We start from the raw sequence: 72,089 nt of genomic DNA on the forward strand, positions 1-72,089 counted from the left end.
CACTTATAGACTCATACTCTCTCAAACCCAACTGTTTAACATGACTCGAAGATACAAACGACTGAGACGCCCCTGAATCAAACAAAACAAAGGTGTAAACACCATTAACAAGAAAAGTACCAGTGATAACATATGCGTCGTCCTCAGCTGCTTGTTTCTCCATCATAAACAGCTTTCCACTGGTCTTCTGCCCACCTCCTTGGACAGTACTGGCAGAGGTAGTCGGCTTAGCACCCGACCCCTGGTTGTTGTTGGTGTTCGTAGCTGGCTTCTGATAAGAATTACCACCATTGTGGTTACCTCCACCATTGTTGCTCTGAACTCCCCGGTTGCTCCATGACCCAGCTGGTCTGTTACTCGCAAAACTCTGTCCCAGCCCCTGAGAAAAGCTCCCCTATCCCGGCCTCTGGTAACCAGAGGCTCACCGCACTGGTGCAATCATGTCTCTTGTGGCCTACACCGCCACAGTTAAAGCAGGTCATACCCCAACTACCACCACTACTACCACGGCCACGCCCGTATGAAGGCCCAGCACTAAACCCTGAACCATAAGAATATACTCTAGCCTGAGTGTGGTTGCCCTTCTTGTAGCTAGATTGGCCACCACCCTCGCTCCCAGCCTTTCTTTTCTCAGCACCTCTCTCTCGGGCCATCTCTACCAACCTCTCAGCTCTCCCAGCCCTCTCATAAGCTTCCTTAACATCAGTAAGGACTCCCACAGGTAACTTATCCATTATCTTGGGAGTCAACCCCTTCTCAAACCTCAGAGCTAGGTTCTCCTCACTCAATCCCATATCCTCAGCATACCTAGACTTCTCGTTAAACTGTTTGTAGTACTCAGCCACAGACATCTCAGAGGTCATCTTGAACCCATCAAACTCCTCCCTCAACTTACTCCTCACATGCTCCGGCATGAACTCCCTCTTCATAGCTTTCCTAAACTCTTCCCAAGGAATAGCAGGCAGTCCCTGCTTCTCATACATATCTCTAGCACTCACTTTTACCTTATCCCACCACTCTCCTACTGCCTCCCTCAAGTAGAACGCAGCTTGTTCTACCCTTATATCATCCGGACAATGTACCAAATCCAGAATATTCTCCATCTCACGATGCCAATTGTCAAGAAGAATTGGCTCCCCAGACCCCTTATACTCTTTTGGGTTAAACCTCACTATGTAAAGGCTGATCTTAGAATGATCAACCTCCTTATCCTTTTCCACTCTCTTTAGCGCTTCCGTAAGAGCATCTTGATGCTCCAACATCTTAACTATGTCGTCAACGTTCATGCTCTCAGCTCTCGCATACAAGGCGGTTTTCTTTGGCAGCATCTTGAAACTATATAAGAAAAGGTAGATATAAACATACATACCATAACCCAAAACACGAAAACAGCCTGCCCAGACCCCACTCGATCGAGTGCCAAAACCTACTCGATCGAGTTGAAGCTACTCGATCGAGTGCCCAACATACTCGATCGAGTGCCCCGACTCCAGACCCCAAACAGACCTTCTGATCTCTAACATACTCGGCCGAGCTGACAAGCCACTCGATCGAGTGCCCCCTACTCGATCGAGTGCCCCTATGTACTCGATCGAGTACCCCAAAACACGGTTCTGACCATAAAAACGTCAACTATCCACTCGATCGAGTTATGCCCACTCGATCGAGCACCTCACCTACTCGATCGAGTGCCCCCCACTCGATCGAGTCATGCAGACTCGTATACACTACCCGCATGTTATCTCACTTACCCCAACATAATATGCAAGCTTGTTATAATCTCAACATTATAATTATAACTACGCATACAAATCTACATAATTTCCTCATATAATCCACAAAACACACTACTTCATGTTATCAAAATGCCACATCATAAACACCCAACATGCTTCTTCATTCAATTCACATATAAAACATATCTCTTCTCTTTTAACCGTACTTTCAATTCTCCACTTCCAACATTCAACAATTCACAACACATACCGTTAAATTCACATACGAACCAAAGACAACACATTCGACCTTGACACATACCCCCCATGTGACCGGTTTAAAATTGCAGGGCGAGTTCACGACTTTAGGACGTTTCCCAAGCCTTTGCATTAGCTCCTCCAACTTTTACCCCCGGTTCATTTTAATTGACTCTCTATGTTCATTACATTCATTAGTTACAGGTTTCAGGATCGTCGCTCTAATATCACTTTGTGACACCCCCATACTCCAAGTGCCTTACCAGGACCACTCAAGTATAAAGATGTCACCATCTCGGTTTCCCGAGGTAATGATGATCAAAAGACAATAAAGCAACAACATTTAAATAGTATAAAGTGTAGTGAATACAATTCAAAACCAACTAATAAAACACGGTTACATGTTCTTAAACCAAAAGTCTAACAACTAATCAAAATGTCTGACAACTACTCAAAACTACAGCGGAAGACTCTATCATCTCGTGGTGACACATCCCAGCTAGCCCATATGTCTCGACTATACCTGCTCAACAACTTCTCACCATCCCCGAATGGATCACCACAGTTTTTCAAAACAAAGACGGGGTCAGTACTAATCACACAATCATATATAATTACAATAAGACAGAAACCAACACATCTCAATCGTCACATAACCCAAACTCCATAATCAACTCCTCATCACTGACTACACACTAAAGTGTGTAGTCCTGCCAGAGTACCCATCGCAACAGGTTACTCCACTCCACCAGTGGGGGACCGCAGCCGTTCCCACCTAAGCCCCGCTCATACCATAGAGCGAATAACCCAAATCCATTAATGTGCACATCTCTTCTGTGGCGGGTTCCAGAGAAGGCGAATAATGGGCGTGAAGCCACTCCCGCAAGCAACCCCACTCAGCCAGGGACGCACCCCGAAGAACACAGACAGATACAATCAATCACAACCATCAACAGTAACCAATTCCAACAACCGTCACAATACGAGTATGATATTAAACAACAATCACAACCAACAACCAACACATTATGTGACTAATAATGAGTAGGGAAACCCTACCTGGAATGCAACACACGCAGACGATCTCAACAGCTGTATCAAAAAGCCTCTTCTACGAATCCTCCTCCTAACACATAATCACATAATCACTAACCATACAAAAACTAACACAAATCCTCAATCCCCCAAATTAGGGTTTAAAAAAACTTGACTAAATACTATAAAATTGGTACGTAAATCTTACCCTCGACGCAAGGATCACAAGGATGTAAAGAACGATGAAATCCGACCTCTCAAGCTCCGGGATTTGTCAATAACACGGATGAATGCGAAGAACGTAACTTGAATCTCTTTTTCAATGTGATTAGGTTTGTAAAAGTGTATTATGAAGATGATGGAAAGATTTATATACTAATCCGTGTTATTAACAAAACCCGACAAAACATCACCCGTAAACCGAGCTACTCAATCGAGTAACTGACGTATTCGATCGAGTGCCACTTACTCGATCGAGTACCCGGGCTACTCGATCGAGTACCCTACAGACAGAATACTGTTTTAAAAACCAAAACACCCTTACTCGACAGAGTAAGGTCAACTCGATAGAGTACCCAGAGACTCATAAAACCGTAGTATTACAAGTTTAGACTACGCTTTTACCCCTTTTCACATGTTGTTCTATCTTGGGTTTCCACAATATGAAAATGAGAAATTTTGGGCTTATCTTGATAGACTCAAACAATTCCTTGACAACTTGGATGGTCACGGCTTTAGCGATGAGGAGTTACGTCTTACAATTGAGAATGGTGTAAATAGGCAAGTTAGATTTTTATTTAACTCTTTATGTGATGATGATATTTCTTCCAAATCAATTGATGAGGCTTATGATCTTTTCGGCTGGTTAGAACGTGAAAGTCGCCGCCCTAATTTCTCGTTTTCAGCGACTAGTAAGATAAACTCTAATATAAAAACCAGTGAAAATTTTGAAGCCTTAGATGGTAATGACGAGGATGATAAAGGTATGTAAAATTGTTGACACATCACCTAAGGAGATTATTGATATTATTATAGAAGATGAAGAGGGTGGTGATTACTCAACTAAGGAAGATGCTATAAGCAATTGTACTAAGGGTGTTTTTAGAGATGCTACCCTTTATACATATATCCCTCCAAAGCTTCTTGATTTAGTCTCATATTTTCCTCTCCTTTATCCCCCTCCATGTTTAAGCTCATTACCACTTTCCTATTCCTACGACCGTCTGGAGGAGTTTGACGAATCTTCATCGCATTTCTTCTTTGGCCATTTAGAGACTTATAAAGGTGAGCCACCTGGACCATGTGAAATGATAAATGATCATTGTGAGGTGATGTTTTGTAATATCGAGAATAATGAACAATATTTTGGGTCATATGCAACTTACTTTGGGGAGCAACCAACGAAGGAGTGGATTAACATATTTGTCTTTAATGAGAGTTCTTCAGGGAAGTATGATAACTTACAACGGTTTTTATCCATGATTTTACTTGTCTACGATTTTTAATGTTGTTACTTATATTGTTATGAAGAGTGCTTGCAGGCTTACGATCGACTCTTATGATCGTTAAATGCTTCTTCCATTGGAAATGATCCCAAATGAAAATATTGAAAGGAGTCAGGCTTGTGATGTAAAACAAGCGCTGCATGGGAGGCAACCCATGAATCTTTATTTTCAAAAAAAAAGGGAAAAAAATTATAAATAAAAAGAACTAATCAATACAAGCTAAATTGTGCAAGTCACACTCGTGCTCAAATTGCATGCAACAATGCTTGGTGAGCTCGTTTCCTTTCCCTAATCATTTGATGTCCTTTAATTTCATACATTGAGGACAATGCTTGGTTTAAGCATGAGGGACGGTAATTGTACTGATTTAGTTTTAAAATTAGCTTACCTTACTTTGATTTACATTTCTAAAACAAAAAAAAAAAACAAAAACAAAAAAATCATAAAACAAAAAAAAACAAAAGCAATTGATTTGTGGCGAGTCCTGTGGATATTGAGCATAATATGATCGAGTTATTATTTCGAAATTTACATTGATTTTCCTATTTTCATCACATGAGGTAAGCGAGACAACTTCGCCCTTGAGATTCTGATAAAGTGTTTGTTTTGTGTTTTCCTTGTGGCACCGAAAGCGGTAAGATGGTTTGACTAGACTTGTGATAATATAACCATGTGACCAAAAGCCGTGAGATCACATTGCCAAATAAGATTGGGACATCCATGCCACTATAATTCTTTCATGAGTGGTTTAGGATTAGTACTTGCCATTAGGATTGCATGAATGATAGAGGCATTCATTTGTTTATAAGCTACATGATTCAAAAAATTGTCCCGAATTTAATATTTCCTATTTGCAACCCCTTTGAGCCTTTAGCCTTATTTCTTTGCTAACCAAAATTACAAGCCGTTTCCCTACATTATCCTACCATAGTAAAGGCTAATGAAGTGTTTGTTTTCTCGCTTTGAGTAGAGGTATGATACAAGCGAAGCATGGGGGAGTGACTGATGGTAATTTGGTGAACATTGATATATGAAATGGGTTGATGGTTGTTTGAAAGAAAAAGCTCACAAAAAAATAATCAAAAAAGACCAAAGTAAATGAAAAAAAAAGGAAAAAGAAAAATCTGAAAAGAAAAAGAAAGGTTATAGTTGTAGTTGTTAATAAATGGGTTCGAGTTTTACTACTTATGAAGGTGTATGTTGTAAATCATGGAATTTGGTAGTAAAATTGGTGTTTGTTCTACATTTCATACGAAGAGTAGTTGTTGGAGGTTTTTGTATCCATATTTTCGACTGAGATTTGACATGTTCTTTGCTAACTCTTACTCTTAGCACCACATTTTCAGAATAATCCACACCTTTAACCCCTAGCCCTGTTACAACTCATAAAAGTCCTCTTGACATGTAGTAGTCGGCAAGTTTAGGCTTAGTTTTATATGTGTGACCCGTGTCCTTATAACTTGAACACATGACAGTAGTGATTTTTTGCGTTTACATTCCCTAAAGTGAGGGTCCACTGGTTTGTCACTTGTCTAGATGGTTGGTGGTAAGATTGAAAGGTCACTTGGTCACATTATATTTTGTTGGATTTGTTAGGGTGATTGTTCTTGCGAGCTAATTTGTGATCTTAAACTGTATTTCGAAATTAAAATGATTTTGAACTTATGTTTAATTTCTTTTCAAAAACCTTGGTTGAATTATTGTTATATCCCTTGACTTTTGCCACATTCGACCTTTTGTTGTGTATTAGTTATTTATGCATCTGGAGTTTACTCGGGATGAGTAAAGGTCTAGCATGAGTGAATTTGTTAAGCGTATAATTTACAATATTTTATATACTTATTTTCCATAATTTTATTTATATTTTCAGCATTATATTTCATTTTAATAATATATTCTTTCCTAGAACATTGTACTACGATTTATATAATTATTTGTAGGAAGGAGCTATTTTGATGCTGATACTAGCTAAACAACTAAGCGAGACGATGAATAAAAGACGACAAAATAAATAAGGACTTCAAGCTCATATTCAAAACCTCCAAGGCCACAAAATAAAGACAAAACCATCTAAAATAAAATGAAAAGCCAACAATTGAATAAAATGTTGACAAGACCATCATTTTACAAATGATGAAATAAAGAAGCATATTCGTAGAATTTGGTGCATTGAATAACAAGTCTTGAAGCATTCAATTTGATGATGAAACATTGAAGGATTTTTACGAGGAAAACGCATGCTAACATTTACATGGGTGAAGAGTTATTCTGATAATTACAACATGAAACTCTCAAATTTAATTATTTAATTCAGGAAACATCCATCCATTTGAATAGCATTCATGCACAAAGAGCAAAAATCGAAGGATATAAATTACATGTAATGTTTTTATATTTATTCTTGCTTTAAACGTACACGTATCTTTAATTTGAAATGTTACTTGGTCATCTATATAAAGGATGTGATGTAGTAGAGAGAGAGAGAGAGAGAGAGAGAGAGAGAGAGAGAGAGAGAGAGAGAGAGAGAGAGAGAGAGAGAGAGAGACGGAGAGAGACAGAGAGAGACAGACAATAAGTATTAAAATAATTAGTTTCATATTAAATTCTATTTATTATCTCATTATTTACATCAATTATCTTTATCATATTTTTACATCTTCATGCTATTATAGTATTATTTAAAGGCAAGCTCCAACTTCTTAACTTGCTATTGCCGTAGTTAATTCTATATTTATCTCCTTCATTTATCTCATTTATATTTCTTTATCTATTTATTTAAATATGTTTTCTTCTATTATTAAAATTGTTATAGCGGTCATAATTATGGATCGTGAGTAGCCTTCTCATCTAGGGTTCGGTGGAGCCTTAATATGGATTGCTCAAAGTTATAATTTAAACATTATGTAATGGTTGTACTTAGGTTTGATAGGGTTGTGTTAAAGTATTAATTTATTGGTCATAATCTATGTACGTAGCATTTGATTAATACTACAATGAGAGTTGAGTTTAGTCTTTTTTAGTTAAGCATATACATTGTGATTTAATATAATTAATTATTACTCAGTTGAAATTGCAATGATAGTTATGAGAATGGTGAGAGAGATAGTTGAGACATTTTAATTTTGGTGCTTAAGCTCTTATATGTGGTATAAATCCCACGAGAATAGGATTATTGCACTATAGGAAGGCTTATTATATCTCGAGAGAGAATAATAAGTATTGGTTTTAGTTTTCAGAGTTAAAACCAGAAGATTAGTCGCACTTAAGTACACAATTGAATATGTTGTTCTTTTCAATAGTCTATGTTGATCAATCTATGTTAATGGCGATACCGTTGTCCTAGAGCTTTTTATTATTGAAGTAATCTCATTATCTAGTTAGTATATCTTAGTTTTATTCTTTCATACATGACACATAAACAAATATTCGTCTAACGTAGATGAATCAATCTTAAATCGACTTGTACTTGACCATCACTTCCTTGAGATCGACCCGTAAGTTCTACAACAGACATCGTTCACTTGCGGTAATTTATAACTGAACAGTACTATATAGACCTTTTTTAAATTGCTTCTATGGAACAATTTCAATCATTGCTTGAACGTACCTTCTTGTTTCCAACACATCCTATATATGTGCGAGCTTTCCTCTCACTTTTATGAAAATACTCCAACACAGGATTTCGTAGCATAAATTGAGCCATTTTTACATCTTGATTATCCATTTGTAATTTAGGGTTAGTTTTGATTAGATATTAAAATTGGGTTGTGTTATGAATGAGTTTTGTGTAAGTTAAAATGAGCAAAGGGTTGAACTTAAATACAATCCCAAATCAAAATTCAATCCATTTTTTCCCTTCAAATTTTCCCACCAACATTAACCACGAAAAAGGAAAAAAAAAACCATTAAGAATTAAGAATAAATTTAGAATTCATTAAGAATAAAATATAAGATTACTCAATATTTTAAGATCAATTAAGAATAATTTTAAATAAATAAATGGTAACAAAAAGATTTCTTAAATAAATTATTTACAAAAGTAAGGAATTTGAAAATAAAATCGAATAGGAAACAATAATGGGCGAAAATTAGGGCTTCCAAATAGGAAACAATAATGGACGAATATCAGGGCAATATATTAGGAAAGTTTGACTATTTTATAAATTAAGATTATTTAACACTAAATAATGCAACTAAATTGGCTAGTAGACGTGCTGATACCCCTTGCTTAACTGGTTACGAGTATACTTGCAAAAACTAACTCCCTTCTAATGCAACGCGTGTTTGAACCTTACTAACAATGTTTTTGGTTTTAAATTTTTTTCCTCAATTTTTCCCCTAATTCCACACTAGCCCATGAAAGTCACACAAAAATTAAATTAGGGTTCATCATTATTAATAAAATAAATCGAATAAAACTAAGGTTAATTCAATTACAAGATTTCTATTAGGGTTCATCATCAATTTTATGATCGATTTTTCTGTTTAATTGAATTATGGCTAAATTAGGTCTACATTCGAAATACTGAATTTAGGGGAAAAATGTTGAACAATTTAGATTAATTGAAAAATCGATCCATCAATTTTAATAATACAATTAAATTAGGGGGAAATGTTTAACGAAATTCATTGTTATGATCCCTAATTCAATTTTTGGATGAACCCTAATTTAATCGAACATATTTAAAATTAGGGTTTCGTTAATTTGATGCAAATTTTGATTGATGCAAAAGTTAGTCAAATGTGTAATTGAATATGATAATTAGATTTTGCAGAAATTGATGTAATTGAATAATAAATAATTCTATTTTTAAGTAATTGACTAAATCTAAATGGAAATAAAATAAATGAAATAAGAAAAAAAAAAACTAACCATAAATTAGTTAACTATATATGCAAAATGACTAATCTAACCCTAAATTAATCTAACCTAGCTCACTATGGTTTGTCACGTGTTACGTAGCTATTGGTTTGTGTTTAAAAAATTTGTACACCATGTGTATGCGTAGCCTTTTGATAATTTTCTCAAAGTCAATCACAGAAGCGACACATGAATAAAAAACTTGACCTGACACGTCACACGCAAGTAACTTGTGTTTTAATATACTTCGTAATACTAATACTTATATGACCTGGCTTCAAACCCCGTAAACATAATATTCATCTTTGTAACTCCCTTTTTACAGCGAAAAATAAATGATTTCAACCTAGTTTTTATTTCTTGTAAAGGGCCTCCTTTTTGGCTTCAAAACCGGACCCAAAAGAACATTAAACGCCCGGTTGATATTAATTTGTGGGCCACAGGTGATTGGCATAAAATTCTCCGGCTATTAAGTTATAAATTAAGAGTAGTAGACTTTGAAGATCATGTCTAAGAATTTCCCAAGAATATGACTTCAGTAGGGAAACCCATTCATTGCAAAGGTAATATGTTTATCAACCTTATTTTGTTATTATGTGATTTTTTCGGTGTTCAAACTCATCGTTTTGACCATTTGATGCTTGATGAGTTGATGGTATATGAAACGGTGCAGCCGCGGTAGCAAGGGAGGCCGGAAAACCATTGGTGATTGAAGAAGTGGTGGTTGCTCCACCTAAGGCACACGAAGTTCGTATTAAGATCATTTGCACTTCTCTTTGTCATAGTGATCTTACCTTATGGAAATGGAAGGTAGACGATATTTAATTTCTCGGGTTCAATTAATTGTTTACCTTTTGTTTTTCTATTATCTTTTGTATGTCGTGACAATAATACATCTATATGACCCGTATATGTGTCTTACGATAGGAACTTCCATTGAATATCGAATTAGCACCATCATCCTATGATCAATCGTCAACATAACACTACACATGCATCCATAATTCCATATTGTCTAAAAAGAATTTGATAATGTTAAATTTTTGAAAACCATTGCAAATTTTATAACCCGTGTGACTGTGTCACGTCTATTTTAAAATTTATACGGATCGTGGTAACATAGTAACGTATTATTGCTTTGTTTAATGCTCTATTGTAGGAACCACCTGGATACTTTCCAAGAATCTTGGGTCATGAGGCTGCAGGGTAATGCTTTTACCTACTGTGGACATTATGTTTGTTACCTATAGTTATGCGTGTATTTACCAAAAAAAAGTTGATAAGTAAAATAGTGGAGGAGCTACAGGAGCGCGCTCGCCCGCTGAAAAAATGAAACTTCTAAAGCTTTCGTCATTTGTCATGTTGAAATTTTTTCGTGACTGTCACTATAAATAAATAAAACACGTTTAAATTGAGAATTTGAATAGTGGTTTAATAGTGGTTTAAGCAATATTAATAGTAATCAATTGTGTCCTATTTTAATAGTGGTTTAAGCAATATTAATAGTTGTACCAATACTTTTGAATAGTGGTTTTAATTTTTAGGATGAATGACTACACATATGTTTAAGCAATTGTGTCCTATTTGGCCCATTGTTTAGTAATCCATGTTTCGAATTTTAGGTTAGTTAAGTTTTTATTAATAGTTGTACCAATACTTTTAGACACCGAATGGTTAAAACGGAGATATTGTTCTTCGAATCCCCCTCCTCTCTATTGTAATGCGACTATTTATTTATTTAGGTCTTATACAGATCAATAGACATTGAAATGTGAAATTTCTAATATCCGAATTTTAGGAGTCTATACCAAACATCAACTTTTTTATAGGGCCGTCTATCAGTCTATCACATATAACTGACTTAAAATGAGAATAATCCACAAATAATTTTGAGACAGTTTATGAACACAATTTAAAATGAGAAATAATATTCAGTTATTCACAATACAAAGTAGAATATGAAACAAATCAAATAATGCATGATAATACAGAAATAATCTTACTAGTCGGATCAATAATTGCCACCTCTAATCTAGAACACTTCTAGCAGAAATTTGACTTGCGGCCTAATATCTATTGAATAACTAACATAATTTAATCCAGCAAATTCTGATGCTTGATATTGTTACAGTATTGTGGAGAGCATAGGAGAGGACGTTAATGAGTTTGAAGAAGGAGATTTCGTAGTGCCAGTGTTATTGGCCAACTGTAGGGAATGTATCGATTGCAAGTCTACGAAAAGCAATCAATGCGAAACACTGCCATTTAAGCTGTCACCATATATGCCAAGAGATGAGACAAGTAGATTCACAGATACCAAAGGGGAAGCCTTGTACCATTGTTTACATGTCTCGAGTTTCAGCCAGTATACAGTTGTGGATGTTGCTCATGTTGTCAAGATTAACCCTGCTATTCCATCTGATAGAGCTTGTCTTCTTAGTTGCGGACTTTCCACTGGTACTTTTTGCTTTCTTTTCTGGTATAAGACGATCTCACATGTGAGACTGGTCTATTTAATTGTATAGGAGTAATATAATTAAACAAACAAGTTTTTTCTAGTAAATGAGCATGTTTCTGAAAGCGAGAAAGAGATGTGCAGGAGTTGGTGCTGCTTGGAAAACAGCTCAAGTCGAAGCAGGATCAACAGTTGCTATATTTGGCTTAGGAGTCATTGGATTAGCGGTATGCGTCTTACTCTAAGTAATAATTAAGACTGTAATGTAATCTTTCACAATGGAAGGATATGATTTGATGCGTCTGGTTGGGCTGTCTTTTTCTGATGCAAAGGTCGCTGAGGGTGCAAGACTGTGCGGAGCTAACAGAATCATTGGCATTGATTTAAATCCTGCCAAATTCGAATCAGGTAAGCTGTATTCGGAAAACACTCTCAGATATAGATGACCAGTGTTTAAAGTTAGACTACCAGCAAGTTTGATTTCTAATCAAATCATGGTTCCGATAGTATGACGTCTCATAATTGTGCTTTCTGCAGGAAAAAAGTTCGGCGTTACTGACTTTGTGAACCCACAAGACACAGGGAGTAAATCAGTCAGTGAGGTCTTGATCTTTCCTTTCACGCACCTGTCTGTTTCCAGTTGTCCACAGATGTCCTCATTTTCTTCTGTTGGTAGTATTGTTTTTTCATGAGATTTTTTGTGTTAAAAATTGATGCAGGTTGATGAGTTTATGGATTCAAGTACCTAAGAGGGGGAGGGGGTGAATTAGGTACTCTTTTAAAAATTTTAACTTCAACTTTATTGGATTAAAGTAAGTTAAGTAAACAAAAGAGATTAGATGATACTTTGAATAATATTGAAAGATTGAACAAGTATCACGATGAATGTTTGCTGAAGTATGAAAGCAACAATCGTTCTGACTGTATCTATTTGTCTCGGTTTGTAGAGTATTATTCTGCAGGGCCAAATACGACGGTATGATGATGAATTATTCTAAGTTTAAGCAAAACGAAACAAACAAACAAAGAAAGCAGCGGAATTAAAGAGATAAGCAATGAACACAAGTTTTTGAATTGGTTCGGCAAATACTAAAGTGCCTACGTCCAATCTACCTTTTTATTACTTTCCTTTAGTGATCTACTCCGACAACTAAAAGACCCTTGTAATAAAAGACGCCAACCTACTCCGGTTGCAAAGCTAGTACAAGAACTACTCCGTTCTATGACAAGCTAACTCGCAATCTACTCCGATTGCCAACTCACAACCTACTAGGTTGTCAAGAGTAAAAGACTACTCCGTCCTAAACTCTTCTAACACACTTAAAATGTAAAGGATCAAGTTTCCACTAACACATTCTTAACAAAGAATAGAGGTGGACAACTTTTACAAGATCAACACTTTTAAGCAAGAGAGTTTAGTATAGAGAAGCAACAGTGATAGTACGATCGTAGAAACCGAAAGACACTTGAAGACTTTTAAAAGATTTTGCAAATGAAACACGATTTTTAAGCTTTAAAAATACTTTGCAAATATGGAAGAATTAAATCAGAAAAGTCTTGGGGATTTAATGAAGAGGGAGCACGGTTTATATAGAGGAGGTGAGTGAAGGGGGTTGCTAGGGTTTTGAGGGGTCAAAGACCTCACATGTGAAGACCATTTGCAACCACCTAATAACTTGCACCAAAAAGGAGTCTTTTGCAAATGTAAGAATAGAGAAAGAAGGTTTGAAAGACAACCTTAAATGCTCATGCTTTTTCAGAAAAACAAAGGATGTGAGACAAGTCACATGATGACAAGTTAGTACCAAAATGGCAAAAAGCAATTTTTGTTTTCTTAAAAACCAAAGGATTGAATTTGCATAAAGAGGAAACATTTTGAATAATTCAAACCACTCTTTAAAGAATACTACCTCCTTAATAAAAATCTGATATTTATCTTTGAAAGAAGAATCACGTGAAAGCTTTTGAAAGATAAAAAGGATCTTCAAGTTTCTACGAGTTGTGGCAAGATCCACTCAAATTTGTTTACTTGTTAAAGCAACGATCATCCGGACCGTTTCTATTACTCGCTATACTCTACTTTCTCACTTGTACATTAGATGACACACGACTAATTACAATGGGATTAGTAACAACTTCAACACTTCTTAATCCAAGCTTGATTACATCATTAGTCCTGAAAAGGTAAACTAAGATAGCACAAATCAAATGGGCATGTTATCATCAACATAAGGAACCCAACAAATTCCCCCTTTGATGATGACAAGCCCCAAACGAATGTATAAGCAATTTTAAGCACCTTGATTCAAGATTTTTAACAAGCAAGATCCAATGATAGAGAAGGGACAATATTACCTTACCAAGGGCAAAAACTAGAATCAAACTATCAAGACAAGTTTACGTTGCCTCAAACAAGAATCAAGCTAAGAAGGTTAGACAAGCCATTAGTTTAATCAATAAGCAAGGAGATTTAGAGCATGAGTTTACCTTTTCCCCCTCTTGACATCATCAAAAGGATAGGGATGTCACAAGCATTAGAGTGCAAATAGTCATAAGAAAACACAAAAAGACACATGTAGGTGTGACAAGGTAACAAGGTCAACATCAACAAGGATTAAGCATAAGTTAATCAAAGTTCAACAAAGCTAAATAGAGTTTAAAGTACACCACCAATTGTTCAAAATAACAAGCAATAAAACATAGTCTTAGAAAGGCACAACCAAGGTGGAACAAAATGAGGGGATACGGGTAAAAGGTTAAAAGGGCCGAGAGGAAGGAGGAAGGCTAAGGGGAGGAGGCTTGTTCACCATCCGAGCCACTACCCAACGGGTCATCATCCACATGATCATCACCGACTTCTTTTGTTGACACAAGAGTGGAAATGATGTCCACCTCTCCACGGATGAGATCCATTGTGGAGGCAAGGGCCGAGATGGCCAAGTCCTTCTTACGAGCATCTTCCTTAAGCCACGCACCTAACTCTGCCACGGCATTGAGTACTTCCCTCATACCACCCGCATTCACTTGACTTGATGACCCAACTTAGGGTCTTTTTTAATTTTCACGAAATCGGCTCATCATTCTCAATTTTGATCAACATCTTTCCCATTTGCCCATCACTCATCACATCACACATATCCAACGAACCCAAGCTAGTGTTTACCAACACCCCTTGTGCCTTGAGCACAACCGATAACCACATGCCATAGGGGAGGTAAATTATACTAGAAGAAGGTCGACGAAACTTGGTTGAAATAAGGTGAAATCTTTTAAACATCAAACCAATTAGGTTCACCTTCTTATGGGTAGCAATATGATAGATTAAGTATTGTTGGGCTATGGTGAGCTTTCCTCTATCACCCGAAGGATAAATTGAGCGACACAACATGTTAAAAATGATTCGAAGAGGAGGTGGGATTTGGGTGTTGCTCACGGGTCCGGGGGAAACAGTTTTGGGACAAACGGTTTGAGCAATGCTAAGAGGTGAGGCATAAGACAAAGCCACCCAAGTTTCGGAGGGGAGTTTGTCATAACCTCCAACGGGAATACCAAGGGCGGTAGCGAAATCAGATTGAGACAGTTTAAGGGACTTACCGTTCACCTTGGCCGTAAGAGTTTCACCAGATTTATCAATCCGTACCGTAGCAAAGAATTGAATCACCTCACTAACAAACACCGGCTCTCGCATTTCCAACAGTTTTTCCCAACCTTGAGCTAAAACCATATCTCGGACTGAGTGAAAGGCAGGCGGGTCAAACCACGTTTGAGTGTAAACCCGAGGGGAGTGAATAGCTTTGATGTTCATTAACCTCTCACAGTTTTTGTAAATTGAAGTAGGGAGATCAATACTCTCAAGTTGATCCCAAACCACGGCCAAGTCCCATTTCGAGATAAGGGACACCGGATCTGAGGGAGCAAGGTAGACAAGCTTTTTCTTTGAAGGTTTCGATTTTTTCTGAGGGGGTTCATTTGGATTTTCAATTGGGGTATCAACAATCGGGTTATCAACATTGCTTTGCTCGAAAGTTTCTGAAATTGGGGGTAATTGAGAGGAGGAGGCTTTTTCTTTTCTCTTGTTGTTCTTTTTCGCCGGAGTCGGGTCAGACTCGCCGGACTTTGATGGGTTTTCATTCAGATCAAATTCGGTTTCATCTTCAACATCTTCAACCAATACCGTCACTGGTTCAGAGGAGGAGCTCGGAACAGTGGAGCTCTTCTTTCGAACACCTCGCGTGCGCCGTCCTACCATTGAGGCGATGGGTATGTCGTCGGATGATGGAGGGTTAGTGGGTTTTGGTGATGGTTGAGGGCTAGGTGGATCTGGGTTTGTCGAAGGTGATGGAGTCGTGTTTGATGTTTGAGGAGGGAATGCGTATGAGGTTTTGGTTGAGGTCATTGTTGGTGTAGTTGATGTCGGTGGGTTGGATGTGACAGGTGGTGAGGTAACTTTTGTGGGTTTGATGGGTATGGGTGTGTTAAAGGAGGTTTTTACCATTGTGGATTAAGGGTAGGATAGCTATGGAGTTAATGGATTTGGGAAATGGAAAGGTTAGTGGGTTTAGGCGGATTGGACGGGTAGGTGTAGGTTTTAGTTTTAGAAGTTAATGGCCCATTAAATGTGACAAGAGAGGTGGTTGGCCCAACTAGACAAGTTTAATTACTCGAAATAAAAACGCAAGGTAGCATACAATAAACGTAAATTTAGATATGAGGTTGAGTGATTACCGACTCACAAATACGGTGTCAATTTTTGGTCTAATTATGAATTCAATGCACTTAGAACACTTAATAACATATATCCAAATTTAATTTAATCAATTAAGGAATTGTGTAAAATTCACACAAAAAATCACATGCTATTAATTAACCCAATTTCTAATCTAAATTTCTCAAAATGTTCTCTTGCAAGTGGTTTAGTAAAAATATCGGCAATTTGATTTTCGGTCTTGCAAAAGATAAGTTTAACATGTCCTTTTTCCACATGATCACGAATAAAATGGTGACGAATATCAATATGCTTGGTTTTAGAGTGTTGAATAGGATTTTTGGAAATATTTATTGCACTCGTATTATCACACATTAAAGGAATGGAGTCAAAAATAATACCAAAATCCAAGAGTTGTTGTTTTACCCAAAGGAGTTGAGAACAACAATGTGCCGCGCTAACGTACTCACTTTCGGCCGTAGAAAGAGCTACCGTATTTTGTTTCTTTGAGGCCCAAGAAGTCAAGCAAGGACCCAAGAACGTTGCAATTCCGGAGGTACTCTTTCTATCAATCGTGCACCCCGCATAGTCCGCATCCGAATAACCTATAAGATCAAAAGGACAATGTAAAGGGTACCACAAGTAAAGATTTTGGGTTCCAATCAAATACCGAAGAATTCGTTTAACGGCTTTGAAATGTGATTCTTTCGGATTTGCTTGGAACCTAGCACATAAGCATACACTAAAGAGAATGTCGGGACGACTTGCGGTCAAGTAAAGAAGTGAGCCTATCATACCTCTATACACCTTATCACTAACATTCTTACCGAGTTCATCTTTGTCCAATTTGGACCCGGCTACCATAGGTGTATCATGAGGCTTACCATTTGTCATCCCAAATTTCTTAAGCATTTCTTTGATGTACTTTTGTTGATGGATCATGATTCCATCCTTTGATTGCTTAATTTGGAGCCCAAGGAAGAATCCTAGCTCACCCATCATGCTCATTTCAAACTCCGATTTCATTAGTTCGAAAAATATAAGTAAAGGAGTTCATTTGTTGCACCAAATATAATGTCATCAACATATACTTGTACAACCAACGGTTCGTCGTTGTTGCTTCAAGAACAATGTTTTGTCAACGGAGCCTCTTTTAAAACCATTTTCAATAAGAAATTTAGACAATCTATCATACCAACATCTTGGTGCTTGTTTTAAACCATAAAGAGCTTTGTCTAATTTGAAAACATGGTTAGGCAAATCATTGTTCTCAAAGCCCGGTGGTTGCTCTACAAAGACATCTTCTTCCAAATATCCATTTAAGAAAGCGGTTTTGACATCCATTTGGAAGAGTTTAATGCCTTTGTGAGCCGCAAAAGCTATAAGCAATCGTATGGCCTCAAGTCTAGCTACCGGTGCATAGGTTTCATCGTAATCAATACCCTCTTGTTGGTTATAACCTTGCACCACTAGTCTAGCCTTGTTCCTTACGATTTCTCCCGAGTCATCAAGCTTGTTGCGAAAGACCCACCTAGTACCAATGACGGTACGATTAGGCGGTCTAGGGACTAAGTGCCATACCTCATTTCTTTTGAATTGATTGAGCTCATCTTGCATGGCAAGCACCCAATCTGCATCAGTCAAGGCGACTGTTACATTTGAAGGCTCAATTTGAGAAAGGAATGCATTATGGGCACAATACTCATTGAGGTGAGCGAGTTTGTTGACGGATGATCTTGTTCGAATTCCCGAGTTGAGATCACTTGTGAGATTAGTAAGTGGATGAGAGCTTTGATGTTTCCACTTCTTTGGAACAATAGTTTCTTGTTCCCCCTCAGCTGCATCAGTCTCAGTGACTGTTGCTATTGGCCTGGAAGGTTCTTCATCCTCACTGTTTTGGTTTTCTTCAGTTCTGGAGGTAGAAGCAACAGTTGTTGGGTCTGTTGCTTCCAGAGAGGAATCAGAAGTACTCCGTGTTCCCCCGAGTTCTTTGCTCTCCTTTGAAGGTGACAGTCTCTCGTGTCTGTTGCAATTCGGTCTTTGGGAGCTTCTTCATCCGTGAACACGAAGTCTTTTCGAACAAGACCAATCTCAAATTCATCATCCTCATCCTCATCATCATCATCCATGTTTTGTACCTGTCCAAGCACACTAGATTCATCAAAAATGACATGGATGCTTTCTTCAATTAACAAGGTTCGTTTATTGTAAACTTTATAGGCCTTGCTATGATCGGAGTACCCAATAAATACTCCTTCATCACTACGTGGATCGAACTTACCCAAATTGTTTTTACCATTGTTGTGAACAAAACATTTGCTTCCAAAACATCTAAAATATGAAATGTTGGGTTTTCTTCCACGCAATGATTCATAAGGGGTTTTATTTAAGATACTCCTTATCATGACACGATTATAAATGTAGCAAGCGGTATTTACCGCTTCGGCCCAAAAGTTCTTAGGCAACTTGCTAGTTAATAACATTGTTCTAGCCATTCCTTCAAGGGTTCTATTCATCCTTTCAACCACACCATTTTGTTGTGGGGTTCTAGGAGCCGAGAAGTTATGGTCTACACCATTGTCATCACAATAAGCACCAAATGATGAGTTTTCGAATTCGGTTCCATGATCGGTTCTCATTGAAACAAGTTTTAAACCAAGTTTATTTTGAATCTTCTTTAACCAAATTAGAAACTCATCAAATGTCTCATCCTTAGAGCTTAGGAAGAGTGCCCAAACAAACCTAGAGTAATCATCAACAATGACACACACATAACGACTACCACCTCTACTTCTAGTTCTCATTGGTCCACACAAGTCGATATGTAAAAGTTGCAAAGGTTGAGATGTACTCATAATTCTTTTGGATTTGAAGGAACTTTTAACATGTTTACCTCTAGCACATTCATCACATACTTTATCAATTTCAAATTTTATATTAGGAATACCTTCAACCAAATCAAGTCTTTTAAGGGTATTAAGAGTTTTTGTACTAACATGACCAAACCTTTTATGCCATAACCAAGGATCATTGTTCATTACACTCATGCAAGACATGGTGTGACCGGATAGAGAGTTCAAATTAGTTAAGTAAACATCTTTGACACGTCTTCCTTCGAGTATTAGTTCATTGGTAGTGGCATCAAAAATTCGACACACATTAGCATGAAATTCAACAACATTACCCTTATCACAAAGTTGAGATATACTAAGGAGATTATGTTTCAAACCTTTGACAAGCCGCACATTGTCGACACAAAGTAAGGATGACTTACCAACTTTTCCAATACCAATTACTTCACCTTTCTTGTTGTCACCAAACCTTACCGTGCCACCATCATACGCTTTAAGTGAGAGGAATTGGCTTCTATCACCCGTCATGTGACGAGAGCATCCACTATCCAAGTACCAATTGCGGCCGCCTCTCACCAAGCCCTCGTTGTCGGAATCGGAGTCGGAATCGTCGGGGTTAGCCATGAGGCATCTTAAGTGTTCAAGTTTTGAGGTTTTTGAGACTTTTTCTTTACCATGATTTGCAAGACACATTTTAGCCTCAAGATCCTCCTCGATGAGTTCCTCATCTTCCTCGGAGTCGGACATTCCCCATATAGCACTCATGACTTTATGTTTATAGTCTTTTTTAACCTTTTCTCTTCTTTCCTTAGATTTGATTTCCTCCCACTTGGGACATTCTTTAATTTGATGAGTTTTATCACCACATTTAAAGCATCCCACGGTGGAAGTAGGTCGTCTCTTAGGAAAGCGTTTTTTCGAGTAATTATTAGTGAACTTTTTGTTACCTTGTCCATTTATCAATCCGGCTAAGTTTCTTGTGAACATAGCAAACTCGTCTTCCTCCTCATCTTCTTCATCACTTGGAGAAGATGTGAGGGCGAGACTCTTTCCCTTTGATGACTCACTAGAATGCTTATCGAGATTGAACTCGTGAGCCATTAGTGATCCCATTAGTTCATGAAGAGATAGGGTTGACAAATCTTTAGCTTCCTCTATGGCGGTGACTTTAGGTTGCCATTTAGGGGTTAGACTACGAAGGATTTTTCGAATGATGTCCTCGGACTCGAAATTCCTTCCTAGACTTTGAAGCTCATTAATTATACAAGAAAAGCGAGAAGAAAAATTATTTAAAGACTCGTCCTTTGACATTCTAAACATTTCATATTGTTGCATGAGAAGGTCAATACGGTGTTTTCTTACTTGGGACGTCCCTTCATATGCAAGTACAAGGGAATCCCAAATGGATTTTGCCGTAGGACACCCGGAGATTCGACTAACTTCCCCCTCACCAACACAACGTTGAAGAATCGACATTGCTTTGGAATTCTTTTCGGCAAGCTTGAAGTCGTTCTCATTGTAATTTCTTTCCTCTTTTGTCTTGGTGAAACCGTTAAGAATATCGGTTTCCTCAATGGCAAGAGGTCCATTTTGGATGATGTTCCAACATTGATAATCGATACTTTTGATGTAATGTTCCATTTTGAGTTTCCACCATCCAAAATTCGAACCGGTAAAGACCGGGATCTTGGAGTGTTTCTCGGAATCCATTACCCACGAATCAAACTCTAAGGCGGTTAGCCTCGATCAAGAGCACGAGGCTCTGATACCAATTGATGAGTTTATGGATTCAAGTACCTAAGAGGGGGAGGGGGTGAATTAGGTACTCTTTTAAAAATTTTAACTTCAACTTTATTGGATTAAAGTAAGTTAAGTAAACAAAAGAGATTAGATGATACTTTGAATAATATTGAAAGATTGAACAAGTATCACGATGAATGTTCTTGAAGTATGAAAGCAACAATCGTTCTGACTGTATCTATTTGTCTCAGTTTGTAGAGTATTACTGCAGGCCAAATACGACAGTATGATGAACTGTTGCTTCTAAGTTTAAGCAAAACGAAACAAACAAACAAAGAAAGCAGCGGAATTAAAGAGATAAGCAATGAACACAAGTTTTTGAATTGGTTCGGCAAATACTAAAGTGCCTACGTCCAATCTACCTTTTTATTACTTTCCTTTAGTGATCTACTCCGACAACTAAAAGACCCTTGTAATAAAAGACGCCAACCTACTCCGGTTGCAAAGCTAGTACAAGAACTACTCCGTTCTATGACAAGCTAACTCGCAATCTACTCCGATTGCCAACTCACAACCTACTCCGGTTGTCAAGAGTAAAAGACTACTCCGTCCTAAACTCTTCTAACACACTTAAAATGTAAAGGATCAAGTTTCCACTAACACATTCTTAACAAAGAATAGAGGTGGACAACTTTTACAAGATCAACACTTTTAAGCAAGAGAGTTTAGTATAGAGAAGCAACAGTAGCCACGACTGTAGAAACTGAAAGACACTTGAAGACTTTTAAAAAGATTTTGCAAATGAAACACGATTTTTAAGCTTTAAAAATACTTTGCAAATATGGAAGAATTAAATCAGAAAAGTCTTGGGGATTTAATGAAGAGGGAGCACGGTTTATATAGAGGAGGTGAGTGAAGGGGGTTGCTAGGGTTTTGAGGGGTCAAAGACCTCACATGTGAAGACCATTTGCAACCACCTAATAACTTGCACCAAAAAGGAGTCTTTTGCAAATGTAAGAATAGAGAAAGAAGGTTTGAAAGACAACCTTAAATGCTCATGCTTTTTCAGAAAAACAAAGGATGTGAGACAAGTCACATGATGACAAGTTAGTACCAAAATGGCAAAAAGCAATTTTTGTTTTCTTAAAAACCAAAGGATTGAATTTGCATAAAGAGGAAACATTTTGAATAATTCAAACCACTCTTTAAAGAATACTACCTCCTTAATAAAAATCTGATATTTATCTTTGAAAGAAGAATCACGTGAAAGCTTTTGAAAGATAAAAAGGATCTTCAAGTTTCTACGAGTTGTGGCAAGATCCACTCAGCTGTTTACTTGTTAAAGCAACAGATATCCTGGACCGTTTCTATTACTCTGCTATACTCTACTTTCTCACTTGTACATTAGATGACACACGACTAATTACAATGGGATTAGTAACAACTTCAACACTTCTTAATCCAAGCTTGATTACATCATTAGTCCTGAAAAGGTAAACTAAGATAGCACAAATCAAATGGGCATGTTATCATCAACATAAGGAACCCAACACAGGTTATTAATGAAATGACAGGAGGAGGAGCAGATTACTGCTTTGAGTGTGTAGGCAGGTCGTCTTTGATGCAAGACGCCTATGCTTGCTGTCGAAAGGTCTGTCTCTCTTTCACTAATAAAATCTTCCTGCTTGTGGAGCTGTTAGATCCGACCTAAGAAACTCACCCGTTTTTTAGACCAAACCCGATAGAACTCAAAAATATGGTGAAGTGAAACCCACTGACTTCACCTGGCCTGATTGCAAACCATATACAACTCGATTATCACTTGACAAACCTAGCCCAAGGTGACCCGTGACATTGACACCAAAATATTATAGGGCTTAATATTAATTCGAATGAAATTGACATGGTATTTAATTCTTACTCAACATGAATTATCGACATAAACCCTTCCCTATCAAACAATTGATCCGAATTGGACCTACTCGACCCTATTGGATTGAATTTTAAGCTTACAAGACCCAAAACCGCCGCAAATCACCTGATTTCTAACTCTACATATTAATATGCTCTTAAACAAAGTCCTCAATTGTCATGGTAGGATTAACAGTTACTACCATTGTACAAACGCAGGGATGGGGGAAGACGGTGGTTGTAGGCGTTGATAACCCAAAGTCGGAGATAAAATTAAACTGTCACGACGTGCTACACAATGGAAAAACTTTGACAGGGTCCTTATTTGGAGGCCTCAAGGCCAAATCTGATGTTCCAACTCTTGTCAACTGGTACTTAGACAAGGTACATTATTAATTTTCCCCTTATCACTCGTTGTTAATTTGCATTTTCGTGTCCTCTTCAAATTATTTGCGACGAATACATTCACATAAGGTCGAATAATATATGATGGAATTTGAACCCAGATTATTATGAATATACTATCTCTCGTAACTTAACCCATCTCAGTTAGCTAACATATGCAAATAATGTGTAAAATTGTAGTCACACATTACACATATGTTCAATTGTCACACTGCACTCGATCACATACAGAGTCACGGTCTTACATTTACATATTCGTAATGCATAGAGTTGCGTGGAAAAGGTCATTGTAATTAAATACGCCTTGTCAAATTAAGGGAATTGATTTTTTACTTGTTTTTTTTCTGTGATCAGAAATTACAGTTAGATGAATTTGTAACACATGAGATGAAGATTGAAGATGTCAATGAAGCATTTGAGCTGCTTCTCGACGGAAAGTGTCTCCGATGCGTTTTATGGATGGATAAATAACGGAAACTATAAACCCTTTAGTGCGACATTACAAATTTGCGGGCTTTAATATTTTGTAATACTATGATAAGACGAATTTTATTAGTGTCACTTATGTGATAACATTTGTATTCATGTAACTTTATATTTTATTATAAGACCATTTTTTTTAACTAAAACCTATTGTTTTCTATTATAAAAACTATTATAAATATATTTCTTAAATAATTAATTATAATATTTACATATTCAATGAGAATGTGAACCAATTTTTAGTATAAACAAAAAATTGGTCATATAACTTTTCATTATAACATCATTAACAATTCTCATATAAGGAACATTTTTCGCCAAAATAAATAAATAAAACATTTGAACATGTTTTTTAATAATCAAGAATTTTAAGATTAAAATCTAATCAATAATTTTGATTTTCATTAATAGTAAAATAATTAATTAGCAAATTTTAATTTTGAACATGTGGTTAATCTATATATCTATCTATATTAATAAAGGAAGCTTTTTTCGAGCTTTTACAGAGTCTCCAACATTAGCAAAATACCTCAAATTAATAAATATATAAATAATGCTAAATAACTTCTACTAAAAGATAAAATATACGTTATTATATTTGCGATGGTATTTGTAAAATTAACTTTTATCTAAACACTAGGGGAAGACTCCAACTTTTTTTTTTTGGTGTAAACCGGGGTGTCCACCGTCGACAACAGTGTATAATCCCCTCGCCGCGCGTGCTCTCACGAAGAGTTAAACGGCTGGCCAAAGAGTTTGCTCCATTCCCATTGGCAGGGATCGAACCTCTGACCTCATGGTTAAAGGATGAGGTGAGCAACCATCACACCAAACACATTTGGTTAGGTAAGACTCCAACTTTTAACATGTTTTTTTTAACAGTAGTAGTAATTGAGTTGGGCTAGGAATCAATGTATGGTTTTGCATACGTATCCATCTACAACTTTTCATATTTTTTTTTTTTAAATCAAGACTCCTAATAGAAGTTAGTACTCTTATACCAATACTAAAAGGGTGGTGCTCATTCATGGACGGATTTTACTCTTTTATGGACATAAATGACCATTATACCCCTCTTTTCATTCATCCCTTTCATTCATCCCGATTCTTTTTTTTTTCTCTCAATATTCTCACTCTAACTTCCACCATCCAATCACCGCCGCCCATTAGCCACCATCCACCACCGTCTCCCCTGCGCCACCGGCCGGTCTTAATGATCTCCTCAGACCGGCCATCAGACGATCTTACAGATCCGCCTCACAGAAAAACACCTTGTACATAAAAGTTGCAAACTTTCAGCAAAAAAGATAAAATAATTAAAATTACAATTAGCAAAAAAGAAAAAAAAATGAAAAAATGAAAATGAAAAAATGAAAAAATTAAACAAGCAGAGAAGAACGTAGTAACGTTCTGTTGTTCATGTACTGAGTTGACAACAATCCTTAACACCCCTACCATGCCACCAGCAGCAGGTAGCAACACCGGCACCAGACACCGTGCATCACTGCAACATCCCTTACCCCAACGTCGGCGCCGGTGTTACAAGGTCGATGTCCCTCCCCCCCAACGCCGGCGACGGAACAAACCCTAATTTAATTAGCGTAAATCAATTCGTTAATTAGATATAATATAGTTATACAATTAAGAATTGGTATTATTACTTGATCGATACGAGAATTAACATCCATAATTATATTACAATGGAAATATAATGAAAAAAAGTCCATGAAAGAGTAAAACTCGTACATGAATGAGCAACTACGTACTAAAATCTCACGTAATGGATGTATCATATACGGAGAGTAATAAATAATAATAAAAATTGGAGTTTTAATAGGATTCAAACAACTTTGTGTTGGTATATATAAGACCCCTACTACGCAACAAATAGATATTAATTTTTTTTTACCACTTCTACTTCTCTCGCTCTTCTACTTTTATGTAATTTAATTTCATGCAAGATGAATTCTGTCTTTTCATTTCCTTGCAATGTTCATTGAGTGCTATTGTACAGTTTTTTTTAAATAGCTTGCCATGTATAGATGGTATATGAATATCAATGTATATTATTTTTCGTAACAATTTTTAATCCCATTATATACTAATGCATACTTTGTTTTTCTGCAGTTATAGTTATGGACGATCTAACAATCGCAAATATTCAAAAAGGATCAATTGTTTTCATCATAATGGTTTAAAATTAAAACCCGTTACCCTATAGTGGATTTATTGGTAAGTTTTTTTTTTTTTTTTTTTTTTTTTTTTTTTTTTTACGTAACGAATTATACTAATCTTAGTGCGGAAATAAGCGAAAGGATTATGTATCCATAATTTGAGTTTAGAAAATAAATATATATAGTGATATTTATTGTATCATGTTCTCTTTAGTTCCATGCACGTAAGACAAATTTTAATCATATGTTTATATTGAAGTGAAGAATTCTCGCAGATCCCGAGTCTCATCAATCAAGAACAGAGGATACAACTGGGGTAAACGGTAAACCAATTTAAAGAAACACACTTGATATAATAAGCGTATTTTGCATGATAAATTAATTGTTAAATGAATAATTATAAATTTATTAATCTTATTAAAAATTAATACAACCATTCGCTTGGTAACATGTAAAGGATAATTATAGAGAACACAATCAGATACATGCGTGATAATGCATTATGCATATATACAACAATTTGTAAAACAAACGTGTAATAATCATGACGACGACTGTAAATCACTTCTTCCATCGTCTCTCTAATTTGCTTTATCAAACTTTTGATTTCAATTTTGAACCCTAGGTATCTCTCTCTAATACAATGAAACTTACGCCAGATGGATCGGTCCAAAAAAACACAGCTCACTGTTAGTTGTCGTGCACACGAATGGATTATAAAAAAAAGATTAATAATCAAATAAGAGTTAATTTTGTGTGAGTAAAATGGCGATTAAGAAATCCCGCTTAACAATAAATTTGTGTAAAACCGCCTTAAACAAATATTTGAGATCAATCTGATCAAATAAAGGGCCTAAACTCCAAATAAAGCCCTTCCTAAAGTCTTATTTTTCAATCTCATTTTCGTGTTCTGTTTTGTGTTCACTAATCACTACAATACCTTTTTATTGGTCACACAAACTATTTTATAAAAGGGCAAATCCCATAAGATGTATTTGTGTCCAAAAAAAAGTATGGGATATAACCGACACAAAAATAGGATAGAAAATCCGCTTTTGAGGAGCACGTGCTTAAGTAACCTAGGTTTTCTTTTTTTTTCCCCCTAAAATGTCAAACTTTCACTTTAAGTTACCACACAAATCTACCAATTAAGGAAGAAGATAATTCGAATAACACAAATTCTTAAGAAAGACAGTTTCTCATTAATATTAGTGAGAGATCTCTCTCATAAAAGATAGTTATTATTTTTATTTTTCTTTTTTCTTTTTTTAGTTACTTTGTATAATTTATTTATTGGTTGTCTCTCATTAGTGTAGTGAGACACTGTCTCTCAGGAAACTTACTCTCCGAATAATCTGAATAGAAAATAACGAACTGTACATTGGATATGATATGAGGGAGTACTAATGATTTTACAAAGTGGTCCGTGCATCGCACGGGCATTAAATCTAGTATATATATAAAAGAGAGTTTTTTCGAGCGATCTGAGAGCGTCCACATCATCAAAAATAAATTTAGGAAAGTATAATTTTTGATGTAAAAAATAAAGTGGTGAATCTTTTAATTACTATAATATGTATATTTCCTAAATTATATTCAAGTGATATTTCCAATTTTTATATCAAACTTTTACATTTCATTTGTCAAAAAAATATCGTTAAAAAACTATGAAAATAATATAATTAGTTTTGTGGTAAAAAATGCTATCATTGGAGTATAAATTTCATATTATTTGGACATATTAAAGATGGTGTAGTTCTTAATATATAAAATTGTGTACTTTTTAATATGTTTTGTACCACATTGAAAAATAAGTAGGTGTGGTGAACATACTTCATAAAAATAAGTAGAATTGTCCCACATCAAAAGATTAGTATAAGGTGAGCGATTCTATAATTATAAATAGGAAGCATACTTGGAACTTAGGCATCAACCCAAAACTTTTTGAGTCTCTTAAGTATTGTAAGTTCATATCATTATATTTTCTACCTATAGATTTTACATGTCCCATATTGAAAAATAATGTAGGTGTGGTAAATATACTACGTTTAAATAATATAATTAGAATTGTGTTAAAAAAATTCTATCATTATTAGAGTATAGGTTCATGTCATTTGCACATATTTTAATTATGATAAAAAAAATAAAAAACAATCGTATGAATATTAATAGATATAATATAGTATTTGCTTATTATTAAATCGGGTTGGATGTCGAATTAGGTTCAAAAAATATGGTGTACTTTTAAATATGTTATTCGTCTCACATTGAAAAATAATGTAGATGTGATAAATATACACTACGTATAAATAGTTGAATTGTCCCACATCATAAGATTATCATAAGGTGGGTGATCTCATGATTATAAATAGGATTTATCCTTAGAACTTAGGTATCACCCCAAATATATTGAATCTCTCAAAGTATACTTATTATATAAGAGACTTTAAACATAAACTTGAATTAAATGTTAAATTTTCAAAGTTGTAACATTTTTTTAGTGTGAGAAAGATCGATAAAATGGTCAATATTATAACATATTTTAATTATGAAAAAAAATAAAAAAACAAACGTATCAGTATTAATAGATAATATAGTATTTGCTTATTATTAAATCGGGTTGGATGTCGAATTAGGTTCAAAAAATATGGTGTACTTTTAAATATGTTATTCGTCTCACATTGAAAAATAATGTAGATGTGATAAATATACACTACGTATAAATAGTTGAATTGTCCCACATCATAAGATTATCATAAGGTGGGGTGATCCCATGATTATAAATAAGATTTATCCTTGGAACTTAGGTATCACCCCAAATATATTGAATCTCTCAAAGTATACTTATTATATATGACTTTAAACATAATCTTGAATTAAATGTTAAATTTTTAAAGTTGTAACATTTTTTTAGGTGTGAGAAAGAGCGATAAAATGGTTAATATTATAACGAAAATTTTTCATGGTACCCTCGAATTTTGTTAGATTACACATCGTACCCCTAATTTTAAGTTTGTACATATAATACCCTTGTGTTTACTTTTTTCATAACGCCGTTACTCCTATGAGTAACTAGAGGAGTAATTGAGCATGCCATGCTATTTGTGTTTTGTTATTTAGTTATTAAATGTTAGTTTATTAAATAAAATATGGATTTAAGAATTAGATTATGAAGTGTTTGTGTAATAGATAATAAAAGAAAAAGGCGTCAAAAGTCATAGGAGTAATGACGTTATGATGTATTGTATTCAGGGAAAGAAAAAGGTGAACACAGGGGTACTATTTGTAGAAACTTAAAATTAGGGGTACCATGTGTAATCCATCAAAGTTCAAGGTTACCATGAGAAATTTTCAATATTATAATGATATAGTTAATTAAATTTTTATTTAAAAGAGAGAGATATATGTACCAATAAAACAATAAAGGGGGTATTATTTTTTAATTGTTATTTTATTGCCACGCCATCAAACTTAGCGTCCATTTAACAACCTTTACATTAGGGGGTACCATGGGCAAAAAAATGGAATCTCAAGGATACCTTAGGCAGATTCTTAAAAGTAGGGGTAACATGGAAAATCTGACAAAATTAAGAGGTACCACGGGAAATTTCCGTATCTCAACTATGATAAAAAAAAATGAAGAAAAACAACAATAAATATTAATGGAGAGTACTTGATCATATTATTAAATTTAAATATAACTATTAGATCTAATGAGTAGCAATTGTCCGTATTCGGTATTCGGTATCTGGTTGAATGTCGAACTAAGTGCAAAAAAGATGGTATAATTCTGAGTTTGTTATTTGTCCCACATTGAAAAACAATGCAGGTTTGATGATATACTACGGATAAATAGTAGAATTGTCCCACATCAGAAAAATAATTCAAGTTTGGTGAATATATTACTTATAAATAGTAGAATTGTCCCACGTCGAAAGATTAGTATAAGGTGGGGTGATTATACGATTATAAATAAGAGTTAACCCACGTATATATTAATCTTGGATTTTTTTTTAAAGAGATTTTAATAATATGTAAACAAATCATTAGACATAGAATCTAAACATTAAACCCTTATAACGTTTTTTTTTTTTTTGCATTATAAATAAGTTAATTACCCGTTGCAACGCACGGGCATTCAAACTAGTTGCACATTAAAAGAAACTTATGGGGTTAATTTGCTACATTTATAAGTTAAGGGGTTTGATTGCACATAGTATCAAATTTATGGGGGTGATTTGCTATATTTACCGATATTTATGAATTATGATTATGACTTGCTCATTTAAATATATTTCGTAGCATTCCAAATTATCAGGCTCGCCAAAAGTTCGATACCTACTAATTTTTAATTTTAGATTTATTGCTCTTGAGTTCGTCTTTTTCATAAGAAATTGTGAGACGAATTGGAAGAAGCATCTCAGGCTCTCAGCTATGGGTTTATTGCACAAGTTCGAGTTCTTCCATAGAAATTCGCATCAAATTGTATATGTAATAATTTAATATAGCGAGAATGAGGATTTAATCACGCCTCTATACCTATATATACTTAGTTAAGATATCTTTGATATTCAAAAAATGAATACACAAACTCATGACATCCCCTACTACTAAGAGAATACAAATTCTCTTAGTGTTCCCTCCAAAAAACATCTAGCTAAATAAGGTAATAAATAAAATTTTCTTTCATTATATTATTATCTTATAAATACACTCTAATTTTATAAATAGATTCATAATTATGATTTTTTCATTAAAATAAAATAAAATTGATATTAAACTATAAAATATAAGTTGCTAAATTTTTCAGTAATGTAATAATTATTACTGTAGAGAATAACTTAACACATGCTTACTATTAGCTTCGTGACAAAAAACATTGACTAAAAAAATTCATAACTTAAATAAATTTTTTAGTTAGTTTTCCATTTTAATTTTTTTGTTTCATATCAAAATACAATGGAGTGAACTGATAAATATTAATGAGGTGCAAATTTAAAAAGTATAAATCCTCCCATATCCTAAAAGAATACAACTTCTCTAAAGTTTTCCCTCCAAAGTGTTCAAACTTGTATCTCTTCGTGACGAAAAAAGAATTTTTTAAAAATAATTTGATGTAGTTAAAATATTTTCATAAAAAACACAATTCATGGAATTATTCAATTCTTTTGATTAATTTTAATATTAGTTATTTTTTAAAAAAATTCGTGAGATATAAATGAAAAATCTATAACTAATACACTAAAAATTAAAAGGCCTATATTTACCGCGCATTTGCGCGGGATCTACACTAGTTACTTATAACTAGACTTATTCATTTTTACAATAGTAACAATGTATATTTATAATTTTTTTGAAAAATAATTAAGATCATTAACTCGTATATCATAAAGCCTTTAAATCTAGTACTTATATGAAACGAGTCATATGACGATATATGAATAAAAGATCGATAATAATATGATCTCAACATAATTTGTTTTTTTATGTCAAGGGCCTCCTTTTTTTTTGCTTCATAACCAAACCTACAAGAAAATTAAACCCTCAGATAATAATATTAGGCCATGTTCTTTTCGACTGAAAAGAGTTGAATTAAATTTAATAGTGTGGAACGGAACTGAAATGAATGGAGTTGAACTGAACTCAAGTAAGGATTAATTTGTGAAAAAATGCGTTGAACTGAACTGAATTGAGTGGGGCTGAACTAAACCTAATAGAGCTGAAATTAAATCCAAAAGAACAGGACACAAGTGAGGCACACGGATTTGCCATAAAATTCTCCGGCTACTAACTTATATAAATAGAGTAGTAGACTAACATCATGTCTAAGAATATTTGAAGAACATGACTTCGGTAGGAAAACCCATTCATTGCAAAGGTAATATGCTTAGCAACCTTATTTTGTTACTTTTTTTTTTCCCGGTACGGTGTTCAAACGCGTCACTTGGTGCCTGATAGTATACGAAATGGTGCAGCCGCGGTAGCAAGGGAGGCAGGAAAACCTCTTGTGATTGAAGAAGTGGTGGTTGCTCCACCTAAGGCACATGAAGTTCGTATTAAGATCATTTGCACTTCTCTTTGTCATAGTGATATTACCTTATGGAAATGGAAGGTACATTATATTTAATTTCCTCCGGTTTAACTATTTGTTTACGTTTTAATTTTCTATTATCTTTTGTACTGTATATTAGATGACAAAATTTCAAACAATAGTCCTTCGTATCCATCTATCTATCTATATATTAATTCTCTAAGTTTACTGCTGATATGGCAGCATAATAAAGTGGCAAAGATGACATGGCAGCTTATGTTAAAATTAACATATGATATCCTGGCAAATATGGTATATATCTTATATATATTTCGGTGTATATTTCATATATATTTTTAAAATCTCTCCCATCCTTACACAATCTATCTTTAAAATTAAAAATTAAAAAATATATAAATTCTTACACAATATATCTTTAAAAACCATATAATCTTTTGCGTATTATAAAAACATATAAAATAAATAATAAATATAAATATAATATCTAAGCAAAAATAGATTATAAACTAATTTACTATAGGTCTATAGCTATATGATATTCTTTCAAGCAAAATTACGGAATATATGATTCTAAAACTAATTTATAATCGAAATTACGGAATATATTTTAAATTTCTATATTAATGGTACTCTTCCCAAAAACAAACGTGCTCCTAACCATATGTTAAATCTACAAACTACAGTAATTGTAAAAAAAAAAAAATACTCCATCAGCTATTGTGGTTGTCAATAATTATTAAATTAATACAGTCTTATACTATGAGACGGTTCTATAATGTGGAAAGACAACTTATTTGTTAGCATTAAATGAATTTTATTTTATTTTTTATAAAAATGGATCGTCTCATGGTGTAAGACTCTCTTATTTTATAATTTATAACTCAATAAATTAAAAGGACAATTTTTTTTTTATTAATTTAATAATAAAATTGAACAATTTTTTTATTAACAAAAATGGACAGTTTCATAGTTGAGGTTGTCTTAACCTATAATTTATGAATACAATTTACAAACATTATTATTATTTATTTTCGATGACTTTTTAATGTGTATAAATGGGTAGAAGGGTGGGACTTCATTTGATATTATTTTTCCGATAATATTTTACATCATTTAAGTGGGGTTAATATCCTTTATGTTGTCTATAGATCTCAAACGGGCTGGGCGGGTCGGAACAAACAGGTCGGGTACAGTGGGTTCAAATATGGGTCGATTAATACGGGTTATGGGTCAGGTTATTAGGGGCAAAGTGCGGGTCAACAATTAGTATCTAACGTCTTTTATAGATCGGAAAAATATTTTTTAAAAACTAAAGTATATTTAATATTAATATTTTAATCATATTCAATGCTTAGTTTTTTAATTATTTTTTCAAATATATTATATAATAAATATTATTATTTTTATAAAAATTATTTTAGTTTATCTTTGACTGAACGGGTCGACGTGTTCGTGTCGGGTTTCACTTAAATTAACGGGTCATTTTGTGTTCCATATCGAACGGGTTACTTTTCGAGATTTTCGGGTTTTAACCCTGGGAAAATGGATGAGGTCGGGTCGAAATTTGACAGGCTTATATCTTAGTCATGTCTTAAACTCATAACTTATCATTTAGTTAAAATAATAATATGGATACAAATTGTACAAATAACCAACTCTAATTTGTTGTATTCTACCTTTATATAATATCGACTTTCATCTGATTTTAAGTTTATTAACAATATATAGAGTATTAGCTTATAGGTAATCATCTAACTACGGAGTATAAAACAGCCCGTGAATTTTACGGGTTTAAAACTAGTTATATATTTTTCCTTTTAACATTATTCTCTATTCATTTTGAAATCATTAATATAAATTTTTCTTTTCTTTTGCTAATGTTAGTAACATAGTAACGTATTATTGCTTTGGTGATTGCTCTATTATTTTCGGTTCAAATGAGCGTATTTACGTCGCGGGTGAGAATCGAACTCCTAACTTCATGATTGAAGTAAGAAAATTTTTACCACTTGAGTTAAACCCTTATTCTCCGTAATTGCTCTATTGTAGGAACCACCGGGATATTTTCCGAGAATCTTGGGTCATGAATCTGCAGGGTAATGCTTCTACCTTAATATGTTTCACTTCATAAGTAATTCATTTGTCTTAATTATTTATTTATCTTTATTTAAAATATTTTTTGGAAATAATAAAAAAGTAAAGAAATAAATGGACGGATGGTGTATTGAAAACGTGAACTCACATTCCACTTTATGTTGTGTTTTGTATGATCTACAATGGACATTATGTTTAACTACCTTTAGTTATGTGTGTAATTGCCAAAATATTATTGATAAGGATACGCAACACCTTTAAATTACGAAGGTTGTAAGGAAACTGGATAATTATTATTAGGGTTTTAACTGGAAAATATGTTTAATAGGCATATGATAAGACTTATATCAGTATAATGTAGTTGGTTTGTTAGTTTTGGTGTTACTTTGTAGAAAAATGACCAAGGTTTGAAGTACGGTACAAGCGATTTTACGCCACTGCCTAGTAAATAATAATCCGTGTTTCGAACTTGAGATTAGTTAAGCTTTTTTATTAGTTGTACCGATACGTTAGGCTATTTTTTTTCCATTAGCTACGACATTATTGTGCTTCTTAAACCTAATCAATCATGGTCCATACCAAAATTATATAGTTAGGTGCTTGGTTATATTAGTATTTAGTACATTACACAATAAAGTTGATTGGGGTCTTGTACTAAATTAGACGTTTAAATGTGAACTTATTACCAACATATGTACCCGATGTTAAAGATACAAATCAACCAAGTCCACTATCAAGATTGGAAGCTCTCAATCATACGTAAAATATTAGCTTATTGTTAGCATTGCCACATGTTAGCCAACTAATTATCCACCTTCAAATGTTAGCCAACTAATGATCCACCTTCAATTGTTAGACAACTAATTATCCACCTTCAATTGTTAGACAACTAATTATACACCGTCCATTGTAGTTATGCTTTTCTTGTACTATAAATACCTATGTAATTCCTCTTGTAAATAACAACTTAATCAATACAAATTATTATTATTATTCACATATACTTTATATGGTATCAGGAATCACATCGATCCTTATACTACTCACCATCTCCGCTGCCCTATACACCGTCGCAATACCCATGGCAACCACCAGCACCCAAATACCCAACTCCGCCGAACCAAACAAACCCCTCCTCTCAGTATCCTTCCCTACGTGCACAAAACTAACCCCGACCAACTACCGAGCATGGCACTATCAAATTAGCCGTCTCTTCCTAGGCTTCGGCCTCTTCTCCTACCTCGATGGTACGACCAAGCCACCACCCAAAACCATCATCCCAGCCGGTACCACCGTCAAACCAGACCCTCAACACGAACCCAACCCAGCCTATGAAACATGGTTCCGTCAAGACCAACTCATCCTAGGCGCCCTAGCAGGCACTCTCGATGAAGCCGTCGCACCCGTCCTCCTCGATGCAACCACATCCCACGAGGCTTGGACAACCCTAGCCACGACTTATGCCAACCCTTCCCGAGGACACATCCTACAATTAAAGGATCGTCTTCGTACCATTTCCCATACCGGGAAAACCATTTCCGAATACATGCTTGCCATTAAAGCATGCACCACCCAATTAGCACAACTAGGCAAACCAAATCGACGCTCGAAGATATAACCGCCCAAATCATTACCGGTCTCGACTATAAACTATATGGACCCGTCATCGATGCCGTTCGCGCTCGTGACTCACCCATTTCCTTTGAATTATTCCATGAAAAATTAATTCAAGATGAACTCACCATTAAACATCATCCGCCTACAACCACTAACACCGTCTTTACACCCTCGGCTCACGCTGCCTACACCCGGCCTTACAACAACAACCATCCCAACAACACACGTCACCCACCCTCCAACAACAACAACCAACCACGTCACAACCACCAACAACAAAATGCCTATCACCACAATTACCAAAACCGTGGCCAAACCTACAATAATTCCAATCCTAACCCATTTCGCGGCCGTTGTCAATACTGTCGCGCCCATGGCCACGTTATTAGTTATTGTCCTGATTTCAAGAAGGACTACCCGAATGTCGTGTTCCCTCCACCCCCTCCTCGACAACCACGCCCCTTCGCCCACACCGCCACCACATCCGCTGGTCCCTCCACTTCCTATCTTATTGATAGTGGGGCCTCAAACCATATCACAAATGATCTCAACACACTCGCCTTTCACACCCCATATGATGGACCAGACGACCTTATGATCGGTGACGGCTCGTCTTTGTCTATCTCGCACCTTGGTTCCTTCTCTATCCCTACCTCTAATCATGTTTTACGTTTTACCAATGTTCTTTTAGTTCCTAAAATTTCTCGACCATTAATTTCTGTCTCACAATTTTGCACCGATAACCATGCTTATGCCTTATTCTCTTCTACCTCTTTTTGTTTTAAGGAAATCAAGACGGGGGAAACTGCGCTTGAAGGACCATTTGTTGATGGATCGTACCAATGGAATCCCTCCACCAAACCGCCTCAAGCCCTAGTCGCAAACAAATCCTCGAGTATTTTGTGGCATACTCGTTTAGGACACCCTTCCAATTCCACTTTACGTTTATTAAATTCCAGTTTTAATTTCAATATTTCCGATTTATCGCACTGTAATTCTTGCTTAATCAACAAAAGCCACAAGTTACCCTTTTCAATTTCTACTCTCACGTCTCACGCACCATTTGATTTAATATACTCCGATGTATGGACATCGCCAATCATATCCGATGATTCATACAAATATTATGTTATCTTTGTCGACCATTTCACCCACTATTTTTGGTTATATCCGTTAAAACATAAATCCGACACCGCTTCCACCTTTCATCGCTTCAAAGCTATTATTGAAAAATATTTTAACCGTCCTATCCGACAATTTTATTCGGATAATGGCGGTGAATACATCAAATTCAATCCCAACCTACTCGACAATGGCATCACTCACCTTACATCACCACCACACACTCCCGAGCACAATGGGTTCGCAGAGCGTCGACACCGTCATATTGTTGAAACCGGTCTAGCCTTACTCACCCAAGCCCAAATGCCAACCAAATATTGGCCTTATGCGTTCTCCACTGCCGCCTACCTCATAAACCGTCTTCCATCTACAACACTCACTAATCAATCTCCTTACAAACTCCTCTTTGGTCAACATCCTAACTATCACAAATTACGTCCTTTCGGTTGTCTTTGCTACCCATGGTTAAAACCTTACACTAGTCACAAACTCGAACCCAAATCGGCTCCTTGTGTTTTCGTTGGCTATTCCACCACTCAAAGCGCCTATCTTTGTCTTAATCCCACAACCAATCGCCTATATACCTCGCGCCATGTCCGTTTTATCGAGCTGGAATTCCCTTACCTAAAACTATCGAACTCCACTCCTGCGCCCTTACACACCCCAAGTCAATGGTGCACCCTTACCGTCCCTCTCCTACCACCACTGGAACCACCTGCCCCTACCCTCAACCCCACTCAGCCGCTCACCCCAACCCCTATCTCCCCGCTCGACGCCCCCTGATTCGCCACTCCCTGCCTCGCCGACCCCTGCCTCATCTCCATCGCCTCCACCTCCTCCACCTCCACCACCCATTCATCGAACCCGCCTCTCTAACAACATTATCATGCCCAATCCCAAATATTTTAAAACCAATAAACATGCCCAAACCGCCACTCTCTCCTTACCCACACCACACCCAATACGACCAAACAAGCTCTCCTTAACCCTCAATGGCGTCAAGCCATGACTGATGAATTTGACGCCCTCACCCGAAATCAAACCTGGACTCTCGTCCCACCTCACCAAGCTCCTAATGTTGTTGGTTGCAAATGGGTCTATCGCCTTAAATATAACCCCGATGGTAGTCTCAAGCAACACAAGGCTCGTCTTGTTGCTAAAGGCTTTCATCAACGCCCCGGGATTGACTACTCGGAAACGTTTAGTCCTGTTATCAAACCGACTACAATTCGATTAATTCTCACCTTCTTTGTCACGAAAAAGTGGCATTTACACCAAATTGATATCAATAATGCCTTCTTGCAGGTCGACTCACCGAACTGTTTTTATGAGTCAACCGGTGGCTTCATTGATTCTACTAATCCTTCTTACGTTTAGACTTAACAAGGCCATTTACGGCCTCAAACAAGCACCACGCGCATGGTACACCGAGTTAAAGACCTACCTGCTTACTTCAGGTTTTCGAAATTCTCTATCCGACCCCTCACTGTTTATTCTCAACACCATTCCCACAACCTTATTTGTTTTAATCTACGTTGACGATATAATAGTGACTGGACCAAATAAAACTCACATCACCAATTTTATTACTCAAATTTCACATAAATTCTCCCTCAAAGACTTAGGTCCTCTATCATATTTTTTAGGCATAGAGGTCACCCCAACCAAAACCGGATTGCATTTAAATCAAACCAAATATTTATATGATCTTCTTGTCAAATTTAAAATGGAAAATTCCAAACCCGCGTCAACCCCTATGCTTACCCACCCACCTTTACTTAAAGACACCACCGCCCCAGTCGAAAATGAGTCAGACTATCGCTCCATTGTTGGTAGTTTGCAATACCTTTCCCTCACCCGACCCGATATTGCCTTTTCGGTTAATAAATTAGCTCAATTTTTAACTCATCCCACCGTGACTCATTGGGCCGCTCTAAAGCGACTCCTTCGTTATCTCAATGGAACACTCCATCTTGGCATTCAATTAACCGCCTCGACACCGCTGTGCCTCCATGCGTTTTGCGATGCGGATTGGGGAGGTGATCCTCATGATTATCTTTCTACCACCGGTTACATCATCTACCTAGGTAGTAATCCTATTTCATGGTCCGCTAAGAAACAAAAGGCCGTTTCGTGCTCCTCCACCGAAGCTGAGTTTAGAGCCGTTGCAAGCACATCTGCCGAGCTTATATGGCTCCAAAACCTTCTGCTCGAACTCGGCATTTCAACTACTAATCCGCCGATGATATATTGTGACAATCTAAGCACTACTACCTATTCGGCTAACCCAGTTTTTCACTCACGAATGAAACATGTTGCACTTGCTTTTCATTTTGTCAAAGAACAGATTCGCAACGGTCATATTCGGGTTCAACATATTAACTGTCCGATCGGCTAGCGGATACTCTCACTAAACCGCTCCATAAGCCACGATTCCTATTGCTTTCTTCCAAGATTGGCCTTCGCTATCGCCCGTCCATCTTGAGCGGGAATGTTAAAGATACAAATCAACCAAGTCCACTATCAAGATTGGAAGCTCTCAATCATACGTAAAATATTAGCTTATTGTTAGCATTGCCACATGTTAGCCAACTAATTATCCACCTTCAAATGTTAGCCAACTAATGATCCACCTTCAATTGTTAGACAACTAATTATCCACCTTCAATTGTTAGACAACTAATTATACACCGTCCATTGTAGTTATGCTTTTCTTGTACTATAAATACCTATGTAATTCCTCTTGTAAATAACAACTTAATCAATACAAATTATTATTATTATTCACATATACTTTATACCCGAATTCTAGGAGCAAGTCGTATTCTTATGCAACTACCAGCCGATAAATAATTACACAAATTCTTGTTTAACACCGGATAAGGCAAAAGTAGAATGCCGAGATATTAGCAAAACTTATCTTGTTTATGCGAATGGAATACTATTTAATCCGTTTTAATCTTAAGACGGATATGAAATAAATAAAGGTTAGAAAAACCATGGGCTATGGTATAATATCTATTGAACTATCAACACTTAGTCGAAAATTTGACCTGTGGGCTATGGCATAATATCTATTGAACTACATCCATTCTCTTGTACGACGGTCTTTTTCGTGTTTTTTTGGCAAAATGTGACCACTTTTTGGTAATAGTTACCACTTTAAAAAAAAGTCATTTTTTAGTCATAGAAAGTGGTCAGTATTTATTAAAAGGTGGTCATATTCTTTCTCGTCGTACAATAAAATTTGCGATTGAACTAGCATAATTTAGTCCAGCAATTTCTAATTCTTGATTTTGTTACAGTATTGTGGAGAGCATAGGAGAGGAAGTTAATGAGTTTGAAAAAGGAGATTTCGTAGTGCCAGTGTTATTGGCCAACTGTAAGGAATGTATCGACTGCAAGTCTACGAAAAGCAATCAATGTGAAACGCTGCCGTTTAAGATGTCACCATTTATGCCAAGAGATGATACAAGTAGATTCACAGATATGAACGGGGAAGCCTTGTACCATTGTTTACATATCTCGAGTTTCAGCCAGTATACAGTTGTTGATGTTGCTCATGTTGTCAAGATTAACCCTGCTATCCCACCTGATAGAGCTTGCCTTCTTAGCTGCGGACTTTCCACTGGTACTTAATTCTTGCTTTATTTTCTGGTATGATACGGTCTCAGATGTGAGACTAACCTAATTAAATGAACTTGTTTCTGAAAGCAAAAGTGATGTGCAGGAGTTGGTGCTGCTTGGAAAACAGCTCAAGTCGAAGCAGGATCAACAGTTGCTATTTTTGGCTTAGGAGTCATTGGATTAGCGGTATGCGTCTTACTCTAAGTAATAATTAAGACTGTAAAGTAATCTTTCACAATGCAAGGATATGATTTGATGCTTCTGGTTGGGCTGTCTTTTTCTTATGCAAAGGTCGCTGAGGGTGCAAGACTATGCGGAGCTAACAGAATCATTGGCATTGATTTAAATCCTGCCAAATTCGAATCAGGTAAGCTGTGTTACTGGGGTTTGTACAATTTCTTGCGCGAGACTTCTGAATTATTTGTATGAATTCTTGATGAGCACTCTCTGCAATTACTTCTCATAATCGCGCTTTCTGCAGGAAAGAAGTTTGGAGTCACCGACTTTGTGAGCCCTCAAAACATAGGGACTAAATCAGTCAGTGAGGTCCTGATCTTTCCTTCAACCTGTCTGTTTCCACAGATGTTCTGATTTTCCTGTTTGCAGCATTATTTTTCGTGATTTTGGATTACTTCCCGTTTCTAAATTTTTTTCCTTCCTCAATTTTTTTCTCGCACCATGACATTTAGATTCAAATTAAAGTACTCCGTAATTGGTGGTTATTCCAAGTAGTATTATACGGAGTAATATTTTATTGTAAGAACGGTTTCATGAGATTTTTTGTGTTAAAAATGGATGCAGGTTATTAAAGAAATGACAGGAGGAGGAGGAGCAGATTACTGCTTTGAGTGTGTAGGCATGTCATCTTTGGTGCGAGAAGCCTATGATTGCTGTCGAAAGGTCTTTTTCTCCAACTATTATCACAGTACAAGCAGTTATCTGAGAGTGGAAGTAAGTGACATGGTAGGATTAACTATTACTAATTTACTACCATTGTACGAACACAGGGATGGGGGAAGACGGTGGTTGTTGGCGTTGATAACCCAAAGTCGGACATAAACTTAAACTGTTATGACGTGTTACACCATGGAAAGACTTTGATAGGGTCCTTATTTGGAGGCCTTAAGGCCAAATCTGATGTTCCAACTCTTGTCAACTGGTACTTGGACAAGGTACATTATTATTTTTCCCTTGTCACTAGTTATTAATTTGCATTTTGGTGTCCTCTTCAAATTGTTTGCAACAAATACATTCATCACACAGTACTGCACTCGATCACATACAGAGTCACGGTCTTACATTTACATATTGGTAATGCATAGTCGCTTACTCGCTTGGAAAAGGTTATTGTAATTAAATATGCCTTGTCAAATTAAGGGAACTGATTTTTTTACTTGTTTTTTTATTGTTATCAGAAATTACAGTTAGATGAATTTGTAACACATGAGATGAAGATTGAAGATGTCAATGAAGCATTTGAGTTGCTTCTTGAGGGGAATTGTCTTCGATGCGTTTTATGGATGGATAAATGAGGAGAATTTAAACCCTTCAATGCGACCTTACAAATTTGAGGGCTTTACAATTTTGTAATCCCTTTATATGTATGGCACATTTGGCTTAGGTGGTATTCACTGTTTTTACCGGACGATCTAATGATAAGACGAATTTAATAAGTGTCACATACTTTCTCCAGTAAGTGGGTTATACATTTGATGTAGTACATCAAATATGATATAGTTTTTGAGCATTAAGATAAAGTTTTTGAGTTTTAATCTAAATTTTTTGAGTTTTATTTTAAAGTTTTTGAGTTTATTTACTTAAACTTTAATCTCAAAAAGTTACATTATAACTCAAAAAAATTATATATAAGCTCAAAAAAATTTGATTTTTGACATCATAAAACTAAAATGTAATTTATAAACTCTATAGTACTCGAAAAAAATACACAAAAACTCAAAAAATCATTAAGTATGATGTAGTACATCCGATGTACAATCCTTTTTCTCTACTTATGCATGATAACATTTGTATTCGTGCAACTTTATACGAGTATTTCATTTTGACAATTTGATATTTTATGATAATGACTCACTCATTTAAATATATTGTTCCTACTAAATTAAGAAAATAAAAGATTGGATTAAATTGAATGAAATAACAACATATAGTAATAGCATTATGGGTTTGAAACTTCTTTACACCATCTAAAAATAAACAAACACATTACATAAACATAAGCACGTTGTACTTACATAGTTACATAAAATAGATACGAAGTATAAAATAAAAAATAAAAACAAATGACCCACAACACCCAAATAATTAATCACCAACAAAAAAAAAAACAAAGACCAACAAATTAATCAACCATACATATTACCGTATTTTTTTTTTTCCAACGAAAAGCGCACTTAGCACATAATATAAAACCCTTTAATTGTCATTAAGCATAACAATTACCTAGTAATTAATACTTATCCACATGATCATTCTTCTCATCACTAGTCTTGGAGCTACTTAACCCGGGGATCTTATCCTTAATCTTGTCCATGAACCCCTTCTTGTCCTCCTCCTCTCCCTTGACAACCGGCTCGACCGACAGTGGCACCGCCTCATCGTGGCTGTCCTCAGTCTTGTTGTGGCCAGGGAGTTTGTCCTTGATTTTGTCAAGGAAGCTCTTCTTCTCAGGTTCCTCTTCTTGATGAGGTGGCTCAGAGTACACTGCCTCTTGCACGTGAGGCTTCTCTATTGGCACGTGAGTGTCCTCCGCTACCTCGTCTTTGTGTCCTGGTAGCTTCTCCACCAGCTTCTCCTTTAATCCCTTCTTTTCTTTTTTCCTCTGCTTCTTCTCCTCGTCATCTCCTTCCTCATCAGACTGCAATTAGTAGATACTCAAATTGTTAGGCATGATTTCAAATTGTAATTATATTTTACTGCATTATGAGACGATATTTATTACTGAGAAATGCTCCCAACCAGTGACGGAGCCAAGATTTAAAGTCAACGGGGGCAAAAGAGTAATTTTATAATGGAACCTTGGAAAAATTTGAAAATTTTAACTAAAAATTTAGAAATTTTCAAACATCATTGGGATGAGCTCTCCAAGTAGCCCCCTCGCTCCACCACTGCTCCCAACCTTTTCCGATTTTCTCCCTTTACATGGGCTTATAATAAATGTCAAAGAAGCGGCTAAAATAAATGTCATTTTTAATCCGTCTAACTTCTTTTTATTTTCACCTATATTATAATCCGTTGAGCTGTCATGAGTTAAGACCGTTCTAAACAAGAATCGATGCTAATAATAAGTTTAAAAAAAAAAAAAAAAAGCATAAGACACTTACAGAGCTGTAAGATCGTAGCATCTCGACAACAGTACCATGCTTCTTCTCGTCTTGATCCTTATACTCTGCCGGTTCCGAAACTGGAGCCTTGTGATCGAACTCAGACCCGAATGTTTCCTCCGTGACTGGTATTTTATTCTCGGTGTCGTTCTGAATTAAGTCGAACAAGCTATGGTCTGTTGTTTCTAGTGGGTTCGCACCTTGCCTCTTTTCTTCTGCATCCTTGTACTCTGCCTCTTCTGGTGTCGCACCAAACTTCTTCTCTAGTGCATCCTGGTACTCTGCCTCTACCGGGTCGGAAACTTGAACCTTATGATCGAAATCAGAAGCTAATGTCTCCTCCTTGATTGGCTTCTCGACCTCGTCCCCTTGAACCTTATGATCGAACTCAGAAGCAAATGTCTCCTCCTTGATTGGCTTCTCGACCTCGTCCTTTTTCATGAAATCGAACATACCGCGAGAAGTCGTCTCTACTGGTGTAGCACCAACTTGCTCGTTCACCCTCTCCGCCATTGTATAAATTAGGATGGATACTTTCGTCTTAAATAAGAATTTACGAAATTATGTTGTTGTATGTTTTGTTTTGCTTTGCTTTGCTTTGGGAGTTTGAGTGATGGATTTTTGGTTGATGGGAGTACTGAGTTTTTATAGGGGTTTTGTAACGCGTTGAGGAGACACGAGGATTAACCGTATAGGGGGGTAATTTACTACTTTTCCCTTTTTTAATCTCTACTTTATTTCTGTAGGGATTTTGGTATGAGCCACTCACACAATAATAAAGATAATAAGAATCGGAAAAATAACAAGGACACAATATTTACGAGGTTCACCAACTTGGCTACATCCTCACCATAGACGCACTAGGAATTTTATTGATCACTCAATATGAGGATAAAAATTACATAGCATTTGTCATCCTTTTATAGCTAAATACCGAGCTATAACTCTTATGTAACTTTACTATATTCAATACCTTATCAATGTAGGAGTAAGTTATGGGTAAGTTAGTAACTCATCCACATTATGTTTCAATAAGAAACATCTACTCCATAATGGAGGGACTTAATTCTAACAATTTCAGTTCATTAGTCAACAAATTAATAATTGAATCTTTACTGAAATGTTGTAGCCGACGTGTTGTGGGTCGCAAAGTTAAATATCAATTCTACTTTGCGGGTTTTGTGAGGAGCATACGAGAAGAGAGGAGTCAAAGGACCCCTTGTGACCTGGATATGGACCATATCCATACAAAGATTATTAGAGATACACCTAGGATAAGGTTACATATCGGTCTGGATCACATCGATACATACAAATAAGAAAATAAGAGAATTCATTAGTTTATACGTTGAGAGGGGTTCCATCTCAAAATTAATTGATAATGAGTGGAGTATAACTCGTCGATTTATAGACTAGACAACTCGCTCATCTTTTTTCGATGTGTGACTCACATGTATGTGATACTTGTTACGGATGAGTTTTTTTTATCTGTGTAGTTTAAGAGATTGTATCCTAAATTAATCGATAATATAAGTTTAATCAAAAACTCTGTAATAAATTCCTAAAAAAAAAAAACTCTGTAATAAAGATTTTCATCATCTAATTCTATGCGTGTCCCTCTACATCTTTCTTATGTATACCTAGCTGCGTTACAAATTGGAATTAATCTCTCATTCAGCTGTCGTAGTTCATTTATTTATTTTGTTTAATTGTGACTTAGTTTAACTTAAATCATAAAATGGATTTTTATACCGTGTTAAATTGCGATATAAATCTAAAATAAACTTAGAGTTGCCAATGTATTTTGGATTGGTTGACCAAGTACTTAGGAGTCCTTATTCCATATACCGTGTATCTATCAAAGTTGAGGTGCAAAGTCATAGTAATTCAATTATGTGTAGGTGGGATTTGTGCCGAGTCGGTGAAATGAAAATGGCGGTCCAAGCACGTCCATGGTTTGTCGTGTCATGTTTGAGCATATCTATGTAATCCTCCATTTAAGCCTTATTTCTTCGTAATTTAAGCGTGTCTTGGCTAGCTCAAGCTTCGGCCCAGGCACAACCCACAGCATGTCACAACCCACAGCATGTCATACCGTGTTGGACGTGTCAAACCCGTATTGGGCTAAAATGAGCTATAAACGATGTCAAATTATTGTAAACAATTGGTCTCCCTTGTGACGGGTTACCATTTGTGGCGGATATTTTGTGAGATAAAATGGTAACAAAATGGGTTAGTGGAGAAAGGGGACCACATGAATAGTGTTGCAGAGAGAGAAAAAGTGAGTACTTTGTGAGGTAAAATGATATTCATCACTCAAAAGTGACGGATATGTGCCGTCACAAACAAGAATTTGCGTATGGTAAATCTTGATATTATATTACCCTCCATAGTTCCGTACACAAGACCATAATCTAATACTAGTGGAGAAGAAAGCGGACAAAGAAAACAGAAACACGATAGCTTAGTAGGCTGTCAAATGATATCATACGTTGAACCAATGAGCATCTGCCATGTGTCAAGCTGCTGTCCTAAATAATTTGATCGACCCCTCGTTGTCGGCCACGAATTTAGACGATAAAACTGGAACGTCGGTGCAAGAAGGCCGACATCTATAATAATACGCCACGTGTCACTTCATCACGTATAAGTGAGACGTTTGGGGATGTGTGATCAGGTATGTACCAAGAGCCCAATTTATTTTCATTTCTTAAAAAAAAATAGAGAGGTAAATACATATTATTAATGGTCCGGATTGTATTTTGTCAACATTTAACGATTTTAAATTTACGCATAAAAATAAAAGGAAAATGAGAGTGAAAAGGGTAATTATTATTATTTAAATAAATTGTGAGAGACAATGAAGAGTGTCTAGTGTCTACCATGATTTATGAATCTTTATTATTTCACCTCAACCACTTTAATAATTTCAAAAAGTTATGTCATATTCGTAGAATTTTGACATTTTATAATGAACACAAAATCTCATTATATACGACATATATCCGTCTATAATTAAAGATGGGTTAAATATAATAGCACATTTCTAATACGACAAACAACAAATAGGATGGTGAGAGCCAAAAATATCACCACTTTCAAACTATTTGACCCGTCTTCAGGGCCGTCTTGGGGGCCCCTGTGCGAACAAAAAATACATAAATGCGGATACTAAGATTTGAACCTGAGATCTAGTGTTTAAAAACTCAATTACTATCCACCAAGCCACTATCTTTCATTGAATACTTAGTGTACTGCATTTATTTATTCTTACTTTTACTTTAGTTTTTGGCCAAAAAAATTTGGGGCCCTGTGCACCCGCACGGGCCCAAAGACGCCCCTGCCCGTCTTTAGTTATAGACGGATATATCCATCTACAGCAAGACTAGCTCTTATATGAAATACTCGGTTTTTAAACTGGAAAATTTTAATTGTTTATAACTCGTGTTCAAACTCAGAAAATGATTTTTTTTTAAATCATTCATCTTTCAAAAAATTACTATTTGAGGAAAAAAACTTGTCTAGTTTGAAAATCGTGAACAAGGGGATATAGTTACTCAAAGTTTATTTGTTCGTCAAAAAAATTTGACATATAAAAACTTCTAGCCGCGGGATATAAATATGACTTTTTTTAAAAAAAAAATCGTAGTTCTCGGGAAAATAAACGATTTGAAAAAAGAATGTTATTTACTGAGCTTGTAAATACGAGTTATGGCCTCTTTAAGTTTTTCATACCAAAAATTGGATATTTCATGCAAAATGTTAAACATACAACAGTTTCCCCCCATGTGATCGGCTTTAGATCGTAAGGGCCTTAATGCGACTTCGGGACGTCTCCCAAATCTTTGCGGTAGCTCCAAACAATTCTCCCCGGGTTCATTTTATTTAGACTCCCTAAGTTCATTGAGTTAATTAGTTTTAGGTGCCAGAATCGTCAGCTCTGATACCACTTTGTAACACCCCCTCATACCAAGGTACCTTACCAAGGACTACCCTAGCATGAAAGGCTGTTATCATCTCGGTTTCCCGAGATTAGTATATCAAAGTTACCAATTCCAAACAACATTTATTAAAGTATAAAGAGTTAGCGATTACATTATCTCAGACCAACTCCAAATAAAAGTATAAGGATCTCAATACAACTGAAATCAAAGACAGCTAAACTCGTAACAGCGGAAGCTAGATCGACTCGAAGTGATGACTCCCCATGACTGCCCGATAGCTAAACATTTGCATCCCTGTCACAATCTGCTCACCATCCCCGAATGGATTACCACAGATTTTATAAAACAACAACGGGGTCAGTTACTGAATAATCAACCCGATTTGTAAATATCGTCGACGTTTTAGTAAATATCGTCGACGTTTTCATTCCAAAATACGATAATGCCCTTTGCATAATTACACTATTTTCTCTCTCTAAACAATTTTCTCTCAAATTCTACTAAAAACCAACTACATTTCGTTCTCTCATCGCATTAAACCAATTAAAAGATGTTAGAAATTAACGCACATCAACTAGAAAATTTAAATAAATTTAAAAAATCGGCAAATAAACGTATTAAACACGGTTTTTTTTTAAAAAAAATGAACTAGCTCATGGGCTAAATGTTGAGATTCAACAATCGACCATGGACCAAACGTTGAAAACCAACGTTTGCAATGGTCCAAACGTGGAAAACCAATGTTGGCCGTGGTCCAAACGTGGGAAACCAACATTGACCGTGTTCCAAACGTTGGAATCCCACGTTTGGCCACGGAGAATTTTTTTTGTTACGGCAAACGTTGGTTTCCAACGTTTGGTCCATGGCTGAACGTTAAATCTCAAAGTTTGGTCCATGGTTCAACTTTGGGGGTACAAATTTCAGATTTACGCTGAAAAATTACAATGTTTGTTATTACTAAGTCAATATGTGACGTAAATCAATTATCGAATAGATTTAACGGTGCGCAAAAAAAAAAAACAAATAATGAAGCGATTAAGTTTTTTAAGTACCGGTGATTCGAGATCCGTCGTGTTGTTAATTGTTGTTTTTTTTTTTTAATTTAGTTGAAGTTGAGAGGAAATTTTTTAGAGAGAGAAAGGGCTGGATGAGTGGAAGGGTAGTTATCGTCTTCTTTATGAAAAACGTCGTCGATATTTACTAAAACGTCGTCGATATAAATCAGCCCTCATAATCAAAGTAAGACAAGTACAATAACCAACTAGCTGATCATCCTCCTTCTCCGGTCTCCCGATCTCACACAGTCACCGACTACACACCAAAGTGTGTAGCTCTGTCAGATTACCCATCACAACAGGTAATCCACGCCGCAAGTGGGGGGCCGCAGCCAATCCCCATCTAAGTCCTGCTCATCAACGAGCGATATCCCTGTCCCTTAATGTGCACATCCCCTCCCGTGACGGGTTGCACGGAGGGCGAACTAGGGTGTGAAACCACTCCCGCAAGTGACTCTACAACAACACCATATCAACACCACACCATCACCATATCAACACCACACCAACACTCCAACGATGATCAGCAGACAAACGAACGTACGCAATACAACGAAATCTCAAATCAATTAAGCAGGAACTGAGTATGGAAACCCTACCTTTTCGCAATCCGCTACGCTGCAATCAATTATACAAATGCATAACAACTACCACATCATCACCTACAACAACGATAATCCACAATCAACACACATATAATGACCAAACCTTAAACCCCCAAATCACAAATTAGGCAAAACCCTAAAAGACAAATTAATGAGATTCGTGAAATCAGAGGCTTACCGACACAATCGACGCAAGAAAAGATGATCTAGACTCACGAACAATCCACGCAAATGAGAGAGAGATTTGGAGAGGATTAGAGTTACGTTGTGTAGTTTAGGTTTTGTAAAATGATTAGAAACTGTAAAGCGCGTCTTAATATAACTCTAATCCTTTCTAAATCAACCGCGGAAAATATTACCCGTCAGATCGGATACTCGGTCGAGTATAAAGTATACTCGGTCGAGTATTCCCATATTCGGCCGAGTATTCCTGGGCATGCAGTAAACTTTCCAGAAATACACGACACCCTTACTCGGCCGAGTAAGCCATATTCGGCCGAGTAACAGACTTAGAAAACCGAGGTATTACAGGTTTTTCCAAAAAAAAAGGGTTATCCCTTCTGGCTTCTGCCCATGTAAGATTTGTTCAAATTTTGACAGCGGAGTATAATATTTTTTTTATTATGTAATCTCGAATAATACCAACCTATTTCATACTTTTAGGTAATAGAGATGAGTTGAAATCCCCTACTTTCAAACTATACTAGAAAGATTTGGACAAGAATATCCAATCGAGGCTATAAAGCCAACTGCTTTATTGGTTTCACGAAAACAATGTTTATCAATCACATCATCACAAAAAATTAAGGTCTAAATTTACATCTTTGATAATGTTCTAAATTTCACATGAAATTTACCAAGTATTTCTAATAATTAAGTTAGTAACACAAATATTATCTCATCTGATTAACAATTTCGAAAGTCCTAACAATTTAGTTGTTATAACGCCTTCATTTAATACGATAGTTTCTCTAACAAAATTCTTTTAACGCCTTCCACTACCAGAATTAAATACGGCGACTGCATAAAACACTCGCCAATTGACGACTAAAAAAATTCGGGCGACTAATTTCAGTCGCCAAATTGGCATCTGATAGTTTGCGTACAATTATTATCTAATTTGACGACTGAAAATAAGATTAGACGACCGTTTTGTATCGCATCCAACCTTATTTTCTATCACAAAATCTCATTTGTGACGGCACATATCCGTCACTCTGGAGTGACGGATACCATTGATGGGGCATATTCTGCACCGCTGACCAAGTCAACATATTGAGCAAGGTCAAAGATGTCCACAGCAAGTCAACGACTTAGACCTGACCCCTAGCCGATCGGCCCATCGGCCGCCAATCCTGGGTCCCGGCATGACAACCCGCCAAAGGGATACATATCCGCGTACTCATATCCAAGACCCCTCGGCGGGTCACCAGGGCCCGCCGGCCAGCCCCCGGTCCCTCGGCCGAGGGGTAGATCAGTCTTTCCACCTGCTAGCCACTTGGCCACTTGGCCACTACGTGACAAAAGGTGAAGTCTATAAATACTCCTCAACCTTCATTGAGGAAAGGAGCCCATCCAATCCAGAAATACACAACTTAACCTAAATACACTATTCACCTGGTATAATCTTCCTTATCTCTCTACAATACATTCCTAGCCAATTAGCATACAACTTATACATATTAAGTTTACTGACTTGGGCGTCGGAGTGAGTACGCTTGGCACAAAGCCAAGCCCTCAGTTCGTTCATTGTTGCAGGTGAGGCCGAGAGGAACGATTAAGACCAAGGGAGAATCCAACTCAAGACATCATTCAACAAGCCACGGGTGGTAACTATACTTGCTCTGGAATTACTCCCGGAACAATTGGCGCCGTCTGTGGGGATAGACACTAGAAGCTAGTCACATTCATTCCCAAAACAAAAAAAAAAAAAACAAAACAAACAAAAACCCACCCAAAAAGCTGAGAAGATGTCGAAACAACAAGACGCAGTCGTGACCGACGAAACCGCGTTCCAACAAGATGATACCTTCAACAATTCTGGAGTCGTGCAGCCCTCCACCGGCGGGGTAATCCAACCGGAGTTCGGGATGCCAATAATACCGGACACGCCATTGCCCGACCAACCAGGTCACCATCATGGGGCATGTGGTTGACATAGCAAAGCTGAAAATGGTCCTGGACCTAATTAGTAATACGTCTGCTCACACTGTCACGCCGACAAGAGCGGCGGAAACTGTCCAGAAGACCAGGGCCCAAAATGTGACTCCGAGAAATTTGAACGGAGCACTAGGAGAAGCTGACCCAGCAAAGTCGCCGGGGGAGCCCAAAGTGGGCGTGGTAGACCTAAGTCCTTCCCGTACTCGTGGGAGGACAGCGTCCCCGCAACACGAACGAGGCATACCCCAAAGGAGCCAGAGGAGTCCGACTCAGCAGAGTTGGAGAAGAAGTCCAAGTCGAAGAAGGAGCCCCTCCCGCTACGAGGAGAGGAGCCGGGTTAGGAATGCGAGGAGCCGATCGCCACGTGCCATCCGGCATGTGATCAGACAGCCCCTCAGCGCCTACGTCCTAGAAGTCCAGGTGCCAACTAAGCTCAAGTTGCCGCCCATATCATACAAAGGGGAAGGCGATCCAGCCGACCACGCTGAGGCTTTCGAGTCTCACATGTCGGTATGGGAGCAGCCCGATGAAGTGTGGTGCCGAGTTTTCCCAACAACGTTGCATGGGATGACTCAAAGTTGGTACAAGGGGCTTCCCGACGGCTCGGTGTACTACTACGCCGACCTAAGGGACGCCTTTTTAGCCCAGTACTCTTGCAACAAGAGAAGGGCCGTGGAGACATCGGACCTCCTAACTATCAAACAGGAGGGGGGCGAGTCTCTACGAAGCTACATGAAGAGGTTCGACGGAAAGGTCCAACAGATTCGAGAGATTAATCCCGAACTGGCGGCCTTCGCGCTGATGAAGGGCCTCCCAAGGGGAGATTTTAAAAATGAGCTCATCAAGTGCGGAGGCCTGGGCTTGGATGCCGCCAGGAAAATGGCCGACCAGGCCATCAAAGTAGAAGACTATCACAAGACGTGGTTAGGCCCCAACGACGCCGAGCACTCAGAAAAGAAGAGCCGCCGGGAGGGCAACCCCGATGAAAGACGACGTGACAATAATAGGTCACGGTCGACAATCTGCCAGAGACAGGACTCGACGGGCGCCGGGGGAGTTCGGGAGCGTACTACAAAAAACGGTGCAGCGATCACACCCCCCTAGTCGTGTCGGCCGCCGAGGTATTCGCTCTGAGCAAGAGCGAAGGCCGAAGCGGGAAAGGCCCCTAGGCCGAGGAGTGACGGTGACACGAGCCAATACGTGAGTACCACGGCCACACCGGACACTTAACCAACGACCGCCGACATCCGAAGGACGCCATTGAAGAGCCGATCCGGAAGGGGAGCCTCGGCAAGTATGTCGCCAAAGGCCGAAACCGAATGCGGCGGGTCAAACAAAGAATCCGTCTTTGAACGGATAGGAGTAATCCATGTTGTCATCGAGGCAACGGAACGATGGGTCCGCTCATGGACACAAACGGCAATCGAATGAGCCATGTCAGCCGTCAACTTTGTGCCCAACACACGGCCACCCCCGCTCCCAAAATCCCCGATATGACTATCGGACTGGCGGACTACGAGGCGATCATTGCTCCTCACAACGACCCACTCACAGTCCACCCGGACATAGCCAACCATTTGGTGAAGAGGTGCCTAATCGACACGGGCGCCTACACGAACATTATGTACAGAGAATGCTTTCTCGGCCTCGGTCTGAGAGTCGAAGATTTGAACCCCCGCACCAACCCGTCGTACGACTTTTTCCGGGGTCGGCCTGGTACCCTGGGTCGGTCGATCGCCGTGTAAGGTTCGGCGAGGGAACCTGCACCAGAACGTTATGTCCGATTTTATAGTCATCAACGGCACATCCGCCCACGACGTTCTCATAGGCCGGGTCACTTTGAGTGAAACCCAAGCCGTAATATCCGTCCGGGCCTTGACATTAATATACGTCTCGGACCGGGGGGAGGCTCATAAACTCACCTCGAAGAACGAGAAGGATCCTGGCGTATGGGAGATACACACTAACGGCCCTTCCACGACGGATAGCTCGAAAGCGGCGTCGTTATCATTAGCCCGAACGGAGATGTGTTTGAGCACGCCTTGGAGCTCACCTCCTCGACCTCGGACAACGAATGCAAGTACGAGGCAATGATAACCGAGTCGGGCTAGCGAGAACCGCCGGGCGTAACACGTCGTGGTAAAAACGGACTCGCTCTCATTGACCAACCAGATCAAAGGAGAATACGGGGCTCGGGACTATAAGACGACGAGGTATCTAGAGAGGGTGAGAGCCGGCGCTTCAAAATTAAAATCCTTCCGATATGACAAAGACACTCCCAGGCCCGAGCACGACCGAACCATTAGCATGGTCGAAGGAGCAGAGACCGAAGAGGTGGAGATTGACCGTGCCGCACCGTAACCGCGTCGGTACCAACCCGGAGCCAAAATTGAGCCAAACTCCTGGACTCGCTAAGGAAAAACAAAGACGTCTTCGCCTACTCGGCCGGCCGAGATGCCGGGTGTGAGCCGGGAGGTGATTATTCACAAGCTGAACGTACTCCCCACCGCTCGCCCTGTCAAGCAAAGAATGAGGAACTCCTCAGCCGAGAAAGACGAGGCCATCAAAGCCGAGGTAGACAAACTACTTACGGCGGGCTTTATTATGCCTTGCACCTACCCGGAGTGGTTAGCCAATGTTGTGATGGTAAAGAAGTCATCGGGGGCATGGAGAATGTGTGTAGACTTTACCCAACTTAATAAAGCATGCCCCAAAGATTGTTACCCTCTGCCACGGATAGACAGCTTAATCGATGCCACGGCAGGCTACACCATCGAGCCCGCTAGACGCCTTCTCGGGATATCACCAGGTTTTCATGGCTGAGGAAGACATGCCCAAATGCGCATTCATCACCGCTAACGGCACATACATGTACAAAATGATGCCGTTCGGTTTGAAAACGCCTGGCGCAACGTATACAAGGTGGTGGACAAAGTGTTCCAAAATCAAAAAGGGCGAAACATTGAGGCCTACGTCGACGATGCTATTGTAAAAAGCAAGTCCGACAATGAGCACACTGCCGATTTACACGAAACATTTTGTTCACTAAGGAAGTACAAGATGAAGCTCAACCCAATGAAATGCAACTTCGGTGTCCGGGCAGGTAAATTTCTCGGTGTACTTGTCGGTGCGGAGGCATCGATGCAAATCCAGACAAAGTCCAAGCAATCTTAGACCTACCGGAGCCAAGGAATCGAAAAGAGGTTATGATCGACCGGAAGAATGGCGGCTCTCGCCCGTTTCATCTCTCGGTCAGCCGACAAGAGCACCCCATTCTTCAAAGTTTTGAAAGGGAATAAAGACTTCAGCTGGGGGGAGGAGCAGAGCACGGCCTTCAAGCAGTTGAAAGCTCATCTTCAGACTCTCCCAACTCTGTCCAGGCCGATGCTGGGGGAGACGCTATACCTATACATAGCAGTTACCTCGGCCACGGTCAGTGCAGTGATCATCAGGGAAGAAGACAAACAAAGAACACCCAATCTACTTTGTCGCCCATACATGTTGCCCGCCGAGAGAAATTACCCACTAATCGAAAAAGCGGCCTTCGCCGTCGTCGTTGCCACGAGGAAGTTAAAACCCTACTTCGACGCGCATCCCGTGACGGTCCTAACCGATCAGCCGTTAGAGAAAGCTTTGGAAAAATTTGAGCAATCCCGAGCTCATCAAGTGGGCAGTGGAACTCTCTGGCTTCGGCATTCAGTACAAACCAAGACCTTCGATAAAGGGGCAAGCACTTGCAGATTTCCTGGCCGAATGCACGTATCAAGAAGAGCCAAACCCAGGCGTATGGGAGGTCTACACCGACGGCTCCTCCACGACGAACAGCTCAGGAGCCGGCATCCTCATCATCAGCCCAAACGGGGACGAGTTCGAGTACGCCTTGAAATTCACCTTCTCGGCCTCGAACAACGAATCCGAATACGAGGCGGTGATAACCGGGGTCGAGCTAGCTAGGGCTGCCGGAGCAGAGCACATTGTGTTGAAGACAGGACTCACCGTTGGTTACTAACCAAATCGAGGGAGTTTGAGGCTCGGGACGACGGAATGGTAAGGTACCTAGAAAGGGTAAAGGCCGACATAGCGAAATTGAAGTCTTTCCAAATCCAATGCGTTCCCAGATCCGAGAACAACCGGGCCGACGCTCTCTCCAAACTTGCCAGCTCAACCATCAAGAACGTCAGCCGAACCGTGCTGGTAGATATCCGGAATGCGAAGAGCATCACTGAGACCGACGGCATGGTGGGCAACGTAGAGGCCGAGACAACGTGGATGACTCCGATAATGAAATACAAACTTACGGGTGAATTACGGAGGGCCGCAATCCCTCGGCCAAAATGAAACGGATCGCCGCCAGGTACTTAGTGTTCGAAGGAGAACGTATGAAGGTCCGTAATAAGACCACTTTTGAAGTGTGTCGGTCCGGTCGACGCAGAGCGATCTTGACAGAGATTCACGAAGGCATCGTGGACACCACATGGGGGCAAGAACGCTAGCCCACAAAGCTCTACGAGCCGGCTACTTCTGGCCCACCATGCTTCAAGATTCCGAGCAAAGACCAAGAAGTGCACGAATCGTCGATGCATGCCCCGTAATACACGCTCCCTCCGGGGACCTACAACCGGTGCTCAGCCCTCTTCCCTTCGCACAGTGGGGGATGGACATGCTAGGGCCATTCCCAACAGCCTCCGGAGGAAGGAAGTTCTTGATCGTCGCTGTTGATTACTTCACCAAATGGGTTGAAGCTGTAGCAGTACCGGCGAAGACCACAGCGGCCGTCAGAAAGGTAATCTGGGAAAATGTTATAACTCGTTTCGGATTACCCCAAGTTATAGTATTTGACCACGGCCGAGAGTTCGGGAGTGACACGATAATGAATTGGTTAGAAGAGCTTGGTATCAAGTTTGCATACTCCTCCGTCTGCCACCCACAGAGCAACGGACAGGCGGAGGCGGCCAACAAAACGATCCTCAACGGTCTGAAGAAGACAGTCGAAGACCTTAAGGGAAGGTGGGCCGATGAACTACCCTAAGCGCCCTATGCTCCCTTCGAACCACGGAGAAAGAAGCAACGGGGTACACCCCTTTCCACCTAGTCTACGGTTCCGGCGTCCCCTACCGATTGAAGCAACGGTGCCAACATTCGAACGGCTACCTTCAGCCCGGTTGAAAACGAGGATGGCACGAAAGCTTCCTTAGACCTGGTCGAAGAAAGCCGAGATACAAGACGCCTCAACTTGGCGTATATCGTAGCGGATGAAAAGAGCCTACAATGAAGAGTCCACAAGAGGGATTTAAAAGTGGGAGACCTAGTCCTAAGGAAGTCGGCCGCCACCAACAAAGGAAATATTCATGGTAAACCGACGGCCAACGGGAGGGTCCTACAAGGTGATTGAAGAGATGAGACGGGCACATACCGCCGGTGACAGGACATGGGAGGTGTGCCTTTGATGAGCCATTGGAACACCGACAACTTGAGGAAATACTTTGTATAGCGGCGGAGGTGTCCAAACCCATTGTGGACACCCCAACGCATGATCATAGCAAACGAATGAATCACCCAACTTTTCCGTCGAAGTGTTTGTCACTCAAAGAGAAGAATCGCTACCGAGCCATTAACCCCGATTACCTCGGCCCTAACCGAGAGCGACGGGGACACAATGACCGGTACACTAGAAGAATCGCTATCGAGCCATAACCCGATTACCTCGCCCCTAGCCGAGAGCGATGGGACACAATGGCCGATAAGCGCTACCGAGCCATTAACCCCGATTACCTCGGCCTCAGCCGAGAGCGACGGGGACACAATGACCGGTACACTAGAAGAATCGCTATCGAGCCATAACCCCGATTACCTCGGCCCTAGCCGAGAGCGACGGGGACACAATGGCCGATAAGCGCTACCGAGCCATTAACCCCGATTACCTCGGCCTCAGCCGAGAGCGACGGGGACACAATGACCGGTACACTAGAAGAATCGCTATCGAGCCATAACCCCGATTACCTCGGCCCTAGCCGAGAGCGACGGGGACACAATGACCGATAAGCGCTACCGAGCCATTAACCCCGATTACCTCGGCCTCAGCCGAGAGCGACGGGGACACAATGACCGGTACACTAGAAGAATCGCTATCGAGCCATAACCCCGATTACCTCGGCCCTAGCCGAGAGCGACGGGGACACAATGACCGATAAGCGCTATCGAGCCGTAACCCCGATTACCTCGGCCAAAGCCGAGAGCGACGGGGACACAACGACCGATATGCTAGAAGAAACGTATACTCAGTGCAGTTGAGACGCGAGTCTGGCGGTCAATATGCCTACAGTTACGAATGCTATCGAGCCATAACCCCGATTACCTCGGCCCTAGCCGAGAGCGATGGGGACACAATGACCGGTACGCTAGAGGAAATGCTAAAGACGTTAACACAGTTGTAATGCGCGTACTAACTGCCTCGGCCATGCCGACGGTAAAAACAAAGGCACTCAATTAAATAACGCAAAGAGACAAATGAAGGATGATGATCAAAGTCCCGGCCAAAGCCAAGGACCAAAAGATAAAATTGGTAAAAATGATTGCAAGGAGAGTAGAGACGACGGCCGTCCCCATGAGGATAGCCTAAACTCTACCTACCAAAGCTTTACAAAAAGCAAGGAAACAAAGGAAAACAAAAGGTTACAGACTTAGGATTTGAAGCGCCAAAAGATGGCAGGGAGAGAAGGCTCAATAGTTGGCCCCCAAACAGCTAAAGCTATCCGAGACGCCAGGTGAGTCTGGTGACGACCGCCCGTCTCCCTATGCCTGCTGCTGTCCTCCATCAGCAGCAGCAGCTTCTCCGGTGGCCGGCTCGAAAGAGGGCTCTACATTTTCAAGTGCCTTTAGCACGTCATCCTCCCTCACCTCTGCATCACAGACGGCCTCCGTCTTCCCCGCCGCCGCTTCGTCCGCAGCCTCAGCCATCTCGTCCAAAAGCTTCTCAAATTTATCCCACGGGAAAGAGCCCTCGGGGACAAGCTTCCTTATTGCCTCCCTGGTCGCCTCCTCGGCCTGGTCCCGGAATTGGGCGCACATTTTTGGGAGAAGTTCATCTTGGAGCATGGCAATATCCTTCTCCTTTTGAGCAATGACAGCCTGCGCGTCCCTAAGCGCCTCCGCCTGGTTGTTGAACTGATTCTTCCACTTTTCCCCCTCGGCAACCGCGGCGTTATGAGCGTCCTTGTACCTATCCCGCTCCTCCATCATCTTGGCAGTAGCGCCATCAGCTTCCTCAACTTTGGCCCTCTCGGCCCCCAGCAGCTTCTCAACCTCCTCCGCGCGCTTCTTGGCAGAAAAGAAATCCAGTTTAAACTTCGCGGCCTCCCCTTTGCGGCGAGAGGTCAAGTCTAAGCTTCGCCATCGGCGGCGCGGCTTGGCCCATGGTTTTCTCCCGCTCCGCGATATAGGAGCCGGCTTGTTGGGTCCACTTCGCCAGCCTCTTATACATTTTCACACCCTCCGCCACAAGCTCGGAGGCGAGAGATCTTCCGAGCGAGAGGAGTCAACAATGACATTTCCGTCACCGCCGTCTCGATAGCCCTCTCGGGCCGCTTCCCGATTGCCGCTCAATAAGAGCGACGGTCGCCGAGGAAGGATCTGCAAAAATTTGCACAAAGCATCCATGTCACCTTGCATTGACACATCGAAAGCGGTCGTGCGGGATGTCCAGCGAACCAGCTAAATCCGAACCACAAGTTAGATCCGTACCGTTTGGGCCCTTTTTGTTCGAGGGCCGGATGGATCGGTTTTCTCCCAAGAACAACGGAAGGAGACGGTGGCTCTTTCCTCTTCTCCCCAACAACGGTAGAAGCAAGCGGCGACTCCTTAGCAATGGTCACCGACCCCCCGGTAATATCAACGACCTCCACAGGTTCCCTCTGAACCACTGGGGTCGAAGAGGGAGCAGGCACAGACGCCGCGCCGTCGCCCTGTCGCCGACCCTCTTCGTTCTCTTTGGCACGCTCCGAGAACCCTTGCTCGAGCCGCCACCGGGTCCACCCCTTTAATCGCTTATCCATGAGCTCGTTGGGAGACGGTCCGCGATCGCGCAATTCGGCCGTAGGATGCCGCACAACTACCTTCCCGTCCTTATCAAGGCCTAACCGCTTCAAGGTACTCTCGGACAGATCCTGGCCAAACCGGTCCCGCAAAAAAGAAAACCAAACAAGAATTACACGACAGAATAGAACATAGCTCTAAAAAACAGAGCATAACAGCAAAAATAGGCCTCACACCGACCCCACTCACCCCCGGCCGAGGGCCGATGAGGCCGACGTGACAGAGCGGCTCATCTTGAAGAATAATCCGAGCCGGGAGCAGCCATCCCTTCTCAAAGATCGAACAACAGCATCGCCCGCTCCTCATCCTCGCAAGAGGAACCTTCGAAGCGTCCATTTTCACCTTACCCGGGAGGTACACTCCTCATACTCTTCCCGGTTTCTCACACCGCAAGTAAACAGTGGCTCTGGAAAGACCGGGGCAATGGGTAATCCTCCGGCACTTGGACATAAACCCACCGCCGTTGCGTCTTTGCAGAAGTAAGCTTGTTCACGGAGGCATAGCCTGGCTCCGCCGTCTGCCGTACCACCCCACCTTACCAAAGAATTGACGGTCGAAGGCTGTGAAGTCGGCGGAATAAGTTATTTGTCGGGATCTCCCCCTAAAGAGACAAAGCCACACAAAGCCAACTATCGTCCTCATGGCCAACGGATGTAGTTGGGCCACCGCGACGTTCATAGCTCTGATAATGGCCACGACGTATCTATTCAGAGGAAACCGCAGCCCATACTCCGGATGCCCGATGTACACGCCGGTGTGACCGGTGGAGGGCAACAGACCGCTTTGACCCTCTTTAGGAATAACGATCTTATACCCTCACCGAACGAGAAATGGCCTCGAAAAATGTCTCGCCAGGGAACAACGGCCGAACTTATGGAACCAACCACGTTCAAGACCGGTCGTACGGGGCTCGCCATGATCGGGACAGATGACCTCCCACCATCGGAAGGGGTCCCCTCATCCTCATCAAGCATCCTCACCCTCATCCTCTCGTCCCTCCGAATTGGTGGATCGACTACGGGAGAAGGAGACCTAGGGCCCCCAAACCTTATCGGAATGGCGTCTAGTATCTCCTCCCCATCAAGACGCAACGGGGAATCCTCCGGCGCAGAAGTACTAGTCCCGGCGCCGAGTGAGACATAATAGCAACAATTATTTAACAAAATAAAAAGAAGAAGTTTGTTTGTTTACCTTGAAGAAAAACACTCGCTTAGGAATAACAACTCGAATGTTAGAAGACAGAAGCCCTTGAAAGTTTAGAGAAGAAAAATTTTGGAGAATGAAATTGGTGACCAATTTCACGGAGCAAATCGCCCTATTTATGGGAAAGGCCCATGAAGCGGGACCAATCGAGAGAATGACCCATGAAGCGTCAACCAATTAGCATGCGGACACGTGTCGGGCATGCAACCACGGATGTCAATCGTTGCAACGATTGTGTCAATCAATGCAGCAACAGTGACCAAACGTCTTCAACACGCCTATTCAAATCTCTCCGCCTATTCAACTTCCTCAAACAAATTCCCATGCGCCTATTCTCCGCCGGCCACATGATCAACCAAGCTAGACACCGCCGGCCGGGGCAATCAAAAATAACCTAGCCTCAACCGGTCTCGGCCAGCGTCCCTTTCTTTTCCACATCGGATGCCCAATACACATCCATGTGGAGGGGGAATATGGTACGGCCTAAGAAAGACTAGGCAGAGCAGAAGAAGCCGCCGCAGAAGAAGCCGATGCAGGAAAATTTTCTACAAACTACTTGCGCAGAATATACGCTCGGACGTACATCGAAGCCCATACCACGGCATAGACTACGCTGGGGGCAAATTGATGGGGCATATTTCGCACCGCCGACAAGTCAACATATTGAGCAAGGTCAAAGATGTCCACAAAGAAGTCAACGACTTAGACGGCCCTAGCCGATGCGGCCCATCGGCCGCTGACCGGGTCCCGCATGACAACCGCCAAAAGGGATACATATCCGCGTACTCATATCCAAGACCCCTCGGCGGGTCACGGGGCCCGCCGGCCAGCCCACAGTCCCTCGGCCGAGGGGTAGATCGATCTTTCCACCGCTAGCCACTTGGCCACTACGTGACAAAAGGTGAAGTCTATAAATACTCCTCAACCTTCATTGAGGAAAGGAGCCCATCCAATCCAGAAATACACAACTTAACCTAAATACACTATTCACCTGGTATAATCTTCCTTATCTCTCTACAATACATTCTTAGCCAATTAGCATACAACTTATACATATTAAGTTTATCGACTTGGGCGTCGGAGTAAAGACGCTTGGCACAAAGCCAAGCCTCGATTCGTTCATTGTTGCGGTGTGAGGCCGAGAGGAACGATTAAGACCAAGGGAGAATCCAACTCAAGACATCATTCAACAAGCCACGGGTGGTAACTATACTTGCTCTGGAATTACTCCCGGAACAACCATTTTAGCTCACAAAGTACCCATTTTTTCTCTCTCTGCAACACTATTCATGTGGTTCCCTTTCTCCACTAACCTATTTTGTTACCATTTTAACTCACAAAATATCCGCCACAAATGGTGACCCGTCACAAGGGAGACCAATTGATTTTCTATAGATAGAATATCAAATTTTTTATACTCGTATAATCAATGCTACAATAGCGATTTTATTGGACAATTTTTTTGTATAAAATCTTACCCCATCATCCAACTTTTAGAAACGTCGCTGCTTATGACGCCTTTTTAGTAGTGTAATATGGTCTTGACAATTGTGTTTTCGAAGTTATAATCAAGTTTTTCGCTGTTGCCATAATGTTGTTGTTGTTCATTGAATTCGTTATTGAATTGATTTTGTGTGTTATTGTACAAATTGAAAAGGTAAAAGCGTCTCCACTCATTATTGATATTTTGATAAATTATGTTTTAGAACAATGTTAGAGAGGTGTAGGGCAAAAAAGAAAGTTATTAATAATTAAGGACGTAATGAGTAATTATAAGGGCGTAATATAGCAACATTCATATCAAAATAACAGTTACACCATCTAAATAAATAAACACATTTCTTAAACATAAGCACAAACGGAGTATTACTTGCATGGTTACAATTTTTTTGAAGAAAAAACTTACATGGTTACATATATAACGAATATCGAATCATTTTAATAATAAATTTCACAATATAATAATATTGTGATAGTTTTAAAATAAAATGTAGATATAAATATTATCAACAAAAACCCAAAGGCCAACAAACTAATCATATATAATCCAAACCCCTTATTAGCATAATATAAAACCCCTTAATTGTCATTAAGCATTGCAATTAGCCAGTAATTACTTATCCACATGATCATTCTTCTCATCACTAGTCTTGGAGCTACTTAACCCAGGGATCTTATCCTTAATTTTGTCCATGAACCCCTTCTTGTCCTCCTCTCCCTCGACAATCGGCTCGGCCACCACTGGAACCGCCACATCGTGGTGGTCGTCGGTCTTGTTTTGGCCTGGGATTTTTTCCTTCATTTTGTCCAATAACCCCTTATAGTCCTTGTCTCCCTCGACAGCCGGCTCGATCACCACTGGAACCGCCTCATCGGCGTGGTGGTCGTCGGTCTTGTCTTGGCCTGGGAGTTTTTCCTTGATCTTGTCAAGTAAGCCCTTCTTCTCAGGGTCCTCCTCTGTATGAGGTGGCTCAGAGAAGTCAGAGTACACTACCTCTTGCACGTGAGGCTCCTCAATTGGCACGTGAGGCTCCTCCACCACCTCGTCTTTGTGTCCTGGTAGCTTGTCCATGAGCTTATCCTTTAATCCTTTCTTTTCTTTTTTCTTCTGCTTCTTTTCCTCGTCGTCTCCTTCTTCATCAGACTGCAATTGGTAGACACTCAAATTGTTAGACATGATTTCAAATCCCGATTATATTTTACGAGTTGGTCACTCTTAAGTCTTAAGACGGGTATATACGTTTAATGATTGGAATTTTTTGAATAATGTATGTCATTTCCTTGACTATTTTTATTCCTTATTATTAGTATTTAATCAAAGATAAATAAACGATTAAAACAAAAAGTATCGTTCTCTATAATAATGATAACAGAGCGAGTATTAGGTATTGTTAAAAAATGTAAATGAGCAAGTTAATAAGAAAATAAAAGAGACTCACAGAGCTAGAGCTGTAAGATCGAGGTATCGCAACAATGCCATCATGCTTATTCTCTACTTCAACCGGGTCGGAAACTTGAATCTTTTGATCGAACTCAGAAGCGAGTGTCTCCTCCTTGATTGGCTTCCCCTCCTCGTCCTTGTTTTTGAAACTGAACACAGCGTGGTCAGTGGTCTCTACTGGTGTAGCAACACCAACTTGCTCGTTCAAATTATCAGCCATTATATATAATCAAATAACAATAATGAACAAACTGAAATAATGATATGTGATGGAAATAATATGATAAGAAATAATGTAGAAGGGTATAAATTAAATAGGGGATATAGATATGAGTTTGTTTAAGAGTGTTTTTATGTTGTTGTTTGCTTTGGTTTGGGAATTTAAGTGATGATTTTTGGTTGATGGATGTAACGGGTTTTTATAGGGGTTTTGTAACTTTTGTAACGCGTTTATGACACCGAGAATCAAGGTTTTTAATCTCTATATTATCTCCGTTCCGATTAATTGTTGTCCTTTAATTTTGACATAATGACTAAGGCCTTGTTCTTTTGGACTGAAACTTATAGGATCTCGAATCGAATCGAACTTATAAGATCTCGAATCGAATCAACTTATAGGATTCGAACTTAATCAACTTATAGGATCGAATCGAACTTATAGGATCGAATCGAATCGAATCAACTTATAGGATCGAATCGAACTTAAATTAAGTGACGTATAGGATCGAATCGAACTTATAAGATCGAATCGAATCGAATCGAACTTATAGGATCGAATCGAACTTATAGGATCTCGAATCGAATCAAATTATAGGATTCGAATCGAATCGAACTTATAGGATCTGAACTGAACTTATAGGATCTGAACTGAACTTAACTTAACTTATATAATCTGAAGTTAACTTAAATTAAGTGACTTTAAGTCCAAAAGAACAGGGCCTAAGAAAAGGGGGAAGGGAACCATTATAAGATAACAAATAGACAAAATTGGGTGTGTGGACGCGGAGGATTAAATTGTTCATCAAATGCAATCCTAAAATAGAAAAGACAACAATTGACCGAGACACCCAAAGACGCTGTTTGGTAAACAACATATTTAGTGAAATAAGTAGATTCCGACATAAAAAGTAGATTGACCAATCAATCTACTAATTTTACGTGGTTGGTTAATGGCATATCTAAATAGTATAAAAGTTGGGTTCTTTAGAGCTCTCTTATTGGCCCCTTAAATTCAGGAAAAAAAAATGAATGTTTAGAAGGTGGGCCCTATTATAAGTAGTGGGTGTTAAAATGATTTAATTTCTTTCCTCACTCAATACAACATACACCATTATCTAACACATAAATATACATTATAATATACAAAACATATGTTAAAAAATAATTGTGAATGTGAAAAAAACGAAAAAAAAATTGACCAATTGTTTACATTCTCTTAAATTAAAGATATGACTCATAGTCAAAATTTTCAAATATTGAAAATTTTATCAATGGAATATACTCCCTCCTATTCCGAATAACTGTCCCATTTGGACATGGCACGAAAATTAAAGAATCAAGTTAAAATAATGAAAAGTATTGTATAAGGGTAAGAATTTAGGAATTAAATAATGAAAAGTATTAAATATGATGATTTAGAGGTGGTATGAGTTGTAAATAAAGAAAATAGCAAAGGGTAGAAACGTCATTAATCATGTTCAAATATGGCATATGAGACAGTTATGTGAATAGACGGAAATGACAAATGAGACAGTTATTCAGAATAGGAGGGAGTATGTTTAACAAATTTTATCAATGCAGACCGTGCAATTTCTGCACGGGCATAAAACTAGTTCAGATAGCATATTGGCCGAAATCTACTATTTTTGAATATACTGCTAATAGCAACATATTGTAATAGCATATTAATTTTATACATGAAAATGGTAGATTTGTCATATAATTTGTTAATTATTGAATACATTTTCTTAATTCTACTGATCTGATATCATAGTCAAACTTGCTACTAAAATCTGTCAACCGTATTCTGCTAATATTATCTGCTATTGTAAATCTCCTTATGCCACTTGTCAAACAGGATCTTTCGAATAGGACAACAAATAACGGAACGGAAGTACTTTTTTTTTTCAATTTACTAGTCAGCAAATTAATAAATGAATCTTATTGGAATCTTATAGCCGACGTGGTACATAAACAATTAGACAAATGATAATATTCAATTGTTTATTAACCACGTAGTTCCGTAAGCAATACCATAACCTACATAGGAGCAGAGAAGAAAGCGAACAAAGAGAATAGCAACACGATTACACGATGCATGGAACAAATCACTACTACAGATACAGCCTATAACAACGGGTAAAAACAGTTGTAAAATAAAAAAGCGGACGTTGTTAAAGCGGCCGTTGTAGAAGGTATTTACAACGGTTTGCTTATTTAGTGGAACCGTTGTCTAAATTATTCACAACGGTTAAAAGCCGTTGTTATTGGATGCTCTCCGTTGTGGAAAGTGTTTCAAAATTTTGGAGGGAATTATATAACAACGGTTGTCGTATGTATAACCGTTGTTGTAACTTTCCCTCCAAAATTATGAAGTCTTTTGACAACGGGTTTATGTTACATACCCGTTGTTGAAATTGTTAGTAACAACGGTTCTTTGTTTAATACCCGTTGTTGTAATTTTACCTCCAAAATTGTGAATACTTTTAACAACGGTTCTTTGATTAAAACCTGTTGTTGAATATTATGCGCGGGTATTTGTAATGTCATTCACAACGGTGTTAGTTTTATTAACCGTTGTGAAAGGTATTCACAACGGTTTTTTTTTTAGTAACCGTTTTTATTACGTACACCTAATGTTCTGAAAAATTAAATTTGTTTCATGCCATTCAAAAACCCGCATATATATATATCAAGACACCATATACCAAAGACAAAGATAAATCATAGTTTGGGTTCATGAGAACTCAATAGATTCAATTCAACCACATACAAAAAGATCATATATATATATATATATATATATATATATATATATATATATATATATATATATATATATATATATATATATATATATATATATATATATATATATATATATATAATTACAAGGAGTTGAATTTACATGAACTAATTAATCATTCCCTAACTTCAACAAAAAAATTACTAATAAGTTGATCTAAACTGTGAGTATAGTATCATGCATTTCTATCTATATATATTCTAAGACGTAGTTGCCCCACATGTCTCTTACCTCGTCTATATCTATACTTGAGTATTGCTCAATCTGTTGACTGAGTTGATTACATCTGCGGAAAAAACAAAGAGAATACATTATGGTATATATAGCGGCAAGCAAGACAACATTAGCAACATCATGGTATATATAGCAGCAATTGCAAGACAACATTAGCTCTAATTTAAAAAAAAGTAATAAACACATGTTGAAATTATTACTAACCCTTTCTGGAATAACGAGATATCTTCGCCTAATAATCTCCAACATGAACCGACAAGCGTAGTATCCACATTGTATGCTATCTGGCTGGCGAGGGGCCTATTATTACATAAAAAAAACAGACGAGAGAAGGCTCACATCAGAATCTTGAGCTTTAGGTATTGTATTAGTATTAAACACAGATTTTGCACTTAATGTTATTGTATTTGAGCACGTACCCCTGTTATCGTAATAAAATCGGGGCCAACATCAGAATCTTTCGTGGGTTGATCCTCCTCGTTTGCTCTTTTCTTCTTAAAGGCCCTTTTTTAAAAAATAAAAAAAGAGCGTAAAACTAATTTTTTTAGGGGCAAAAATATGAACGAGCTTTTTTCTATAAATAAAAATTGAAAATGTTATTATAAATAAATCAGTATTATAAACTTACATTTTAATCAAGTGCTTAAAAGTCTCGCTTGGTTGATGATGTAAAGAGTCCAACCAGAAAACTTTTTTCTTTGTCGGCATGATGGCCGCTAGCACCCAATGAGTCCTACATCAAGAGACATCATCATTATTAACAAGTACATATATTAGTTATGAAAATGCAATTGTAGGGGAAAACGTAATATTAATTTGTTTATTACCCTTTTTCATTATAAACGCCAAAAATCAGCTTCTTGGTTGTCGCCAATTCTTTGAGCAATATAATCTACCCGTTGTTCGAACGAGAAATCCGGAATAAATAAAGATAAAACATAGGGGCACATGAATCCGTAATGATCAGATGGAATATTCTTCTCGGGGATCACTCTCAATTGCAATATCCTACATTATTACGGTATTAATTCCGGTTTTTAAAACACTATCTACCTAGTAGTCAGAATATTAGACTATGAAATTATTTATTAAGAAACTTACTTCATCCAAACAAATATGTGTGCTATATCAATCTGGTCTAGTCCAGCCCATACGGCTAGCAGATCCCATGATATAAGCGCTTGGCGCTCAGCCCCTAGAATATCCTCCTCGAGCGGAATAATTATCGCTGTTGCTCGGAGGCTATGCGATGGCCGACCTCCTCATACAGTCTCATCATCGTCCCCGTTCTTACTTTTTGCATGTAATCCTTCCCTTTATATTTTGTGGAGTTTATACTCCTAACTTTCACGGTAGGGAAAGAATGAGTCTTTGATGTGGTGCTACTACCACCGGCCTACACATGTAGTATAGATAATTAAAATAATAAAAAATCCAAAGGTAACATATCCTAGTTGGAGTAATAAAAATAAAAGCGTACTTAATTAAATACCTCGTCAACTCGCTTCTTTCAATGATGAGGTAGTAGTAGCAGTAAGGCGGGGACTTAGGCTTATCGGTCTTTTTGTCCCCTACACAAAATTACCATGCTTTTTATAAATACAGACAAAATATAAATAAAGGGGCGGGGTTAATTTTTAAAAAAATGGAGAAGTTAATTAAATACATACCTCATCAAGTTGTTGTGAAGTCGAGGTCGTTGGCATGTCTGTGGACTTAGGCTTATCCGCCAAAGCCGCCTTTTTTGTTCCCTACAAAAAAAAAATAACATATAAATTTAACATATAAAAACATTCAACAATTAAAAATGTAACACACATATATATATAAAGGTATTTCTTCTAACCCCAATCGCTTTCATTTGCTCGGGCGTGAGGCGGCGAGATATCTTCGCCAAGTAGATGTAAGTATCAGGCCATTGGATGAAACTTCCAAGCGCATCTCCCAGAATGGTAATGTCGTCACGAACTGGGACAGGCAGTGGAAATTTTTCATGGCCTGGATTGACTGTAGTTATCTCTACTATTCTATGATTCGGCAAAAGTTTTTCGCCATGAACTACAGTTTCCGCTGCTGCAGATTTGTTTTCTACGAGACCCCGGCCAACACGCACAGGTGGCTTTTCGATTCTGTTAGGGTCAGCAAGAATAACTGGCCTCTTGTTTACGGCCTGAAGAATATACACATACATATACATTATTATATCTTTGCAAAAACGCTTCAGCATTCAAAAGATTTTGCAAAAACGCTTTCTGTCTCAGGCCGATTTTTGCACAAACTTCAGCATTCATATAAATTTAACTAATTAAACACTTCATGCATACCTTACGAAAACAGGAACCGACTTGAAGGGGATGTATCTTTGTTTTCCATCAGTAAAATCTTCTCATCAAGTTGCATCTCCTTTTCGGACCCATTATTTACCTAATAAAATTAACCAATTCAATGGCACCATGTCGGAAGTTGGCGGTGAACACACCCCCGATCTTACCCAAAAAAAAAAAAACAAAAGAAAAAGAAGGAAGTATATTAGGTACCTGATCGGCTTTAGTTGTTACAACTTCAGAAGCATTATTAGGTACCGATCTTTCGAATCTCGTTGACCGATACTTCCTTCTCATGTATTGCCAAGGTAGTAGCGGCCTCTTCACCAATCTGTTGTACCTTATTATTACCCCCTTTAGAAATGACATCCTCCATCATCTTCACTTCTTCTTCGGAAAGCTTACCTCCAAAGATTCAGCTTTAGTAGTACGGATGCCATTAATCAAGCGCTTGCCAAGAATGTAATGTGTCGCAATTTTTATCCCAACAATAACATGTGAATTGAACTTAAATGAAAATAATAGAATAAATGTTACCATGTCAGCGTTCTCAGACTTAGTCTTCCTTTTCTTCTTTATCTGGGCAGTTTTCCCATAATATTTCGTTACTCCAACCTGTAACGGGACGCCCCTCAAACGACCTGGATGTTCGGGTCGGCCGATCGCTCTAGCAAGAACGTCATTACGACCACTGGGAGTGAATTTCCCTTCTTCTACCTCTTTCAATACGTTATCCTATAATATATTAAATAAACTTCAAATTATATTTGTGACTAAAATAATAAAGTTAGTAATGAACTCGTCTTAATAAAATAATGCTTACTATGTTGGCCAAAACTTCCACATCGTATTTGTCATGCGACGACCGGGATCCTTTAGGCGTGTGCCCATGTTTATAAGTTACATGCCGATCCACCTCTTTCACTCCCTTTGCCACCTACACATTAACATGGTAACATTTATACACGTAAATGTGTATCAATGCAAGTCCAAGTGTGATTAAAAAAATAAAGTCTCACGGGGCAATAATGCATGCTACTTACGAGGTCCTCTTCTATCTTTTCAGAACCGCCTCGAGAACCATAGAATTTCCCCTTCTTGCATGAAATGTTAGCACGATTTCTTTTGCTAACGGCCTTCAAATAATTATATAAAAGCGCAAGTAGATGAGATAATAAAAAGATTATATAAAGGACTCATTAATTAAAAAAATGATAGGTAAATCGTTAAAAGGCGAGGATATTTAACCTGAAACTTCTCGTAGTTCTCATCTTTTTGAAAAGATCCCACTCTTCTGCTTGATGGTGGGACACTTGTTTTCCGGTGGGCTCTTACGCATCTCCCCGTTGCCTTGTCCACATACAACCAATCCCTAGCAACGCCACACTTCCACCGCCTGTGGACATGTTTGCCTTATGCATTAAATACTCATCATGACTTTCATCGGGTATAATAAAGCCTTCCTTTATACGAGCCAAGTATAACTCCGCCAATTTTGGATTCAAACTTTTAACATCCTCTAAATGGATAGGCACTGTTGTCTTGTGCAAGCACCAATCCAACCGGAGAAAAGACCCGCATTTGGACCAAGTAGGGAAACCCTTCTCACTCCATGTTATTTCGACGGCAGTATTTGTTTAGCGGCTATAGCTGCAAGGACTTTCTTGCACTTCGTAGCACCCCTCTCACCAGGCTTATTATCACCAGGCTCATTATTCTTTTGACTTCTTTTACGTTTTTCACCCATGATAATCCTAAAAACCAAATATAAATGATATAGCTGGATATGAACAACTTAACAACGTACATGCAGAGTATTATCTAAAACCCTAAACCCTAATAGGAATGAAAACTTAAAACAACAGATTGAGCTTCTAAAATCCTAAACCCTGATAAGAGGAGTAAAGTAGATGATGCGGGATGATAAAGATAACAAAGAAGACGAAAAACAAACAAATGCATGAAAAAAGAAACAAGATGATCGTCTTAAAACCCTAATGACGAAACACAAAATTAAAGTGAACATACCTGTTGATGATGATGATAAAGAGAACGAGCGGGATGATAAGGGAAGGCAACGGAATCGGGCCGGAGCGGGCGACGAGAATGTAAAAAGCGAGGAAGAGAGAAGGATTAACACAGGATACCAACGGTTGGAGTAATAATGTTGTGTGTGTTAGTTTGTGTATGGCATGCTGGATGGGTTTCTATATTAGTTTTTTATTAAGACAAACTATTAACAACGGGTGCTCAAAGCAGAACCGTTGTTATATGTTAATAACAACGGGTCAATAAAAGTCAACCGTTGTCAAAACTTTATTACAACGGTTAAAATATACCCGTTGTAATATAGTTTCACCAAATTTGCGCCAAAATGAAATATGTCAAAAAAAATAATTGACAACGGGTAGAGGTACTACACCCGTTGTTGAAAGTATTAACAACGGGTAATTTAAATATAACCGTTGTTATTGTTGAACCTCTTTTTTTTAAAAAATTATCAGTAATTCCATTACGGTCCAAACTGTAACAATACATTATTCAGCAATTTCAAC

General features: G+C 38.6%; 4 protein-coding genes across 5 annotated transcripts; 2 read left to right on the plus strand and 2 right to left on the minus strand.

Annotated features, from left to right (window-relative positions):
• The first annotated feature begins 9,837 nt into the window (after positions 1 to 9,837).
• LOC141611503 (alcohol dehydrogenase-like 7) lies at positions 9,838 to 23,969 on the plus strand. Its single transcript, XM_074430057.1, has 10 exons — positions 9,838 to 9,937; positions 10,048 to 10,184; positions 10,534 to 10,580; positions 11,506 to 11,831; positions 11,974 to 12,056; positions 12,162 to 12,237; positions 12,367 to 12,431; positions 22,682 to 22,777; positions 23,257 to 23,421; positions 23,797 to 23,969. Exons 1-10 carry the CDS (start codon positions 9,904 to 9,906, stop codon positions 23,911 to 23,913), a joined length of 1,146 nt encoding a protein of 381 aa, XP_074286158.1. The 5' UTR covers positions 9,838 to 9,903; the 3' UTR covers positions 23,914 to 23,969.
• A 7,963-nt stretch (positions 23,970 to 31,932) lies between these two features.
• LOC141611512 (alcohol dehydrogenase-like 7) lies at positions 31,933 to 42,289 on the plus strand. 2 transcript variants are annotated; one of them, XM_074430075.1, is made up of 10 exons: positions 31,941 to 31,977; positions 32,075 to 32,211; positions 34,201 to 34,247; positions 40,290 to 40,615; positions 40,715 to 40,797; positions 40,903 to 40,978; positions 41,093 to 41,157; positions 41,413 to 41,511; positions 41,619 to 41,783; positions 42,027 to 42,170. In XM_074430075.1, the coding sequence occupies exons 1-10, from the start codon at positions 31,944 to 31,946 to the stop codon at positions 42,141 to 42,143; spliced, it is 1,149 nt and encodes a 382-aa protein (XP_074286176.1). In that variant the 5' UTR covers positions 31,941 to 31,943; the 3' UTR covers positions 42,144 to 42,170. The 2 variants fall into 2 exon arrangements, with proteins under 2 accessions (XP_074286169.1, XP_074286176.1); XM_074430068.1 differs by lacking the exon at positions 41,413 to 41,511 and having other exon boundaries at positions 31,933 to 31,977; positions 42,027 to 42,289.
• Positions 42,290 to 42,756: 467 nt separating this feature from the next.
• On the minus strand, positions 42,757 to 45,199 carry LOC141611528 (uncharacterized). Its single transcript, XM_074430087.1, has 3 exons — positions 45,026 to 45,199; positions 43,953 to 44,692; positions 42,757 to 43,486 (listed from the first exon to the last, which is right to left on the minus strand). Exons 2-3 carry the CDS (start codon positions 44,463 to 44,465, stop codon positions 43,079 to 43,081), a joined length of 921 nt encoding a protein of 306 aa, XP_074286188.1. The 5' UTR covers positions 44,466 to 44,692; positions 45,026 to 45,199; the 3' UTR covers positions 42,757 to 43,078.
• Positions 45,200 to 62,777: 17,578 nt separating this feature from the next.
• LOC141611534 (uncharacterized) lies at positions 62,778 to 64,361 on the minus strand. Its single transcript, XM_074430101.1, has 2 exons — positions 63,950 to 64,361; positions 62,778 to 63,654 (listed from the first exon to the last, which is right to left on the minus strand). Exons 1-2 carry the CDS (start codon positions 64,169 to 64,171, stop codon positions 63,124 to 63,126), a joined length of 753 nt encoding a protein of 250 aa, XP_074286202.1. The 5' UTR covers positions 64,172 to 64,361; the 3' UTR covers positions 62,778 to 63,123.
• Positions 64,362 to 72,089: the final 7,728 nt, after the last annotated feature.

The sequence above is a fragment of the Silene latifolia genome, chromosome 1 (genome assembly GCF_048544455.1).
Source record: "Silene latifolia isolate original U9 population chromosome 1, ASM4854445v1, whole genome shotgun sequence".
In the NCBI taxonomy this organism is placed as follows: Eukaryota; Viridiplantae; Streptophyta; class Magnoliopsida; order Caryophyllales; family Caryophyllaceae; genus Silene; species Silene latifolia.

Bases quoted from the DNA above. Each gene is read 5' to 3' on its own strand.
- LOC141611503 (XM_074430057.1), top strand. From the start codon at position 9,904: ATGACTTCAGTAGGGAAACCCATTCATTGCAAAG. The intron at 9,938-10,047 runs GTAATATGTTTA...GAAACGGTGCAG, and splicing joins GAAACCCATTCATTGCAAAG to CCGCGGTAGCAAGGGAGGCC. The intron at 22,778-23,256 runs GTCTGTCTCTCT...GTACAAACGCAG, and splicing joins CCTATGCTTGCTGTCGAAAG to GGATGGGGGAAGACGGTGGT.
- LOC141611512 (XM_074430075.1), top strand. From the start codon at position 31,944: ATGACTTCGGTAGGAAAACCCATTCATTGCAAAG. The intron at 32,212-34,200 runs GTACATTATATT...GCTCTATTGTAG, and splicing joins TTACCTTATGGAAATGGAAG to GAACCACCGGGATATTTTCC. The intron at 41,512-41,618 runs GTCTTTTTCTCC...GTACGAACACAG, and splicing joins CCTATGATTGCTGTCGAAAG to GGATGGGGGAAGACGGTGGT.
- LOC141611528 (XM_074430087.1), bottom strand. From the start codon at position 44,465: ATGGCGGAGAGGGTGAACGAGCAAGTTGGTGCTACACCAGTAGAGACG. The intron at 43,487-43,952 runs GTAAGTGTCTTA...TACTAATTGCAG, and splicing joins TGCTACGATCTTACAGCTCT to TCTGATGAGGAAGGAGATGA.
- LOC141611534 (XM_074430101.1), bottom strand. From the start codon at position 64,171: ATGGCTGATAATTTGAACGAGCAAGTTGGTGTTGCTACACCAGTAGAG. The intron at 63,655-63,949 runs GTGAGTCTCTTT...TACCAATTGCAG, and splicing joins GATCTTACAGCTCTAGCTCT to TCTGATGAAGAAGGAGACGA.